Source organism: Lissotriton vulgaris, chromosome 1_1 (genome assembly GCF_964263255.1).
Source record: "Lissotriton vulgaris chromosome 1_1, aLisVul1.2, whole genome shotgun sequence".
NCBI lineage: Eukaryota > Metazoa > Chordata > Amphibia > Caudata > Salamandridae > Lissotriton > Lissotriton vulgaris.
The window spans coordinates 411339242-411411330 of record NC_141685.1 but is presented as its reverse complement, the minus strand read 5'-3'; positions in this window follow the sequence as shown (position 1 = coordinate 411411330).

Here is a 72089-nt window from a genome sequence, read left to right as displayed (position 1 = left end):
GACAGGAAGACCCCTATGATGCAGCATGACACTATGGGATTCATACTGTGTGAGGGTTATTTTAAAAACACATAGTGCCTCTCCCTAACATCTCTAGGGATAAGCTTTTTCACTGATCACAGAAAATGTAAAAATAATTAAAAAATAAGATACACATGGTATACTTATTTATATACAACAACTGTCACATACACTGCCTTTTATATTTCTAGTTTGTTGGACATGTATCATTGAGAAATATATTTACTCATCACCACACCCATAAAGAGATTCAGTCACCCAAACAACTGTTTCCACATACAGTCTTAACCTCATATACCTACTAAATGAACCATTTACACATCTTTGGACAGTCACACACCTCCCACCCAACCACACACACATTCACTATCCCATACAAATAGTCACTTAACTAATTAATAACTAATATAGACTTTCACATAGCTAGTAACCAACTTATGTAGTGGTTTACACAACAAGAGTTAGAGTGATACAGATATTCACACAGTTTAATCACTATACCATATATTTAGTGAGCCACTTTCAATTAGTCACTTAGACAGTCAATCACAGTGCTACTGAATCCTCCATCCAGACACTTATACATCCACTCAGTTTTCAATGCAGATTGACCCCCAATTTACATATTTAGAAACCGTGGAGGTGGCGGTCCCCGGGGCATGTGGGGGGGCTTGAGCTCCCCACACAGGGTATTTTTAAATTAAAAAAAGCCCCGGGGTGGCAGTCCCTGGGGCTGCGGGGGCCGTGGATCCCCCGCCATTCTTTTGAAAAGCCCTGGGGGTGATGGTGGTCCCTGGGACTGTGGGGGCCTGAGAGCCCCTGCAACAAATTTAAAGAAACTCCGGGGGTGGCGGTTGCTGGGGGGGGCCTGAGAGCCCCCACCTAATTTCAAGAAGCCCGGGGTGGCGCTCCCTGTGGCTGGAGGGGCCTGAGAACCCCCCACCTAATTTCAAGAAGCCCCAGGGGTGGTGGCCCCCGGGGCTGGGGTGGCCTGAGAGCCCCCCCACACATTTGAAAGAAGCCCTGGGGTGGTGGTCCCCGGGGCTGGGGGTCTGTCACGGACCCCCAATTTACATATTTAGAGCCCCAGGGAGGTGGCGGTCCCAGGGGCTTGTGTGGGGGCTTGAGCCCCCCGCACAGGGTACTTTTTTTAAAAAAAGCCCCAGGGGCGGTAGTCCCTGGGGCTGTGGGCCCCCTGCCATTCTTTTCTAAAAGCCCCGGGGGTGATGGTGGTCCCCAGGACTATGGGGGCCTGAGAGCCCTCGTAACACATTTAAAGAAACCCCGGGGGTGGCAGTCGCTTGAGGGGCCTGAGAGCCCCCCCCACCTAATTTCAAGAAGCCCAGCGGTGGCATTCCCTGGGGCTGGAGGGGCCTGAGAGCCCCCCACACAATTGAAAGAAGCCCGGGGGAGGCAGTCCTCGGGGCTGGGGGGCCTGAGAGCCCCCCGCACATAATTAAAAAAAGCCTTGGGGTGGTGGTCCCCAGGGCTGGGGGGCCCTTCTCTACATAAGTATTACCCCTGGGATTTGGCCCCCCCGGGGCCAATTACTGAAGAAGCGCGGGAGCCCGTGCTTCGTTTTTATTTTTTATCGCAGGATCCATGCATCCTGCGTGGATTTTGCCGATGTAAAGAAATAAATACAATTTTGGGCCTTGGGGGTCCTTGTGGGACCCCCTGAACAGGCCTAGGGGGTAAGGGTGTTTCTACCCTGCCCCCTTTATACGTTTTGCAGACTTGTTCCACTGACTTCTTCAGCCTTGCTTCTACCGAGGCACAAAATGGCTGCCAACACTTCCTGGTTTCAAATGTTGACAACCACTTGATAGCCAATTAGCATTCCGCGGGTGATCGTGAGGGTACGCTTACGGTGCGCTCAGGATGCGTGGATCCACCGCGGCCATAGATATATATGTGATTTTACATGTGATTTTCTCAGCTACTACTGAATGGATTTACACAGTTTCAGCAAAAGGCATGAGTCTGAACCAAGAGCTACCTCTTTGCCAAATTAGGTGTAATTCCGTTCAGCAGTTCGGGTTGTGGCCGCGATGAATGGTTCCTATAAAAAATTGCAATGGGAATACACGTGTTGGGACCCCCCTTTTTTCCCGGCCCCTATTTGACAAAACACCCCAAGACTTTCAGGATAAGAGCGGACCGGTTCGCGCCACCAATTTTGAAAATATATATAGATATATATAACAAGATGTATTGATGAGTGCCTGTATGGATGATTCAGTGGGTGTGGGACTGACTGTAACAGTGAGTGATTAGGTGTCTCAGTGAATGTATGGGTGAGTGACTAGGATTTTAGATTGTCTGTATCAGTCTGTCAGATGGTGTCTAAGTGTCTGTAAGGGTTGGAGAGAGGGTACAGGAGTGGCTGTATGGGTGATTGATTGGGTGTCTAAGTACTTATATGAATGTATGAGTTTTTGTGTGACTGGTTGGGAGGGTGTGTGACTGCCTGTATGGGCGAGTGAGTCAGTGGCTGTATGGGTTAGTGAGTTTATAAGTGAGGGGCTGTATAGGTGACTTTGTGTGTGTATGGGTGTGTTGGTGAGTGAATGAATGTGTCAGTGGTATATGAAGGAGTAACTGGATATGTGAAAGGTAGTATAGGTGAGTGTTGGAGTATAAGGGTGACTGTATGTGTGAGTGAGGGATTGTGATAGTGTGTGCTTGTGCCAGTGACTGTATAGGTGAGTGAGTATGTGTTAGTATCTGTATGAGTAAGTGAGTGAGTGTGTATAACTGTAAAGGTGAGTAAATGGCTGTGTGAGTGACTCTCAAGATGAGTGAGTAGGTGTGTGAGTAGCTCTATGAGTGACTGACAGTGTGTGAATGGCTGTATGAGTAGCTATATCAGTGGTTGTATTAGTGATCAAGTTAGAATATGAGTGGCTGTATGGGTGACCGAGTGGAAGTGTGTGTAGACCTATAAATCAGAGATATGGGTGTGTCAATGGTTTTGAGAATGGCTGTGTGGAAGTTGGGGTAGGTGTATGAAAGGTTATATGGGGTGTGAGTGGGTGCGTCAGAGAATCTGTGGATTATGACATCAGTGATGTCATCAGTGATGTCATCAGTTATGTCACTGACCATGCCATGAGTGATGTAATATGTGTGGTCATAAGCGGTGCATTGCGTGGGCATTAGTTATAGTTAACTGCTACATTTTTCTGGTTTTGTACAAGTGAAATATCAGCCTAACTATAACGTCCCTGTAACCTTTGTTTTTTTCACTGAATTTCTATGTTTTTTTGTTTTATTTCCTAACAATAAAGTGCCTGTAACCTTTGTTTTTCAGTGAATTTTGTAAGGTTTTTTAAATGCTAAATCCTCAATATAAGGTCCCCGTAACCTTTGTTTTTTTCAGTGAATTTTTCAGGTTTTTCAAATGCTATTTCCGAACTATAACGTCCATCTCACCTATGATTTTTTTAATTGAATTTTTAAGGTTTTTACATTGTATTTTCTATCTAAAATGGCTCTATAAGGGGTATTTTATAAGCTTGTCTTTTCTTTAGTGGATTAATAAGCATTGTTTTTCTTTACATTTTTTATATTCACAATGATAACGCAATCCCCACAGATGTATCGTGGAAACTGAAAACAAAAGCAGACATTCAATGACCACCAACACATTCAAAAATAATATGTAAAAAAATTCATTCTGAACATTGCCCTACACTTATAACTATACACAAACTTCTTTCAAAGCATGTTTAAAGCCAAATTTTTCTACTGAGTTTCTTTAAAAAATCATCTTTCTGACCTATTTTCCATTTTGCGGTTATTCAGGACAGCAAGATGACATTGTTAACCACGACAATCACGCCTTTTCCATAAAGTGAAAACACATATATGCATACATATGAAAGTATTTTACACACTAGTGGTTTATTACTGTACATTGCAAACTCATGTTTTTCTAGCGTATCTCTAGAACAACCATCTCTTAAACCTTTTTGCAGTTTTCGCTGTGAGGACGGAGATCACGATGACACTGGTAATTGTGATCCCCATGGTTACGCCGTGAAAGCAGAAAGCAAAAGTAGGAATATAATAGCCACCACCACATAATAGTATTATAACTCTATAATTCTAACCATCACGGTACATAACTCACTGTATAAATAACTCTATAAAAACATTTATATAAATCTCAAAATCTCTATACCAATGTGTATTAATGATTCACTGATATATTTTTTTATATTTCCACCAATATTCGCAATGACGTCAGTAGTTGCGATGTCCCCGCGATGGTACATGGGGAGCCAAGCTGGTGGTTTTGTTGTCATCGCAAATATCACATGTAATAAAAATAAAAATGTGGACACATAACTTGTATCACTAACATCCCCATTTCTCAACCATGGTATCAGAGTGTGTCCACACAAATTTATAGCCCCGGAAACCATTCCCGATAGATAAAATGGCGGCTTTCTGTTCAGGTTGTTTCCAGCCAATTAGAGCACTCCCATTGGCGAGTGCATTCATGATTCATTGTGAAACCACTGCAAAATATCCAGGGCCAGAGATATCACTACAGTTTTAAACTTACATTTCTCAACAACTACTGAACGGATTTGCACCGAATGAGTAAAAGGCATCTACCTCCCTGCCAAATTTGGTGTTAGTCCATTCAGCGGTTCGGCTGTAGGTGTGGCTAAAGGATCCTAAGGGAATTAACATGACAAACGTCACCTTATTTCGTGTCCCAAATTCTTGGTCCCCACTGCACGGATCACCCCCGAGCTTTCCATAACAATAAAACCGTCCTTGTCACTTTTTGGGGAAAATTTCATGAAGATTGGTCAAACAACGTCAAAGTCATAGCCAAGTCAAAAAATGCATTTTCCTATGGAAATTAGGTTCTAACTATAACTACCTACTGATGACCACCAATAGGTAATATATATAAATATATATTTATATTTCTACAACCCCTATTCCCAGTAATAAAACAGGCTCCAGCTGGCTCGCTAGATGATTTCCGTTTATTGTGGCAAGCTCAGGTGACGCGATTCTGCCGTCCAAGCGGCTTTCTCACAACAATTAACAGACACAATTTAGACTCATATATACATATACACATTGTGCTTTTTCAAACCTTCCGCAAAGTTACATTAAATTTAAATGACATGTGCAAAAGAAAAATATACAGGGATTCGCAGTCCACACGAATTGCATGTCTGCCCAAGAAACAGATTGCATATTAAGCAATTCATGAATCATTGAGCATTCCAAAATATAAATTCATCATAATAAATAATGCATTTTTGTATTGTGAACCTCTATCCAAAACAACTAATACTGTAAACAATAGCAAGCTCCAAGTGCAATCTTTAGCTAAAGGATTATGGGCAAGTGCTCTAAGGCTTACCACGATACAAGTGCATGGTGCAACTTGCAAACATTTGTGTGCAAAATAGCGCTGTGCAAAAATGGCATTCCTAATCTCTCAACTAGAATTTAAAATGTAAATATCAAGAATCAAAAACATGAAAAGATGTGGTATTCCTCCAAAGACCCGCCCTCATCCAATTGTCCTGGTACACCCTAGAGGGCGAACCTACTCATAACGATGCTCATGAGCATGGCTTTTCCTTACAGCTAATCCGGTGCCCCTATGGGCTCAATCCACCCTGTGGTGCACATTTCTCGGGAGCTAAAGATGGCAAACCTCCCCACCACTAGATCTTTAATGGCTATTATCTAAAAACACTAAGAGTTCAAAACATTATTAGAAATTAATAAAAAAGTTATCAAAAAAGTGCTCAAGTGTTCTTGGTGACACAGTTACTCCATGCTTATTCATGATGGGACCACCACTGAATCGTTCAGCACGATATTCCCTATGTGTTCAAGGCATCTGCTTGGTCCTCCCCCTAGGTTAGGGGGGGACCCCAAAATCATCATGTCTCTCATTGCCTGATATTTTTCAAAGCTCACTTTTGTGAGTTGGTTATATGCTTTTTAGCATTTATAGGTTATGTTGTTTTATCAATGGGTTGTGGGTGCAGTAGCTAACTCCGCTATGTGGTGGAGTCAGAGTTTTTGCAGGAATTCCATGTTTTCAATGTAATGCATAGTTAGCAAATCTCTGCAACCTCCGCTAGCGGAGCTGAGTGGAGTTCATTCTACACGGTTAATTCACAGAAGGCACTTACGATTTATGGTATTCACAGAAATCAATAATGACTCCTAACTTTACGTCCGCACTCGGGCCGGAATTTCCACACTCTGAACGGAAATCCGGCACTTGTGCCAGCATTTCCTCTTCCGGGCTGAATTTCCGCACTCGGGCTGTAATCTCCGTATACGGGCCTGAATACCCGCACTCTGGTCGCTGATCATTTTCCTCAAGGCTAAACACCTGTCCAAGTGCCTACCATCCCCACAATGCATCAGCTGACACACTGCAGCCCAACAGCCAATCCCAGCCCTGCATCATGTACTACAGCAGAGCAGACACACGCAAACTCTTTCAACATGTCACTGAATGTGTTTGTTGCTCTGCCTCTTGCTATGCGGCAAGAAGACTTGAGGCAGAGGAGGAGGAGTAGGAGAGTAGAGAAGATCTTCAGACAAAGGATCACCCTATTTAGGATGCCCAGCCAAGATGTCAGGGCCAGAAACCGTTTCCCTCCAGAAGTCATCATTGAGATGGTATGTGAGTGGGAACAGGAACTTTACTCTGTGACCTGCAGCTCCCATACCATTCTAGTCTATCTCAAGATCCTTTCTGCTCTCCATTTCTTTACGACAGGGTCGTTCCAAAGGGTCTCCAGTGAACTTGTGGGCCTCCTTCAGGCAAGCCAGTCACAGTGCTTGCATGAGGTACTGAGCTGCATTACTGCAAGAGCCTACCACCACATACGAATGCCCTATGTACTGGCCATGAGACAAAGGGCAGCTAGAGATTTCTATCTCATTTCTCGCTTCCAACGTGTGCTGGGTGCAATTGATTGTGCCCATGTGCCCTTCAGCCACCCCGCTGCATTGCACACATCTTCTGCAGCAGACACTGATGGCATTCCATCAATGTGCCGGCTGTCTGTGATGCCAGTGGAAGATTCATTGATGTACATGCAGTGTTTCCAGGCAGTAACCATGACAGATTTGTATTCAGCATGTCACCTTTTGCCCAGCGGATGGTTGTTGGCGAATTTGGCAACATGTGGCTACTGGGTAAGTGCCAAGCACTAACAATGAGTGATATGTGTAAATGAAATGTATGAATGCCACCTAACATTAACAACCATTGTAGAATAAGAATCATCAAGCAACATACAAAGTATCAAGAGACACTGCATTTTCCTCATTATAGATCATGTTCTGTGTAAATTAAAGAGGGAAATGTAACCAATTGCCCTTTCTTCCCTCCTCAGGTGGTGCTGGGTATACACTCTCCCCCAGCTCCTCACAACTTACAGACATCCAACCACTGTACCGCAGCGTAGGTACAATAGGGCACACATATAAACTAGAGCCATCATAGAGCGCACTTTTGGTCTGTTGAATTCGCAATTCAGATGTCTTGACCATACAGGGGGTGTGCTGATTTACTCCCCTGAAGTCGTGTGCAAGATCATATTAGCCTGTTGTTTTTTATACAATATAGCTTCAAATCATGGCTTACACATAACTCCTGTGCCTCGGATAGCTCTGAATCCGGGAAACCGGGCCATTGCGCGTAACAGAGGTCAGGGTATGCAAGTCTGTGATCAGCTGGTTGCCACGTTTTTCACATGAGCAACCTGTTGTGGTATGGACAAAATGTGGTTTGCAGTCTGTTGTCTATGATGAAAGTTGGATAATTACGACTCTGTCAAAATATTCCATCCAGAGACTACTTTGCAAGCCACACTAACTGCATGTAAACCACAGCTGTTGACACGAGTCAAAAGATTGACCATGAATCAGGTCATGTACCATGCCAAGTGTTGTGGATGTCCCTAAGGAATCTATTGACTCAGAGGACAAGATGTACATGTTTTGAGAGACCTTCCCGGACCTTATGAGGATGGGTTTCTGAATCACAAAAGGGCCTAACTATTGCATTCACAGAGTTTTGCCCACAACAAATTTGACTCCCCCACCAATGATGGGCCCACAATGTGACGATGTTATGGGTGAAACGAAGGGGCACAAGACATGACAGTTGCTTGTGAATTTTACATAGTAGAGATACCCAAACAATGAATGTTACTATATACAATTGGAGTCAAGATGGGTATCATCGAAGAGCTGAGCATCGAAATTTTGCTGTAGGAGTCGACGGCATATCGGCCTGTTGGAGTGTTTAGTCCATCATCAGGACCAGGTTACTCTTATTTTAATTACAGTGGCGTGGTACACAAAAGGAATTCTACTCGTAGGCGTGCGGAGTCCCTGTATGAATCAGGTAAAGACGCATCTGTTGGTCTGGTGGAGTCAGAGGTAGACACGTTGGGATGTCTCTGGTAGAAGGTCCAAAGGGGGTCCAGTGGTTACTGCATGGATCCGCAGTAAGGAAAGAGCTGCTGCCCCTGCTTGTTTAATTAGAGCAGGGAGTCAGGCTGGAATCAATCACGGGTGTCCGGTGCTGGTCATTATTTCATACATAATGATTTGTCTTACATTTCAGTGGGCTCAGCTAGTCAAAAGGAACTACAACCCAAACCCCTCCCTGTATTGTTCCTTCTGTGGCTGTACCAGAGGGCTTGATGAGGGCATGTGAGGGTCAGCCAACCATGTCCTCTCTCGTCATGCTGCAGATGTGTCTAGAGATGCGCATTATTCAAGAGGAAACTGCCCGAACTCTGTCCACCCTCACTGCCAGTGTCAATTCCCTGACAGCAGCCATGTCGTCTTTCATATCCTAACCTCCTACCCACATCACCGTCAATGTCTCCCCCTGTCCATTGTGCCACACTGTTTCCCCCTTACTCCCATGTGTCCCGACCCGTGTGGTGCCTGTTCCTGCCCCGGCCAGCCAAGAGCCTGCATCAGACTCAGAGGATCTGGACATTGTGGTACCAGAGGATGACCAGAAGGACACCTGACCCGTTGGACAGAATTTTCTTTGTAGACAATTATTCACTTTTCCTCTTGTAAATAGACAGGTTCCCCTGACGCCCACTGACGTGTTATATTTATGTTGCCCCACCCCAATCCAACTTCCCTTCTCCTTCTGTAGTAAGAACATTTGTTTTCCTATCTCTCTTCCAAATGGACTGTTGTTTTTCAAATTACACACTTTTTTTTTACATAAAATCTTATTTTGAATCATACTTTCTCTATCTTGTTTAACTTCATTGTGAATGTCTTGTAGAAAATATGGACATTTATTTTGGAAGTCATCTGCTCTGCACATTATGGCATGTTGCAATGATGGGGTTACACGTGTACATGTGTCACACACACACATACATCCTCACATCTCTAGGCCACCAAAATTGATATACATTTGCCTATCAGGACATCATACGCAACAGAATCTTGACTTGTGAATAGAATTAGTTTTTATTTACACATATTCACACTGGTCAAAACGTTTTTGGAATGTGATCAATAGGGATTGTGCTTATGACTTCGCAATTTTGGAGGTGAGGATCGCTGTGAGCGATCATGTCTGGGTTGTTGCCGAGGTGCAGGTGGGTGTTGTGCATGTGCCTGCACAGGGTGAAGTTTATGTGCAGGAGTGGATGGTGTAAGTACAGTCGGTGTTTGTTCATGGACAGGAGCTGTTTGTGCAGGTGTTGGTAGTGCCTATTTAGGAGGTGGTGGTGGATGTACAGGTGGTGTGAGTGTCTGTTCAGGGTTTAGTAGTGATTGTGTACCCTTGCTTTGGGGCCTGTGCAGTTTATGTTACAAATGCATGTGTGTGATGTTCTGCAGGCAGATGTAATGGCTCCCCTCCCTGCATTGACCATGAAGGGCGACTTTGGATCACTGTCATCATACCCTCCATCATCTTTATGGCCAAGGCATGGTGTCTTAAACTCTCTTCCCTTTGGATAGATATGTCTGACAGGGTAGCCCCTACGGCTAGAATGTCCTGCCTCATATCTGCCTGCTTTTTGAAGTAGTCCTCTCCCACTGGCTACCATGGCCATGTGCATGCCCTCTCTGCAGGGGTCGGCCATGGTTGAGACCGCCAGGTCCAACAGCAGGGGGGGAGGAAGTTATGTGGAAGCCAGTGGACAGGAGAATGGTGCCCAGGGGATACCTGCACCACAACAGGGTTTGTACATCCCTCAGATGATGGAAAAAATGCCTGGGATACACTGTATAGGGAGGAGTGTGTAGGGGAACCACCACGTCTGTCCAGGATGTAAGGACTGTGAGGGAGGGATGTCTGTTTTGGGATGTGCATGAGCTGTGGCTGGTTAGCTCTCTGCTGGGGATAGGCAATCTTATGTTTTAGAGGAGGCTGAAGCACTTTTCTGGGCGGAGGGTGTGAAGCATTCCCAAATGTGGGCAATGTGGGAAAATATCTGTCCATGGCATCAGCGTCTTCCTCTTCTGAGAGGATGAACAGATAGTCACCATCATCGTCCAATCCTTTATCCTCCTTAGGTAAATCTTCCTCCTCCTCTTGTGCAGTACTTGCAGCCAATATTACTGCCTGGAGGAGCAGTGGATTTTCCCCTTTGATTGCCCGTCACCTAACACTGGTGGAAGCTCCATCCTCCTCATCGTCATCATCATGTGGAACACAGAGGTTGCAACAGGATAAGTAATTGACCTAGTATAACATGTGGTGCAACACAAGGGTTGGATCTACTGTACTTTGCATCAACAGATGATGCACATGTGACCTGGTTTGGAGACCCCTACAAGTGACAGCGCACACCATAGCACTGAGGGGTGAAACGGAGATGTACATTGCACAAGCAAACACACCAGCTCCAGCCACAGCTTTGTGTCCCTTTGCAATCACACCTGATGTCAACTGCTGAACCATGCTCCTCATAGGTTTTGTTGACGAAGCGGTCCCCGAATCAACAGCTGTAGAGGAAAGTGACACCATTCACAATCATCTGCAATACTTATTTACAAACAGGCACATGTGACACTTATGATATGTATGTAACTTTATAAACACCAACTGCAGGTTCTATGCAGAAGGAGATTTTGATCTTTGTCATGAATTTGATACGTCACATTTAGGGTTTCACTGCTATAGCCAGGATGTCTTGCATTGCCCGGGATGGTGTTGTACGCTGCACTGGTGTCATCCTGTCAGCAGCTGTGATGAGACATTCATGTCTCATCACAGGAGGAGTGTAGCTCAATGGTTTGAGCGGCAGACCCTGATGCAGAGTTCTGGCCAGGGACCAGGGTTCGATTCCCGCCTCGGCGGGGTCTCAGGCTCTATTTCCTCGGACCTGTTAATTCTCGCCTCAGTGCCTTTTCTAATCACGGGACCCACGCTGCAACTCTGGGCAATAGCTTGCTTAGCCTCCACACCGGCCCTAACAGCGCTAAGGATGCCTGGCTTCACCCTGGGGGTGCCCAGGAGTGGACACTTCACAGGGAAAGCCAGGAGGGGTTCCACAACGGTATGAGTATCAGCGCCAGGAAGCCGTATAGGCAACACCGCAAGGTGACGTCTGGTGACAGTGCGCTCTATAAGTACCATGACATTTACATTTACATTTACATATTTCAGTACACCAGATGATAGCTATGAGCTAACATGTATATGTCATTCTCAATGACCATTGATAGGATATTCCGGGACAATGTGCAGCATGTTTATCTCATGGACTTTACATGTGTGCCCCTGCTCTCATGCAGCAATTGCCAGCTGTTACATTACTGGCTTTAATGAGATGACATCAACAGACAAATGTGTATGAGAAGGGTACTGATATTTGAAGGAAGGGGAGAAATAATCAGGACGCCACCGCATTACATTGATTACACCTTCACCTTTAAGACTAACATGTCTCATGAGAATGATGTTGTCTGTTGACAAGTTGAAAGGAGTGTACATCCACAGGCTGACCAGTTTCACATTTGCACATCAGTTCAAACATTGCATTGCAGAGTTCATATGTGAGATGTGCAATAGTCAGGTACATTTTGTGTTTCATTTGTGCTCCCCTACCCATGAAGTCATAAATCTCATTTTGGAAGGAGAGGTCAGACATTTGTCATGTCTATCCTTTCAGTGTTCTCTGTTCCCATAATCCATTTCCTACATCATGGTAGAACTAAACTGACAACAGATGATGTCTTGTACATCAGATATCCTAACCTCATATATTATACACTCACTTATATAGGTGGATGCAGTAGAAGAGGAGGAAAGTAGAATGCAACATTTGACTTGGATCTCACATTGTGGGTAAGTTGCAAAGCTGTGATGGTTGCCTCCTACACTGGATTTATGTTGTGCCTTCCAGCCAAGAGATTTTAAATATTAACTGCTTGAAGGTTCACCTTAGCAGCCCATACATCCATCACAAGAGTACACAACTGGAGTGCGGGCCTCATCCACATCAATTTATTATGATTTGTACATTGGAATTTTGCTAGGGAGTTTTCATATAATTGAATTACAATCCAGTTGTGTCTAGTATATTTCATATGACACTACATACTATTTTATGTCTATTCTGCACTCATTTTCCATACATTTTGTGTCATCCTTTCACTAGCCACCATGGTGTGATCTGGCATGTGGTTAGATGCCATATGTAGGCAGGGCAACAGTGATGTAAAACACATATTGCGGAGATTAAAGGCACATTTCATGTGCATGAGCATTCAGGTACATTATTCTTGGGTTCACTTACTGTTAGATTTGGGGGTCTCTAGTTGGCACAGGTAGGTACTTGTGACAAATAGGGACCCTTGCCTCAAGTCAGGGTACGGGGGTAACACTCCCAAAATAACCCCAGCTCACCCCCTTGGAAGCTTGGCACGAGCAGACAGGCTTATCTCAGAGGCAGTGTGTAAAGCATTTGTGACCACATACAGTAGTCAAGTGACAACACTACAGATGGACACCAAACAGGCTTTATATAAAAAAGTATTCTTTATATAGATTTAACACAAGACCATAAACGACAAAAATCCACAACACTGTACTTAAAATGATAGTTTTAGCATAGTTCTGTTCAGTTCTTAAAATGTAACACTTTGAGTCAATGTACCTTGCAATGCGTTATGCTTCCACAACAAAAGTGTTGCAGTGATGGAAATGGGGCAAAGTTCTGGTGCAAAGAAACAAAGACGTGAAGTTCTTCTAGATGTGGCACGCTTCTCCAATAATACAAGAAGTCTCGATTCGATGCGTCAGCTGCAGCGGCAACACCCTTGTTCTGTGATGTGACGACAACAGCTTCCGCTGCGACACTCTTCTCCGACGTTGGAAAACGCTTCCGCACAATGCGACAACTACAGCGACGACATCCAAGATGCGACGACAGCAGCTCGGATGGCGGCACGCTTCTCCGTGGATGGTTGGCTCTTTTCTTGATGCAGCGCAATACGACAGCTACAGCGGCGACATCAAAGATGCGACGGCAGCAGGAGCGATGGCCACCCGCTTCTCATTCATTGCGAGATGTTTCTCTCGATGCAGTGCATTACGACAGCTACAGCGGCGACATTCAAGATGCGACGGCAGCAGCAGCGACAGCGACATGCTTCCTTTTTGTTGCAAGACGCTTTTCTCGATGCGGTGCAATACTACAGCTACAGCTGGCATATCCAAGATGCGACGGCAGCAGCAGCGAAGGCGACACGCTTCTCCTTCAATGCAAGATGCTTCTCTCGATGCGGTGCATTACCACAGCTACAGAGGCGACATCCAAGATACGACGGCCGCAGCAGCGACAAGCTTCCTCTTCGTTGTGAGACGCTTCTCTCGATGTGGTACAATACGACAGCTACAGCGGCGACATCCAAGATGCGACGGTAGCAGCAGCGACGGCGACACGCTTCTTCCTCTTGCGGTGCGCTTCCAGCTCCTTGCAACACGCAGTTCCTCAGACGGACCAAAACAGCAGCAGGCACTTCCCAAGGAACTCTGGGGAGCTGGTGGTTGAAGTATGTTGTCCCTGAGACTTCAGCAGGAGGCAAGCTCTGTTTCAAGCCCTTGGAGATCCTTACAAGTTGATGAAAGTACACAAAGTCCCTTTCTACTCTCTTTGGCAGTCAGGCAACCACTGCAGGCCAATCCCCAAATCAGCAATTCAGCTTGGGGATAGTCTCTCCTCAGTTTCTTCAAGTTCCTCTCCTCAGCAAAGGTTTCTCCTTGTTTGTCAAAAAGTGATCTAATTCTTGAGACCATGGTCCCACTACTTATACCCCAAAATCCTTTGTCCTCTGAGAGCAGAGTGGCCTTTGCCCAGTCCAAACCAGTATGTTCAGTCCTGGAGCACTCTGTTTACATAACTCCTTCCTTCCTTTCACAGTGCAGGGCAGAAACATCAGATGCCCCACAGGAGGTGTAGTCAGCACTGTGGAGGGAAGGCACAGCCCTAGAGCACTCTGTTGACATGACTCCTTCTCTCCTTTCACAGTGCAGGGCAGAGACATCAGACGCACTACAGGGGGTGGAGACAGCACTGTGGGGGCAGACACAGTCCTATTCAGGTTCCAGGTGCAACTCCTCCCTCCCATCTAGATGCAGATCTCTCTATTCACCACAGGGCGGAATCACCCTGTGTCCTGGAATCCCTCAGCGCTGTCACTCAAACTCCAGACCAGGAATACACAACCTAGCAGAGGCAGGTTCGGATAGTTAGACAAGAAAATACCTACTTTCTAAAAGTGGTATTTTCAAACACAGAATGTTAAAACCAACTTTACTAAAATATGTATTTTATCATTCTGAGTTCAGGCATACTAAACTCGAATATCTACTGTGTTCCCTGAGTCAGTTAGGATTATAAGATGTAATAATCTGACTGCCCATTCTGACCTATGGAGAACAGGTAGCCTTGAAATAGTGAAAAAGGAAAATGGCTGTAATTCACTATTAGGACATGCCACACACACCAGGACATGTCCTACCTTATACTTACAATGCACCCTGCCGTTGGGCATACCATAGGGGTGTCTGATTTGAAGAAAACAGAAGGTTTTAGGGACTGGCAAGTGGGTGCACGTGCTCAGTCAACATGGCAGTACAAGACTGCACGTAGGCTCTGCAATGGCAGACCGTAGATTCATTTATACAGGCCACTTCTGGGGGTGACACAAGCATTGCTGCAAGCCCACCAGCAGCATTTGATTTACAAGCTCTGGGCACTCCTGGTGCACTGTACTAGGGTCTGACAGGTAAACCAAACCAGCCAATCATGTAATCACTAATTCATACATTAATTTATAATAGGGAGAGCATATGCACTTTAGCACTGGTCAGCAGTGGTAAAGTGCCCAGAGTCATGAAACAGCCAACAACAGGTCATAAAAAATATAGGAGGAAGACAAAAAGTTCAGGGATGACCCTGCAAAAAGGGCCAAGTCCAACACTTACCATGGCCCGCACCCGCCCAGTGTGTGGCTCCTGACCAGATGTCACAGCCAACCTTGTATCAGAAGTCAATGTGGGTCTTGGAATCTGAGAAGACATCATTGGACCTACAATGACAAGTGTGTTTGCAACTTTACATTTCTGCTGCCACATGTGTTGCACTCAATTTCAGGCACAAAGGATGGGCACAATCAGTGTGGGCCCTACAGTTGCAGAAGTGTGTAGCACTAATTATCATGAGTGAGCACACATTCAACTTATAATGACCCCACTGCCCACAAGCAACGTCTATCAGATTGACACAACAAAAATTCCTGAAGTAAGGTCCACTATTGTGTTCTGTTAGTGGACAAAAAATATGCCATCTGATGATAACTTCTATAACCAGCTTGGTGGACTGCACAATTTTATGTATGGAAAAAACATTCTAAGTTGGACAGTGGACGCATTCTTAATACTCCTGACAATTGTATCTCACTTCTTGTTCATCATTGTTATATTTGTTAACATTGGATTTCTTGATTTAGTGTACAAAAACATTTACAATCTAGTGGAGGCCCCTTTTTGACTTGTTGTGGAACTGTTGGTGGAATGTATGTAATGTTCAGAAATCACAAAGGTATGATAAGCCTAGATATGTTATATTTTGTCTTTAGCTATTCACAAATGTCATTTGCTAAAGGTAAATGTCCTTTAAAATTCGGATAGTTGTAAAGCTAGTTTTTCCTCTCCGGTTACCTTTGAGATTCGGACACTATATGTCCCTCTGTTGTCTGCTGGCAATGTATGCATTTTGACCATCTCCTAGCCAGTTGGACTTACCAGTTAATGAGGGTGGTATGCGTTGCTCTGGATGATGTTGGTTCCTCCCAGAAGATGCAGAGACCTTTGCTACTGTTGTTGGCTGAATGTGTCAATTGGTGAGAATACAGAAAAGTCATCAAATGGAAAATGTACAACGGAATATGGAAATGAAATGTTTTAAAATGAGGATTTTCTCAACTTCTGCTTTGTGATTTTGGGAGGCACAAGATGAGTTACTTTTAGGATAATTTGTATTTATTTTCCATATTCAGTTGTCTGTTGATTTTCCTCTGTCCGCACCCTACCCCCATACATTCTTGACTGACCCAGCCGCATCTGGATAGGTGGAAGGGGCACTTTGACAATAGCTACTTAACAGTGTTAGGTATATAAGGCAGCAGTACTGGGCCCGTGTTTGAAATAGTGGGAAAAGGATTTGCCATTTCCAGTACAAAGGATTCTGGAACTTGTAGTGCAACATACACAGGGAAACATATGAGCCTCTGACTCACTATAATTTGATATGAACTTTGGAGGACAACTTCCTTACTCACAATGGCAGTGAAACACAGACATTCATTTTCAATACTTGTTTTTGTCATCCAATTTACCTGGTCCCACGTTGTGGACATCACTCACAGGCAGCCCATGGAGCATGTGGGGGTGGATTATAGTGAGGAAATCCTCCTCAATTGGGGTGAGACATAGGTGGGTTCCAGATTGTGAGGCAAGGAGAAGTCTCTTCAACTCAACCCTGGAGTACTTCTCCTTCACCCTCTTTCCGGCCTCCCACTTCTTCTTGTTGTCCTGGACTGTGCGCACATCCTCCCCAATGCTGTTACAGCAGTGGCTAAATGCTGCCATAGAGCTGCCTTTTGTGTGACACTGGTGCAGTAAAGTGGGAGGCCATATTGGCATTTGTGGTGCCTCACAATGAACTCACAATCATGGTGGTCTCCTCAGTTGTGAAGTTCTTCTTCCTCCTATTTTGTACATTTTCCAGTAGCGATGAACAGCAAATGAAAGCAGGAACTCTCTGTGGCCAAACCTGTTCCTTGAATGTATGCAGATTTTATGTGGTTTGTGGTGATGGTCTTGCAGTTAGTGCAAATTTACTTCAACTGGAGCATGGTGTGGGATGGGATGCACTTGAAATGATCATCAGACCCAAATGTGGGTATTTAGACCCGGATAGGGAGATTCCAGCCCGGTTGTGGAAATTCCGTCTCAGGAGCGGAAAATTCCAGCACAACTGCAGGATTTCTGCTCCAGGTGCGGAAATTCCGGCCCAAGTGTGGAAATTCTGGCCCGAGTGTGAACTTAAAGTTAGGAGTCGTAAGTGATTTCTGTGAATACCATAAATCGAAAGTGTATTCTGTGAATACCAAAATAAGTTTGTTTAGGATTTTGTCTCAGAGTAGTTCTGTGAATCGGCTCCACTGTCACACTTATTTACAGTGTTACACCCAATTACAAACCTATACAGGCACTGTCTCACCATTTAGAAACCTATACAGATACTGTAACTCACATTAGCATGCCAAAACAGACACTCTCACACCCATTCAAATACTGATAGACACACTGTCACATCCATTCACAAACCCATACAGACACTGTTACATCGATTTACAAACCCATTCAGACCCTTTTACACCCTTTCACAAACCCATACAGACACTGTCACACCCATTCACAAACCCATACAGACACTGTTACACCCATTCATGTACCTAAACAGACACCGTCACATCCATTCATACATCCAAAAAGACTGTCACATCCATTCAAAAACCCATAGAGGGATTGTGACACACATTCACAAAACCATACGTACACTATGACACCTGTTCATGTACCTAAACAGTTACTGTCATACCAATTCACAATCCCATGCAGACTTTATAACACAACACCCATTGACATACTGATAGAGCTACTATGACTCATTTACACACCTATACAGACATTGTCAAAGCTATTTATATATCATAAAGACACTGTTACACCCATTGACAAACCCACTTATGCACCTAAAATGATACTTAAATGTGTTCTTTTGCATTGAATGTGTGCTTTTGGTTCACGAACCTGTGAGGGATCCGCTGAGTCGACAAATTCATTTAAAAAAAGGATTTAAAGTTAGAAATAACAACTGTTTGGGACATGGGGTGTCTCAAGAAGAGCTGTTGTGTTAATTGTGCATATATGATGACTATATATATATGAATGAATGCAGTTTCAAGTGTTCAGTAACACTCTGTTAACCTTCATATATGAAGTGAACAACATCTCTACTGATATTCTATGCAAGTTGAAGCGCAGATTATTAGTGTAGACAGAGCCCTATGTTAAAGTCTCTGAAGAATGCTTAAAACATTTTATTAACATGTTTCTTGGCTTTCTCTATCTGTGCACAAAATTTAGAAGGCCAATTCCTTTTCTGCCTCTGCATATGTTAGAAAACACGAAGGCAGTGTCAGAAAAAAGTTGCATTAATTGTTCAAAGGTATTCTTCATTAGTATTGCTAGTCCTACCCCAGTCAGTGTGCTCAGTTCATTGCAACCACAGTGCACAATCATGAGGTCAATAGAAGCAATTGATGCCACTTTAACTCTCTTCAATCAATCAATCAATCAATCAATCAAACAATTTGTAAAGCGCGCTATTCACCCGTGAGGGTCTCAAGGCGCTGAAGGGAGGGGGGGGTGTCGCTACTGCTCGAATAGCCAGGTCTTGAGGTGTTTCTTGAAGGTGAGATGGTCCTGGGTCAGTCATAGGTGTGCGGTGAGGGAGTTCCATGTCTTGGCTGCCAGGTAGGCGAACGATCTTGCTCCGGTGGTGGTTCTGCGAATCCGAGGGCCGGTGGCGAGGGCAGGGCTGGAGGAGCGGAGCTGGCGGGTGGAAGTGTCGAATGACAGGCGGTTGTTGAGGCATTCGGGGCCCGAGTCGTGGAGTGCTTTGTGTGCGTTGGTGAGCAGCCTGAACGTGATCCTCTTGCTGACGGGGAGCCAGTGCAGGTTTCTCAGGTGGGCAGCTATGTGGCTGTGGTGAGGGATGTCGAGGATCAGTCGTGCGGAGGCGTTCTCTATGCGTTGAAGGCGTTTCTGAAGTTTGGCTGTGGTTCCTGCGTACAGGGCGTTTCCGTAGTCCAGCCGGCTGGTGACGAGGGCCTGGGTGACCGTCTTTCTGGTTTCTCTTTGGTCAAATCAATAAATATCCACATTAGGCAAACCTAGGTCCCTGTCAATACCTTTGTTTCTAGCAAACTCTCTCACCCAGAACACAAAACTGTGACCCACAATGCACACTCTAACCACTTTGAAGTCTGCAGCTGAAGGAGGCAGTTTTCAGAACGATGTCAGTAAAAAATAACTCTAGCAGGTAAAGTTTAATACATTACATTTCATTGGTAATGGTAGTGGTAAGGTAGTGGTTAGAACTAGGTTGTGCAATAGATTTAAAATACCAATATGTGTGATTGGTTAGGAGGAATATGCTTGTAATTGTATGCACTCAACCACACCTGCAAAATGTGCCTTGGATGTTAGCATTCTGATGTAGAGACAGTTGTAAACTGCTGACCCACTGGTAAATGAGAATGTTACATTGTTGGTGACCATGGAAACAGAGATACATGAGTAAGGGGGAAGGGAAGAAGAAAAGGCTAGAATATTAATGTGAGGAGACATTATTTATAAAAGAAATAGTGATTAATATTTGCTTAGGCCTAAATTTAGGGATTTATATACAGTGGTGTGTAAGTGCTAGTGTTTAGGAATATTTTTTTAAAGATCTCGGTGTTAGAAATGGGGATCTCTGGCTGACCAAGACTTGCGCCAAAGCCAGGCAGAGACCATCACTCTAGTCAGGGAAAAGGAGTTACATGCCAAATATAACCCCTGCTCACCCCCTTGGTAGCTTGGCACGAGCAGTCAGGCTTATCCCGGTGGCGATGTCTTAAGCATCTGCACAACATACTCAGTAACAACATACTAGGCACACCACAAAAGGAACAACACACAAGGTTATATATAAAAATAGCCTTTGTATTATCATAAACACATTAGATGGTAATCACACAATATACACTGGGCCAACTGGCCCGGGCAATATTTACAGGGATTATTTACACATGACAGAGCCGTGTGGACCACTGTCAGAATTAGCACTTGGTAAAGCATAATAAAAAGAACAACACATCACACTCTCATAACCCAACCAGTAATCACTGGTAGACTCAATACTCAGCGCCAACCTGTAACATAGATCATAACAGGCACAGTATCACATAAGACGAGAACTCTATTTTGCGCCAACCACATAAGTCTAAATCTAGTAGACCACAACTCCTAAACGTAACTTGCATAAGGAAATAAACTTAGTAACATCACCTAAAATAGGGAATAAAGCAAATATAGACCACAGTAGAGAATCACAATAAAATCTAAGACAGTAGGTAAAACCTAGGTATCATAAAAGCACATCTATGAGCATAGATCAAGGTGCATAAATCATACTACAAACATTACATCGCCTAGCACCTATAACAAGTACACTAGGGCCTTAGGCCCTACAAAACCTAATAGTCCCCAGGGCTAAATGGCCATCTCTAAGGGGCTCAAATGCCCTCTGTCCAAAGTCAGGGCGCGCTGCCAATGCAGCGACAGTCAAGGGGGCGCACTTGGCGGAAACCTAAACGTGGCAGCTGCCCACTACTTGCTGGGCAGCTGGGAGTCTAAATGAAGGCCTAAACGTTGCAGCTGGCACTAAGTGCTGCGCAGCTGTGCAGGCAGAGATGGGGCAAAGGAGTGCGTCTCACTCCTGGGTTCAAAAAGAAGGTACCCCTAAAGAAAAAGACCTAAACAGTGCAGCTGCCCACTAATTGCTGGGCAGCTGGAAAAGTTAACCGTGCGGCATGGGCCCTCCCTGGCCCTCAGAATAACCATGCGCTAAACGTGGTAGCCATAGGGCTCTAAAAATAAACATGTGCCAGGGAGCACACTGGCTTCTCAAATAACTATGTGCCCAAAATCATGAGGGAGAATCTTTCCCCCCCCCCAAAATGTGGAGCCACACAGGGACCTCCGAATAATGTGTCCAAAGTGGTGGAGCCACACGGGGCTCAGTAAAGAACTAATGTACCCAGGGGAACCCATTATGGATCTGAAGTCAACTGGGGCCTCTTAAAATGAACATGGGAGCGGCCCACTGCCATCCGGGGCCACCCTAACTGCAAAACTGTCCCTGTGCCATTATCCAGCACTAATATTAGTCCCTTCGGTGTGGCGTGGTGAAATTACCCGACTTCCCTCAGTGCCACATTTGGAACGCACAAAAACCCCTATGGAGTCCCCCAGCCCTTCTGCACTTATTGGGTTGCTCTCGGGGAACTCATCGGACATTGGAGTCGACATCCGCGGGGCTCTCATCTGACTAGGAGAGCCCCGCACACTGGAAACAATGGAGACTGGCTTCCCTTTTCCCGGGAGCTCGCGAGGCTCAGCGCATCTCTCCCTGGCCGCGTCTTCCGGGTTGGGAGCGTGGGGATACCCTCCAGGGGGAGCCAATCCCTGCGCTCCACCCTAGTGATGCCGCGGTAGGCTCTGCCGGCTGGGACCAATCCCAGCGCAGCCTTAGAATGACGTCGGCGGCTGCTTCCTCGGGTCGGCCTTGGTGCCGCGGCGGTGAAACGAGGGGCAAAATGAGGGGTAGGCTCCCTCGAGACTAAAAATAACTGCAGTATGCGAGGTGGGCACCCGCTAAGGCTCTGGAGGCGTGGAGAAGTGTGGCTCACTGGTTAGAGGAGGCAGACCCTGATGCAAAGGTCAGACCCGGGACCAGGGTTCAATTCCCGACGCGGCAGCGTCTTGAGCTCAAAATGTCCATGGACTTGATAATTCTCACCTCGGTGCCTACTTGAATCATGGGGTCACACTCTGCAACTCTGGGCAATAGCTTGCTTAATCTCCACTACGGCCCCACCGCAATGGGATGCCTGGTCTTCACCTTGGGGATGCCCAGTAGGGGCTATCTCGCAGGGAAAGCCAGGACGGGTTCCCAAAGCAAGCGCTAAGAGACCTGTCGGTGATTTGGCGCTATATAAATCGGAATTAACATAACATAACATAACACCCGCAGCGATTACCTACGGGTCAAAATAGGAGGGCATAATGCCGGGTAGGCACCTGCAATTAGGATATAGAAAAACTAGCGCTACCTGAGCAGGTTATAGCCACAGCACTCCTAAGGCAGCACCGGAGGATGCGCTCATAGGGACAAAAGTACCACACTCCCCCAAGTGCTATAATCCCAGTCCAGGGAAAAAGAGAGGGAGCACAAACAGCTCCTATCCAGGGAAAGTCTTCCAGTCCTCCCAGGCCAGGCAAAAAGGGGTCCACAGGAGGAGTCCTCCAGGCATCCAGGGGCTGGGCAGGGCCCAGGGAGGGAAGCCTTCCCCTGAGCCCCAGCAGCAGCATGCCCCTGGTAGATTCAAGTCCACAAACAAGAACATTTTACAGGAGGTCACAGCTTCTTTTTATACACAGAAATCCTTTGTTGTAACAGTGTAGGCAAGGGGAGAACCAGATTCAACTGGTTCTGGAGCACTTTGTTTTGCTCAGCCCCTCTCCCTATTCACAGGACAGGCCAGGGACATCAGACGTACCACAGGAGGTGGAGCCAGCATTGTGGAGGGAAGGCTCAGCCCTATTCAGGTCTCAGGTGCACTCCTCCCTCCCATCAACATGCAGATCTCCCCATTTACCACTGGGCAGACCCATCCTGACTCCTGGAGCGAGGCACACCAGCCAGCTCCAGCCAATCACAAGCCAGACAGTCAATTCACATTTACTGCACAGACAGGCCAACTTCTAATAGTGGCACTTCTACACTACACACAATAAATCTGCGCCCATAATCGCGCAGCATTTAATCTCACGAGTTTGCACATACCAAACTCGTCCCTGCACTCCCCACACATCAGGAACTACCATGGACACACATATTCCCCATGCATTCCTATGGGAGGGCAGGCCATCTCACCACATGCACTCAGAGCGTGCACGCACTTTACACTGGGCCACAGTGCTAAAGTGCGCAGAGGCCTAAAATCACTACCACCATGCCAGAGGCTAAAGGCAGAACAGTCTAGGGGTTAACCAGACAAAAAGGCCCAAGTCCAACACTTGGTTTACTGAGGGATCCGTGGATTCTCGGCGAGGGTTCATGGGGGGGCCAGGCTGACAACTCCAAATTCCTTAGCAAGTCTGCGGACCGCGCACAAACTTGCTATCGAATTGGGCTCTCTTTAGCGGAGTTAAACAAATGGTTATGAAATGTGACCATTCAGAAGAGCTGTATGATTAGTAAGGAGATTAAAAAAAATGAAATCACTGTTTCTATTTGTTTGCAGTCTCTGTAACCTTGAAAGCAAGGTTGAGTAGGGTGCTATTACTGGTTACCTTAAATGAGAGTGGTTTATCATTCTTCAGCTTGGTTTATCTGTGCTTTTTTGAGACAAGTTTGACAACCTGATATTGAGAAAGAAAAATACTCACCAACAATCACATTTAACAGGTAAGAATATTAAGCTGTAGCATAAAAAAGTTTATATGGAAGGACTGAGTGTAAGGTGGATGAACGTGATCAGGATGTTTGACAATAGTAAAAGAAAATGTTCAGAGTAAGTAGAAGATGAAAATAAAGTGTATTAACCAGGAACTATAATTATAAACCTGTGAAGAAAAATAAAACAGATGTGTACACCAATGTAGGGAGTGAAACAAGGTGTGAAATGCTAATGTATATAGTGAGAAATAAACATATTTTATTAGGTATATACTTATGCAATAAAATATACTCAGATATGTAGATTAAGATGTGCTGATTCACACTGATGCCTTTGGTAAGGGAGCTAGGTTTAGTTAAATAGATTTAGTTTTCACACATAATGATATAACTATGCATATAGTAATAGGTGAAAAGGTACAGAGATGCACATACATTTAGATAGTCAGAAGTAAGCTGATAGGGCATCCTTTCCCATACTGATTCAGACCTTCTTTATTCTCATTCACATGCTTATAAAGACACTGTTATAACAATTCTCATACATATACAGTCTGATACCCATTTACATACCCATACAGAGTCACATCCTCTCACATATCCATAGAGATTCTCACATCTTTTCACATACCCATGTAGATGCCCTTATACCCATTTATATCTCATACACTCTTACACTGTCTCATATACCCCTGATATTACTGTTATACAGTAATAGAAACCCATACAGAGACTCTCACACCCTCACACATACTAATACACACTGTCCCACTGTCACACTGTCACAGTCTCTCGCAAACCCACATAGAGGCTCTTACATCCTCTCATATACCCATGCAGACACCCTATATATACATTGACATATGCATACAGAGGTTTACACACCTTGCCACTTATACGTACATAGACCTTCACACCCTCTCACATAGCCTTAAAGATAGTAAGGCATTTATTCATATAGCCATGCACAGACTCTCACACACTCTGAGCTGCCCATGTTGAATCCTTTATATCCATTTATATACCTATACACAAGCTCTCACACCCTCTCACATATCCATTCCTAGACTGTCAGATCTCGCACTATCTATAGCGACACTGCCACAACTATTAGCCTATCTAAAGATACTTTCACACCCTCTTACATATTTAAATATACACCCTTATACACATTCACATATGTATACTTAGACTTGTAACACCCTTTCAGATACTCATATAGAGCTCTTTTATTCTTATTGACATACTTATTTAGACTGTGACACCCATTCACATTCTTATTGAGAGGCTCTTACACCCGCTTACTTACCCATAACAGATACTGTAATACCATTTGCACTTAATTTTACACATTTTTGTTTCGCTCACAATATCACTTGGGACACATTGCACTTTGATATATTATGTGTATGTCGCAGTTAAAATTGCAGTACTATCTGTTTTGAAATACAAAAAGACTTTTTTAACTGGTTCAACTGTGTTTCTTTCTTTTTGCCACCCTCCCTCTAATGATTGAATTGCTATTGAACTTGTTATATTGACTGAGTATCATATAAGTAATATGCCACAGGAACCATTGTTTTCTGGATAAACAAAAAGCAATCCCCCCAGGGCCCGCGACACACTGGGCACACGGCAGGCCAACCAAGAAACATTTTTTTTGTAAATATGGCAGCGGGGGCCCGCCCCGTGAGCGGCGGGCCCCAAAAGCAATGCCCCCCAGGGCCCGCCACGTGCCCAGTGTGTGGCGGGCACCAACAGCAATGACCCCCAGGGCCCGCCGCACACTGCATGACAAGGGCAAGAGTGGCGTTGGAGAAATCAGCACTACATTCCCCATCATGACCATCATTCCAGCCCACCTGTAGCAATGTTGCAAATATTAGGTTGTTGCCCAGCTATTAGCCTGTTCCTCTTTAGAGAATCAAAAGTCTTTAGCGGATATTTAAGGTCTGAGCAAGGGTTTCACACCGACTCAAGCATGGATATCTTTCCATTAAGGTTGCAAATAACTCATCCACATGACCCAATTCTGGCTAGTTCAGCGAGCCATTCATCATGGGTCAGCCCTGTTGGTTTCCTCAAATTACAGAGGATGCAGGATTTAACCACTAGCAATAGACATGGCCACCCAGTTGCAACCATGTTTGGTGGGTGCAGTATTTGCAACAAAATCATAAGTCTGGCTTGTTTTAGGCATAGACTTCAGTTGTGGTATTTGTCTGGATGAAATAACAGAAAACTCAGTGAGACACTCAAATACTGGTCAGACTCGCATGCTGTATTTTAGTTCACATATTTTGATCAAAGCCCCTATTTATATAGGCCACATCCCTTGGAAAGGGTATCTAGCTATTCTTCTTTGGCCACACCCGGTTTAGAGACCAAACCCCACTTTCACCACCCTTCAAGCACTGCCCTCACATCGCTACCATAAAGAAAAACAGACACTATTTTACACCAGAATATACTTATTTGAAACACGACCCCCTTTCGTGTTAATAACAAAAATGGATAATCCAACCAACCCTAAGGAAACCTGTTTAATCAGGCTAGTTACATGTAAATTCCAGTTCCCATTCTTCTGTAAAACTGTTCCAAGATAGCTATATTCCTGAACTATTTCAGCCTACTCTTTCCCAATAAAACCATGACTCCTTTCACAAATGTTTCCCACAAACAATTATTTTGATCCTGGAGAGTTTGCATTTTAGTTGCAGTTTCTAAAAATATAATCTTATCTTGCATACTTTAAAAGGCTCTGTAAAACTTGGGAGATAAGAGCGGTGTTATCTGCAAAATAAAGGGCATCATAAACGGAAGGCCTCAGCTTCTGGACATCTGTCTTCCAATCCCCCTTTTGAATGCCAAAGTCTGCAATATGAAGGAGAAATAATACTGGACGGCGCAAGTGCCATGACATACGCCTCTAGTAGACCTATAGAGCTTACACAGACTCAACAGGAAGAACTGTACTAATATAGGATTTGAATAGCAGCCACTAGCCCCTGTCCGTACCAATGTAAGCTAATTTTGCCCAAAGCAGTGATAAATTGACTGTACAGAAAGCCTGAGTAAGAGCTAAACAGGCTAATTACAGTCGCGCACCCAATTCTGATCTCTAGTAGCATTTTCGGCACTAATCAATAGCCCACTGTAAAAATGATAGTACGGGTGCACAATATCTGCTCTGTGCACACTTTTTGGGGGAGGTTTGAAGTTTTTATTGGCTGAGATTCTAGAATCTTCCATCTTCATAACTTGCTCGTGTTGGATTGGAATGCCCAACTACGTACTTTTTTATTCTAAAAATATAAATGCAGTAAAAAGATAAAACAGGCTTTTAATTGCATCGCACCATATGTCAGTCAAACTAATTTGTTCCTGCCCTGGACCAAGCGGCACACATGTTAAGATCACACCTCACGGTGGTATTTAAAATAATTTTCTGCTTCCTGTTTGAGCTATTGAACCCTCCAATAATGTAAGGTACATGTGCATTTTGTGGAGCTGCAGTGCATTGTGTGATATTAAGCTATATGTTTTCGATAGAACACTGTTAATTTTTCCCGTTTTACATGTCTTCTGTGGGGTCTGGATGTCTGGATTTGGCGGGCACTTTGTAAAAATCACGGCATTTTTACAAAAGTGGCGATTTTGTGGCAAACCGCGAAATCGTGAAATCCTGGAGGGTCTGTATAATCACCGTTTGACTACCCTACCTACCAAATCCTTGCCAGCCCCTTTATGTTTTGATTTATATGCAGCCCCAGCCTCTGCTGACCCCACTTATTCTTCTTCCTTTATACTCCTACCTTCCTGTGCCCCTTCTCAGCTTATCCCTCCACCCTACTCTGTTAGCTCTCTCTCTGTAACGTAGACCCTTCCTCTCCCTCCTCTCTTGGCCTCCTTCTGTACAGAATCTCAATATTTCTGATTCATCATGCCTCCTCGCACTGCTCCCTTCATAGTTCAGGATCCTTCCCTCACTAGACATGGTCCTAACTCCTGGACTATCCTCTACCCTCATACCCTCTCCAAAAATGCCAAGAAATATTTTAAGCACAAACTTTTAAAACATCACCAAGAATCCTTGTTCGTGGACAACTACTGCAGCCTCACCTCCATTATCAAAACAAACTACAGCTTCTACACCAAACGCCCCTCTAAATGGAAAAGTATCTTCCTCCAACACCTACCCATAACAAATTCTTGCAAAATCCCATACGGACTGAAACTTTGTACTACCCCCTCCCCTTTCTTCCCAGGTGATATTGACATCTCCATATTTAAATCTGGTAATATCCTCATTCAAGTTTCTGACAACGACCTCACCATCTTTGATCAACATTTCAGTCCATTATCTCTCTTTCTCACTGACCCTCCCTCAATCCCCTCATCCCCCTACTAAAAAAAAACCTTCGCTCTCTCCCCCCAAGCTCTAACTTTCCCCCCTGACTCTGGTACCTCCTTTGATTTCCCACTAAGACAAGCCTCTAACCCCTCTCCTGCCCCTTTGCTCCTCCCTACACCAACAATCTCAGCGAGACTCTCAAACCCACAAACACCTCCTCACAGATTCTTCCACCACTCACAACTCCAAAGCTGCTCAGCTCACCTCGATCTGCCCCCAATCCCTTCCTGTTACATCCACTGCTCTCGCAGCAACTCCAAGTTTCCCCACTTTAACTGACTGCCCTCCTCTTAACCAGATTGCCTTCCCTCTCCATTTTCCTATGACTCGGACTCATGCACCCTTAACTACCTTGATTCACATTAATGCTCTCTCTCACCCTGAAAACCCAGTGCCAGCCTCTACCCTCATCCCCCTACTATACCCCCACCGGGGTTTCCCCCCGCTCCGTCCCAAAGCTCCCCTTAGGACTAACTTGGAACACTCTCTCCTCACCACTAACGGCCCAGCTTCCTTCCCCCTGTCTCTTTTATCTACGACCCTTTTCAACATAGAACTCCATCTCGCCACCCTATCAGCGGAACTCTCAGCACTCAGAAAATACTTTAACTCCCTCCCCTCAGTTTCCATTCCCATTGGGTCCTGTTCCCAGAAATCATATCAGACAACCACCTCAAACCCCCAATATCTGAGTACCACCCCCTCCACCCCGACCCACTCCACCTCAACCGTCTGCCTTGACCTCTGCACCTTTCTCCCTCCAAGCCCCCCGACTACATCCCCCTGCCTTTCACTCAACTATTCCAGTTCTCTTGGCTACCAGCAGAATCCCTACCTCCCCAGCCTCACCCAGACCACCTTCATAACTTACACTTATCTATTCTTGCCCTCCCCCAAAAGTATCCCTAAACCCCTGGCTTGCATGCTAGTTAATTGCCAATCTGCGGCTCGTCATGCAACTGAAATAGCCAAAACCATCTTGAGTGAAGCCATAGACATCACCTTCTTAACAGAAACTTAGCTCAATGCCCACTCCTCTTCTATTCTGGACCTGCTCTCACCTCCTGTCTACTCCATCCTTAGGAAGGATAGGCCGAACAGAATTGGAGGAGGGCTAGCCATTATTTATAAAAACGATCTCCAACTCCCCTTATCAAGAACTCTGATCATACTACATACCAATACCTTGGTGATGAACTTAAGGTCCCAGGATCTCTTCTAATCCATTAACACAATATTTACCACCCCCGGGTGACTCTTGTTTATTTGTTGAGGAATTGTCCGATCTCATTATTCATTCCTCGCTTTCCAATTCTAAACACCTCTTCCTAGGAGACTTTAACCTCCACTGGAACAAAAAGGACGACCCCTGTGTTAACCTCCTAACTGATCTGCTTGACATAAATGCCCTGCCGCAACTGTGCCATGCGACGACCCACATCAAAGGGGCCACCCTAGACACTATCATTGCTGACAATGAGCTGGCCTCCTTGACCAACATCATCCCTATTGACTGGTCAGACCATCACCTCATCCTCTTTTCGATCATTACCACGATGCCCCCCCACCCATTAAACTAAAGAAATGGACTAGAAACCTTCACCTTATCCCCCCTGAGGAATTAGAATCCAAAATCAAGGACCAACTGCAGCACATCCCCCTCGCCCAAAATGCAAATGACCTCACTGAGCATTTTAACAAATCTATAATTGAGGTCCTTGACCAAATTGCCCCAGCGAAATTAAAAACACAAAAAAACTGCTCCTCTAAATCTTGGTTCAATTCTGACCTCAACAGTGATAGACGTTCACTTAGAATGATTGAACGCACATGGAGACAACACCCGTCCCCTGCTAATCTGACCCTCCTAAGATCCGCTAGGTCCAAATATGAAAAACACATTCTTGATGAAAAGGCCTCCTTCTTCCGCTCTCAACTAGATAGGGCCAAAAATAGGCCCAGAGAACTCTTTAGCATTGTCAAAAATCAAGCCGCTTCTGCTCCCCCCAAATTTCTGGCCTCAATTGAGAAATGTGAGGAAATCGCCAAATTTTTCGATGATAAAGTCAACAAGATTGGCCAATCCTTCACCTCAACCCCTCTCCCCTCCATTACCTTACCCTCCTCCTACCTTTCCCACAGGGATTCCTCCATCACCACTATCAATACCAACGCCTCTCTTCTTCCCCATATCTTTCCCCCGCCTGATCTCGACCCCTTCTTACCCCCACTAAAAAAATAACGCCTCCTGGCATAACTTCCAACCGGTTTCAGAACGCTAGGTCCTTAACAATATTTCTAGGCTAAAAACCTCCTCTCAAACCAAAGAACCACTCCATGCTAACCTTGTTCAAAATTTAAAACACAGTGGGCCCGATTCACAGAATGAACTTAAGACTCAATCCTAAATTTACTACTATTTTGGAATTCACATAATGCACTTACTACTTTTGGCATTCACAGAATGCACTTACTACTTTTGGTATTCACAGAATGAACTTACTACTTTTGGCATTCACAGAAGTTAGGATTTTGTCTTAAGTTTGTCTTAAGACAGACTTAAGACAGACTTAAGACAGACTTAAGACAGACTTAAGACAAAATCCTAACTTCTGTGAATACCAAAAGTAGTAAGTTTATTCTGTGAATACCAAAAGTAGTAAGTGCATTCTGTGAATGCCAAAAGTAGTAAGTGCATTCTGTGAATGCCAAAAAAGTAGTAAGTTTAGGATTGAGTCTTAAGTCCATTCTGTGAATCGGGCCCATGATTGCCCCCTGTTGGACAATTCTTCATTAGCCACTGGTTGTGTCCCGATCTCCCTTCAACTTGGTCAAATCACCCCCATCCTCAAAAACCCTCAGGCAGACCCTAACGACCTTAACAACCTCCGTCCTATATCTAACCTCCCTTTGCTCTCCAAAGCCTTCAAAAAATGTGTCCTTCTACAATTGGACAATCATATCTCCTCCTTCAATCTATTGGATCCCCTTCAATCACGTTTCAGAAAGGCTGCAGTACTGAAACTGCCATGATTAAAGTAAGTGACGACATACACCAATCTCTTGACAAAGGCGAAGCCTCCCTTCTTATCCTTCTTGACCTCTCTGCGGCGTTCGATACAGTCAATCATTTTGCCCTACTTAACACTCTAAAAGACTGTTTTGGCCTCATTGGTTCTGTCCTCCAATGGCTTTCTTCCTTTTTTAAAAATGTTTGATTGCCTCTCCAAACCTAGACTCATCTCCCTTGGTGTCCCCCAAGGATCCATACTCTCTCCCTCTTTGTTCAACTTTTTCATGGAGCCCCTTACCCTCATTTTAAAACAATTTGGAATTAACTACTACCTTTACGCTGATGAAACCCAAATCTATTGTATGATTAAATCACGTTCTGAAATCTTACACCTAATGACACCTTGACTAAGATTCAATCATGGTTCCACTGCAACCACCTTAAACTTAACCCTAAAGAAATCATCCTCTTCTCGCATAAAAAAAAACTTGCTCCCCATCCAGTCCTGGATCTCTGACCTGAATGCTCTTAGCTGCTCTTTCACCTTATCTAGCTCAGTTAAATCCCTCCGGATCAGCATTGACCAGAACCTCAGTCTCATACCACACATAAAAAATGCTGCCAAGAGTGCAATCTTCACACTACATCAACTCAAGAAAATAAAACCCTTTATCCCCAATAAGGACTTTAAATCTGTGGTCCAATCACTTGTCCTTTCGAGAATTCACTTTGGTAATGCCATCTTCAAGGGAACTCCAAAAATACATTTAGCTCCAATTAAATCTGTCTGTGTCAAGCACATTTCTCCTGTCCTCAAATCCCTCAAATGGCTCCCTGTTAAAGGCAGATCCACCTACAAAACCGCTTGCATCACACATAAACGCCCCTCAATATCTTCCTGAGAAACTTCTAAAAGCTGGCAGCTCTAGAGATTTGAGAAGCATTGACAACATCATCCTCATCCCTCCTCTGTTGAATAAGAAAGCTACCCAATCACGCTTCTTCTCTGGAAATGTGCCATCCATCTGGAATTCACACCCCATGGGATTACGCTGCAACCCCTCCTACTACAGCTTCAAAAAAGCCTTGAAATTGCACTTTCTTAACCATTACTGGGGCCCTTAATTCCCCGCACTTAACACTTGTCCCTATTTATTCTGCGTCTCTCAGTTTTTTTCGCCCACGCATCTCCCTCCCCTCTCTATTAGTTCTCCCCTATCCTGCCTCCTTACCATCTTTTCTCACTAAGCTGAGGTAAGATCTCTGGCCCTTATCTCTCTGACCTGGCCTTTCCCCGCTATTCTACTGTAAACTTCCCTCACCCTAAGACCACACCATTTAATTCTTCCCTTCCATCTCTCTCAACCTCATTTTCCCTTTTGCTCATTGTTCTTTTCCCCATGATCCCTGTGCTTCTTCTCCCTTACCATGTTAATCCTCCACCCTCAAAAGTTTCCCCCTCCCCCTTCTTTAGTCTCAACTATCACTCTTCCTGCCCTTACTCCTTGAGCCATACTACCCTGTAATTTTGTTAACTTTAGTCTTTGGTTCTCATTTATATTGTTGTCTTTCACTGTCCTTTTGGTCATTATAGCTCACTTTGTATTAACGTTTTCCTCACCTCCCTTGAATTCATTCTAGAAATACTGTTATGTAATGCTCATCTTTATGTTACCTTGTAAAGCGCTCTGATACCCTAGGGTACAGCCAGCGCTATATAAAACCTTTTAAATAAAGTAAATAAAAACATTCAAATACCCTTGTAGAGGCTCTAAACCCCTCTTACATATCCATATAGAGACTCTTACATCCTCTCACATACCCATGTAGACACTTTAATACCCATTCACATATCTAAACAGATTCACACACTCTGCCACATACACATACATAGACTTTTACACCCTCTCACATAGCTATACAGACAGTGTCACAGCCATTTGCATAGCCATAGAGAGACTCTAACATACTCTGATATACACAGGTAGGGACCCTTATGTCCATTTACATACCCATAAACAGGTTTATACACCCTCTCAGATATCCATTCATAGACTATGAGACCCTCTCACATAGCTATGCAGACACTGTCACAGCCATTCACATAGCTGTGGAGATATTCTCACATCCTCTGAGATATCTGTACAGATAATGCTATACCCATTTACATACCTATACACCAGTTCTCACCCCCTCTCTTAATGTGTGGTATTTTTTTATTGATAACGTAGTTACTTAGAGATTTAATAATTAGATGATTTAATTGGAACCTTAATGTATTGTTTATTACTTTTCCAAATATACAATTTTGAAAAAGAACTACAATGCCAGACAAAATGCAAAAAAGAAAGAAACAGAGGAAATAGCATTATCAACTTCAAAGTGAGATAGACCAACAAAATAAGGCGGAGAATGTGCTGAGGAAAAAGAGAAGCTTGGTAAGAGTAGAAGCGGTTTTTCAAAAAAATATGTTGCAAAATGCAAAATGAGAGTACAGTCTTATCTAAACATGGAATTTGCACAAAGTAGCAAATGTTCTAAGAAAAGTCAGAGGTACTTTAGCAGAGGCAACAATCGCAGTACTTCCTAAGGAAGGGAAAGACCCGTCGCTCCCAAAAAATTACAGGCCTTATTCGCTAATTAATATTGACTGTAAGATCCTAGCTATGATACTCTCCGCCCGTCTTCAGAAGGTGCTCCCGCAGCTAGTCCATCCATCTCAAGCGGGCTTTCTTAAGAATAGGTTGTCCAGTGATAACACAAGGATTTTGGCACATGTGCTAGAAAAAGCTAAACTTCTAGATACCCCTACAGTGGCAATAACGTTAGATGCCGAAAAGGCCTTCGACAAGGTCGATTGGTCCTTCCTTGAAGCAGTCCTTAACAAATTTAACTTGGGGGAAACATTTACACGGCTGGTAATGTCCCTATATTGCTGCCCCTCGGCAAGAGTTAGGGCGGGTGGATCGTTTTCATCCTCATTTTGCTTAAAGCAAGGTACGAGGCAGGGGTGCCCTCTATCGCCCTCGTTATTTTTATTGGCAATCGAACCGTTCTTATACCATATAAGGAAAGACCCTAAAATCGCAGGCATACCATTTGGAGACTGCACGGTCAAATTAACAGCATATGCAGATGATGTGCTTTTCTTTCTGAACGAGCGAAGGAGGCAGTATCTGCACTCATGTTGGACATTGAAGATTTCTCTACGGTCTCGGGCTACAAGCTCAATAAAGACAAAACGGAGGTCAAACTCCTAAACAATATAGGTGATAAGGGGATCTTAGGGGACTCTGGTCTTACATGGCAGCCCAAATGCTTTAAGTACCTGGGGTTGGACTTCGATAAAGATTTAGTCTCCACTCTGAAAATAAATGAAGAATTGACTTTGAAAAAAATATCTACTCTACTAGAAAGTTGGTCCCCAAAATTTCTCTCTTGGTGGGGCACGGCTGAAACTCTCAAAATGATGTCGACTCCCTTAGTTAACTACCTGGCCAGTATGCTCCCTATGACGTTCTCGAATAATTTTGTTTCTAAAATAGACCAGCTGTTTGGTAACTTCCTGTGGCGTGGCAAGAAAGCCAGGATATCTCTAAAGAAGCTACAATTGGCGAAAGATAAAGGCGGCCTGGGTCTGCCTTCGTTCAGGAACTATCAGACAGCCTTTCTTTGTAAGCAAGGTGCTCAATGGTTAATAAAATCACCAAGTTATACTCCTGTGTGGATTGACATTGAAAGATCAATAGTGGGCCACGCTCCTCTTGAGTCCTTACTCACCATGGATCTGTCGCACCTGCCACACTCCAGATATATAATGCTAAATACCAGAAGGGCCCTACTTAGACTTGACCAAACGCACAAAACCAAATTGACGTTTTCTAAATCATCATGTATGTCACTATGGAGAAATCCCTACCTTAAACATGCGGGTATGGAACTCTTCTAGGAGTCATGGTCCGAAAAGGGTATTAACCTGGCGGGAGATTTGTATGACAATAGAGACCCGATCCCGTTCTCAAGCTTACAGCAGAAGTTTGATCTACCTCCGATAGATTTCTATAATTTCCTAAAAATCAAAGCAACACTAACTAGCCGCAACTTCTCACCCTACACTCCATGGCTGACAACGCATCTCCCACGCATTATGTACGCAGGTCACTTCATTTCTAAGGTGTATAAACTGTTGCTACCGTTGCCCAGGAAATCTCACAAAACTGTGGAAGCGAGATGGGAAGCGGAACCGAATTCCACAGGAATAGATTTTGACTGGGACTTGATTCATAAGTCAGCACTTGCCCACAAAGTATCACCCATCCTATTCCAGACGAAGTATATGCTCATAAATAGGTCGTTCTGGACTTCGGAAAAGCTATTTAAATGTAAATTACGTGACTCTCCGGCGTGCTGGAATTGCCAATCGGGGTCTGGTGATCTTGCTCACATGTTATTCAGCTGTCCCTTACTAAGAGAATACTGGGAGAAAATATTTGTATGCATTCATCACGTATTTAAGATAAAACCTGTACAGGACTTTGTGTATGTCATTCTAGGGGGGCTGGAACCACGATTATCAAATGAGCAAGATCGCCAGCTTTTGGATTTAATGTTAACATTGGCTTGTAAGGTAGTTTTATGCAAGTGGAAATGTGCCAATGAGGTAAATTTCAAGATCTGGCAGGAATGGCTGTCTTTCCTAAGAGGTGCTACTAATCAGGCATTACAGTCTTCTACGTAGTGTCCATCCAATAAGAAGTTGTGGAAATCGTTAGACATATCTTCCTTCCATTTTGATCCACCTTGATGCAGTGCGTTCTTGTTCTTGTTATAGTAACTTGTGATATATGAGTGTACATCTGCGTCCATATGTTAGAGTCATACCCGCTACATCCACACGTTGAGTGTTCGGCATGTTAATCTATATCAATGAGACAAGCAAGAATTGATTTTTCTCTTTCTTTCTTATTATTTGTAGTTTCTGTACTTGTCTGACAATACCTGTATCGAATCACTTGTAACGGAAGATTTACTGTACTGTCTTTTACTTTTGGTTTCTTACCTCAATAAAAACGATTTGAAATAAAAAAAAAAATTAACAAAAGAGACTCGTCTATTTCTTCAACAACAACAAAAATTTAATATTTTCAAATGACGTTTTGGGATAACCACTATTTAAAATTCAAAGCTGGCTGATTAATTTTAATTTTCAGATATGGTTGGCTAATCGTTCATCTTCCTGCTTCTCTGTCACTTCAGGAACTCCTGGTATCTTTAACAACTATAACATTAGCACATGTCCTTGTGCTTTTACAACAAAACAAAAAAAACAAAAAGGAATTACAAACAGTGTCCCTTCACTTTCTCTAATATGGTGATGCGGTCATCATTTTCTTTCAAAAACAAGTTGTTAGCATTTAGATCAGTGAGCAACCATTTTTTAAAACTCTGTGCAAGTTGTTGTTGCAATGGTGGTATTTGTAGAAGGTTCGTTGGGCATAGATGACGATACCTTTATGTCAGTAGAAGATGTTGATTTCTTCTTCACCATTCCTAAATATGCACATTCATGGTTGCTCTAGATGTCCTTACACTGAGAGAAGACGCTGTAACTGTAATTTTCCATACCACCTCTGCAAAGCTGTTTCCCACAAAGATTACATTCAACGTATTTGGCACTGGCTTTCTTTTCTCCAGAAGGTACAATAAAACAGTTTCACAGGATCAAAGTGACTGTTTTGAGTGTGGTTTTCTCAGAATGTGTGTGTTTAAACAGGAACCAATTGAACTGAAGCTTTTAGTTTTATTATTAAGTGACTCCATGAAATTGGCTGCATGTAAAAAAAAATGTAAATCTATTATAATAGTTACAATTATAATAGTTTTAATATATATATATATTATGAGAATCATTAGAAACCACTTGGCCCACTGGGGCGCTATCACGAAAGACGATAATGATGTCTAGTACCAGGGGGGCGTGGCTACAAAGGCGGTCACATCCCAAACACGCCTCTACATGACGCCCAATAACACAGATATCCAATGTACTGTGATTTGCAATATTGTATTTACACGGTTAAAATGTATTTTGTGATGTCCTCCTGTCACCTTCAGCAAGCCGATTACGTGCAACACATGCGTGGTGTGATTGCTAACTACTGGTGAGAAAATCTGGTGGAAGGCACAGATCCCGTGGTCGTCTGGGAAGCCATGAAACCTACCCTGAGGGGAATTGATATTGCGTGGTGTGCGGCGGCCCGTCGCAGGCGTCAAGAAGCTATAGTGGAGGCGGCGGCCCGGGTGGAGACGCTGGAGCAACGTTGCCAAGGGGAGGAGGACTTAGTGGCGGTGCGGCGGCTTCTGCAGGCGCAGCAGTCCTATGCGTCGGTGTTACTAGAAGAGGCTCGGCAGGCGTGGTTAGCCACGCAGAGTAGGGTATATCAGTGTGGAGACAAGTCTTGTACTATGCTTCACAAACTGTGCCAACGTACTCTGTAGCCGCTTGCCCTTCCTGGGATTACGGATGGAGACGGTGTCACCATTACGGACCCAGCGGCGCTGGCAGCTGGCTTTGCCAGCTATTATGCGGAGCAATATGCGCCACAGGATTGTTATGTTATGTTATGTTATTTATTCTTTTATATAGCGCTCGGCTACTCAAAAAGAGTGTCCCGGCGCTTTATTGGAGAAAGGAAAAACTGCGCCAGAATAACATAACACCAAATAAAAGAATAAACGGAGTGCCAGACAAAAACTCACAGTAAACAGGCTACTGAGTAAACAGCCAAGTTTTAAGGCCTTTTCTAAAAGCCAGCAGGCTAGTGGCTCCCCGCAGAGCAAGCGGCAAAGAGTTCCACAACTGTGGTGCCAGCAATCCAAAAGAGCGGCCTCCGAGGCGCGCTTTCTTTACACGTGGAACAACTGCCAAGTACAGGGATTCCGACCTCAGAGACCTGGTCGGTTGATAAAAGACCAGTCTCTTTTGGAGGTACTTAGCTCCCCCCTTGTGAAGAGCTTTATAGGCCAGAGTCAGAGCCTTAAAGGCGATCCGCTTGCGGATGGGAAGCCAGTGCAAAGTTTTCAACAGGCCCGAGGCACTGGAACGCCTATTAAGACCATAAATTGCCCTTGCAGCGGCGTTCTGCACCACTTGAAGCCGCTGCAGCAAGTACTCTGGGAGGCCCAGGTAAAGAATGTTGGAATAATCCAACCTGGACCCAATCAGTGCCTGGACTGTCAGTGTCCTGTGTTCCTCGGAAAGCAGGGGAAGAAACCTCCGCAGCATCCTAAGGATGCCGAAGCAAGTGCCCGACACCCCCAGGATCTGGGATTTCAAGGTTAGCCTATTATCCATCTTGACCCCCAGATTCTTGGCAACCTGGGAGGAACAAGACGGAGGGAACATATTCATTGGCCACCAGGCCTGCCAGTCTGGCTCTGTGTCACACCCAAAGAAAAGTACCTCGGACTTATCGGAATTGCATTTGAGGCTGTTCAGATGGAACCATTGAAAAACAGCCCCAAGGCAATCCCGAATACTCTCCCCATCAAAGTCACCTCCTCTCTTACAAGAGAAGAGGAGCTGGGTGTCATCCGCGTAGGATACGATCTGGGCGCCATGCGACTCCACCAACGCCGCCAACGGGGTCATAATGATGTTGAAGATGGTCGGGCTCAAGATAGAGCCCTGTGGGACCCCGACTCCCAGAGGCGGCATCACGGCGGAATCAGGCGGAGCCCAGATCGTTTGCCGGCGGCCGGCTAGAAAAGAGGAAAACCAGTCGAACACCGTCCCCCGTAGACCTATCTCAGAGAGTCTGGCGAGAAGACCATCATGGGGAACGGTGTCGAACGCCGCCGACAAATCTAACATCACCAGCATGACTTTGCCCCCAGAGTCCAGAACCCCTTTAATGGTTTCTGAGACCTCAAGGAGCGCAGTCTCTGTGCTAAGATGGGGACGAAAGCCCGATTGGGTGGCATGCAGGATCTCGTTGGTTTCAAGAAAATTGGAAAGCACACCTTGAACGTGTTTTTCCAAAATCTTCGTGAGAGCCGGCAACAGAGAGATGGGCCTATAATTAGCTGGGGCCTTCGGATCTAGGCCTGGCTTTTTGAGCAGGGGAATCACCATCGCCTGTTTCCAAGCTTGTGGGACCACTCCATGCCTCAGCGAAAGATTTAACAGCGGGTTAGCCAGTGGGTTAATCACCTCCGCAACTTTCGCTAGAAATTTAGCAGGGCATGGGTCAAGGGGTGAACCCGATTTTAAATTGCCCATTAGAGCTAAGGAGTCAGGAGCAGAAATCGGTGGAAACACACTCAGCGTCACACCTGGCCAGGCCTGCGGCGATATGGTGATGTCAGGTTCAGTCTGGACCGTGGACACTGGTGCCAGGAATGACTCCTGAATGCGTTGGATCTTGCTCGTAAAGAAATCAGCAAGGTCCGTAGCCCAGGTACCTAATGGCTTTTCGTCCGAGGTGTTAGACCATGGGGAAGTGAATTCTCTCACAATGGAGAAAATCTCCTTGCAGGAGTTAGAAGCAGCTTCTATTCTCCTGGCTAGATATGCTTTTTTTTCCAGGCGAATGTCCCGGTGATAAGCCTTAACTACCGTTTTGTAGGTCAGCTTGGCAACAGTATCATATTGTGCCCGCCAGGCTCTTTCGGCTACCTTGCACTGCTGCCGCGTAGCCGACAGTGCAGCGGTGAACCAAGGCGCAGAGACCCGTTTCGGTGTCGGGCGAGATGTCAATTCCGGGGCAAGATCATTTAGCCTGTCAAAAAGCCAGTCCTGCAGGGTCTGCAGATCCCTGTCCAGATCGCCGGAGAGGGGGCAAGGGTGGACCACAGCTGCCTGAGCCAGCATCTCTGGGGTACTCGGTGATATGCCCTATGGACACGACCCTGTTGATGTGCCAGGATAGGCACTGGTTTGACTATGCCCTTGATCACAAATTTGGCAAGAAAATGGTCTGACCATAAGACAGGAGTAATCTCTATGTCCTCAAGAAGGGAGGACGAGAATACCTGGTCAAGAGTGTGCCCCTTCTCGTGCGTAGGCTCCTGTAAATAAGGGATCAGCCCCAGCGGGGTCAGTGCCTCAGAAAGTTTAATGGCAGCAGGGTCGGACGGATCGTCCATCCGAAAGTTGAAGTCCCCTGCCACGATACAATGTTCAGCTTTCAGGGCCAGCCCCACCAGCACCGAATCCAGATCTTCAAAAAAAGTGCCGGGTGCACCAGGTGGCCTATACACGAGCAGTCCCTTGAAGGATTGATGTGGTGATAGAGTAATAGAAAAGGCTAGGGTCTCCGAGCCTCGGATGTCCATTACTGGCAGGATCGCACACGGGGTACCTTTCCTGACCACCAGTGCCACTCCACCGCCCCTTCCCTTGGCTCTATCCTTCCTGAAGATGTTATAGTCAGGCGGGATTGCCATAGCGACATCAGGGTTAGAAGAATCACCCCACCACGTCTCAGTGAGCATGAGACATAATGGATTGCCTTTCGGCTGAGGCAATTGATAAATTTATCGCTGACCTGCCCCCGAGGGCCGTCTCTACTGAGACCCGAAAAGCGTTGGACCTTCCCCTCACGGCGGAGGAACTGGGTGATGCACTGGGGCAGCTCAACGCGGGGAAGGCACCCGGGCCGAGCGGTTTCCCGTGTGAATTCTATAAAAAGTTCCATCTTCAATTGAGGTCCCATTATAGGATCGCGCTAGAGGCAGCGCGGGAAGTGGGTAGACTGCCGGCTGACTGGCGTAATGCCGAGGTGGTGGTGTTTCAGAAACCTGGTAGGCCCCCTGATCGTCATGACTCGTACCGCCCTATTTCGTTACTTAACATCGAGGCTAAGCTGTTGGCTAAGGCATTGGCGAACCGTCTCCTCCCATATGTAGCCGATCTGGTCCACCCGGATCAGGCGGGCTTTATGCCACATAGAGCGACGCGACACAATATTCGCAGGGCACAGAATGCCGTAGACGGGATAAGGGCCACAGGAGAGAGTGCGGCCCTACTCTTGGCAGATATAGGTAGGGCCTTTGACTCGGTAAGTTGGACCTATTTATTCGCGCTTCTACCTCATCTTAATCTGGGCCCGGTGTTTATATCCTATATCAAACTTCTCTATACTGATATCACGGCATCTGTGCGTGTTTCTGGAGCGATCTCGGAGAGGTTTGCCATCGGACAGGGTACCCGTCAGGGTTGCCCGCTGTCCCCATATTTATTTGCGTTAATCATGGAGCCTCTCGCCTCTTGGGTGCGCATTGATGCACAGCTGCGGGGCTTTGTATGGGGAGGGGACCTTACCGATCGAATCGCCCTCTATGCGGACGATGTCCTCTTCTTCCTCACCGATCTAAATAGATCTGGGCCCGAGTGCTGGAGATAATGCGCATCTTTGGTGAGGTATCAGGCCTTTACCTTAAACCGAGTAAGTCCACCTTATGGGTGCTGGGTGACGGGGCGGACACGGGTTCATGGGCGTCAGCCTTGCGAACTGCGGCCGGGGGCATATTGTATCTTGGAGTGTTCCTGTCCGAGTCCGCAACGGTCTCATGGGAGCGCAACGTGTTGCCAGTATAGGAGAGGGTCCAAACGGACATCAAGACTTGGTCTCGAATGCCCCTTACCATCTATGGCAGGTCGGCGATTTTTCAAATGGTTGTCCTTCCGCGCCTCCTCTATCAATTACAGAATCATCCACACCCAATTGCATCACGATGGTTCCAGCAGGTCGATTCCGCCCTGGGTCGCTTTTTGTGGGCAGGGGGAGCCGCTAGAGTGGCGCTACGCACGTGCTTTCTATCCACGTATTGTGGTGGCCTGGCCACGTCGGATATCCTCTCGTATTACCAAGCCTCGCATCTGCTGGTCTTAAAGGATTGATGGTATGGGGATGGTGGTGACCCGTCATATGCACTGGAGCGCTCACTGATGGGGAATAACACATTGCATACCATCCTATATTCTGCCGGGTTAGGAAGCGGCTGCCGTCAGCCACGCAGGTGGTATTTTCAGTTTGGAGACAGGCTCTGCTTCGGATGGGTTGGTGGGGGAAGTTGACGGCAGAGACCCCATTGTGGCAGAATGGACGACTCCCTGCGTTGGCCTCGCTTACGGGGTTTGGCGGATCGGACTCTATAGGAATTTCCTTGCTTGGAGACGTTATGTCAGGTGTGACTCTAAAGTCATTTCAGGACTTGTGGGTTTCATATGCCTAACACTCAATTCTTCAGATACTTACAATTTCGTCACGCATTGGCGCCTCGTCTGGTTGGTTTGGAGTCGCTGCCGGAGTTCAGCCCCGTGGAGGCGAAAGTCTTCATGCGCGATCTTGGGGACAAAAATGTATCCCGCATATATCAGACGCTGGTTACCCACTGCTCCTCCTCCCTGCTCCCACTGAAAGATGCTTGGGAAAAGGACGTAGGGCCCCTAGATGAAGACGACTGGAGGGAGGCACTGGAGTCCCCACGTGGGACGGCTATTGCGGTGCGACTCCGATTAATCCAATTTAAATACTTGCACAGGGTCTACTATACACGATAGCGACTGTGGAAGGCGGGCCTAATCCGTTCCCCGGAGTGCCTGCGTTGTGGAGCTGACACGGGTACCCTAATCCGTACTGTGTGGTCGTGTGCTGGCTTGACTAGGTTCTGGAATGGTGTGTGGAGTTGTTTGTCTGAAGTGTTGGGTTGGGATCTCCCCCGCACCCATCGTCTGGGTCTCCTTCATGTGTTGGAGGGGGTAGTTGGAAATATTTACAAACGTCATCTCTTGCTGTTGGGCCTGGTGGTGGCCAAGCGGGACTTGGCTCGAGCGTGGAAGAATGAGCGAGCCCCCCCTGAGTGCGTGGAAAGCTGGATTAGACTATTTTATGGGTTTGGAGCACCCAGTGTTCGAGGCCAGAGGTTGTCCCAGGAAGCATTATAAAATTTGGAAGCGGTGGGCAGACTACAGGGGTTTGACTCTTGATCCACCAGCAGAGCCTGACGACGATCTAGATTTGGGTGATGGACGCCATGCCTAGAGTGCCCATGGCACTGGCCTTCCAGATAGCACGTACGGAGGGCTTGACATGATCGCGTGTACGGGGTTAGGGAGGGATAAGGGGCGGTTAGTGGGGTTCTTGGGTGGCTGTGGGATTTGGGGGGATTGGGGAGAAACGTTTCTTTTTTCTTGATTTGGATACAACGATATATATGTGTTGATGATTTCACAGTGACCTCCTGTTTGTGGAGTACTGTGTACCTGCTTCTACCTGATCAATTAATAAAATTTGTTGTGAAAAAAAAAAAGTATTTTGCGCTGGTCGTACTGAATTTATTTTAATTTAATTTATCATGTATTCTTTCATGCATTTTTTAATGTAAAATCAGCCATGAATCTGTCTTCTAGCTCCAATGAACTATGGGAGTCTGTTGTTTATGTTCACTGAGGTGAAGAGTCACATGTTTTGTAGATATGTTTATTGAATCTCATACTCGCACTCGTGAGAAAGGAGACTTGATCTCTGAAACGCATCGAGTTTGCTGCTAAATAAAAGCACGCTTTATCAAAGGATTGTGGCCTGGACTTCATTTTGTGTCGTATGCCGTTAAAAACGAAATCTGTTGGATTGTTGGGTCTGGCTAGCCGGTCCCGGCCCGCCGCTGTGAGTGGCTGAAGTGAATTTGCCAAAATCGAGGTGGAACCAATTTAAACAAACTTCAGCCCGCCCCCGTTTTTGTCAAGGAACGAGCAAACACACGGAAGTATTGTGATCTAATTTGTGAGCTCAAACCCGCAAGAACAGCGCAGGACCAATCTCGAAGCCGAGGAACTAGGCTACGGAGCAACGTCTAGCGCAAAGTGAATGGTGAGTGAACGACAAACCAATACTAAAAGTTACATGACTGTAAATTAAGGGGCAAGCGGAATCGGAAAGCGGACAAAAGATCCCTTGTCTCGCACCCGATTTGGAATAGTGTGGGCACATCTACATCCTGTGCTTGAATATAGATCTTAAATTTTGGAGCAGCAATGGCTACCGCTAGGAACACCAAGAGGAGTGAAGAAGCCAGCAAGATGTTTACATCACACGCTGCAGGATCAACCAGCGATCCATCACAGGCCACGGGTAACATAGGAACCAACAGAAACAAACAGGATGGTTGGAATAAATTATGGAAACTGTTAAAAAATGAACAAACCAAATGGTGGGAGGCCACCACACTAGAAAAATATGTGGAGGTTGGTCGTATACCAAGAGGGTTACGTATTTATACCACTTCCACATTCAGCAAACAGGACCAAGATCTCGTTGAAGAATGTGCTAACAATAGCCACGAATGCTCAATTGTCATGCTGAAGCTATTGGTAAAATATGCTAAGAAAGATTGTGAAAGACTGGCAAAAGAAATCAAAGAGATCATCACATATCTAAAATCAGTGTGTGACAGTGATGAATTCGATGCAGATATGGCTAAAATGGATATGAAGCTTGAACGCATTGAAAAGGAAATAAGGGAAAACAAACAAAGCAAGTTCAGTTGCAATCGAGCAGACTACGAGAGGGGCCAAGTGCTTACTTTTGCTAATAAGCATGATCATTTGCGCGTAAAGCCCTCAATCCTCACACCGCAAGGGAGTACTGCTCAATCTATGAGGAGAGGCATCAGGGCATCCACGTCATCAAAACAAGGGGAAGACCTAGGAGACACGGGGAACAAGGTGGCCCAAGAAGATGATTTTTGAGTCTAAAAGAACACATTTTAAACAAATTCTCCCTAATGGCCAAAGGGAGACTGGTCCAGAACAAGTCCAGCACCGGAGGTCACAGAGGACGAGGAAGAGGTGGCAGAGGAGACGGCAAACCAAAAACAATGATAAGAGAGGAAGCATCAAGCCCGGTGGGAACCAGAACAAGGGGCGTGAAAAAAACACAATGAAGGACACCAAGACTGTTGTCAACCTCTCTGATAGAACACTTCAAGAAGCTGAGATTGAGGTACTATCACATGGTTTGTCTTTTTGCCCTTCTGCCAATTTCAACTACACACAAATTAGAATTGATCTGTTTAACTTTACGCGCAAACCTAGACTTAGAAAATGGTTTGCCACTAGGATGAGTCCAGACCAAGAGAGTGACCTGAGCGAAGCAAGCCCCATTGAGATTGGAGATGCTGAAATGCTACATCTCATGCATGAACTAAGTGAGGATCCCAATTTACTTAAGGATCCCACTATGAACCTTGACAATGAAAATGTGAGACTAGACCTAAATGTTAAATGTGGGTTCAGACCTAAGTCAATCTTTCTTCCCCTGATAAAGAATGAGCCAATCGACATTTTTGAAAAAGGTGTAATTAATGAACTGAAGAAATTGTCTTACAAAACTAAAGTTGGGAATAACAATCTAACTAAACCACAGATAGCAGCAATTGAAAGTCTAAAAAATTATAGAAATATTATCATGAAAAAATCAGACAAAGGGGGCAAAATCGTGGTTTTGCCACGGGATATGTACATCAACGAAGGGTTAACACAACTTAATGATAAAAACAAATACGAGATCAGCAGCAAACAAATATATGATGCCAAAAATACAAAATACAATGAACAGCTAGCAGAGTGGATGAGTAAAGGCCTATTAGAGATGGAGGAAATTAACTTCCTGAATTGTAAATATCCAAAAATGCCATCCATCTCCTACCCGAGCTCCATAAAAGCATGAGACAGCCCCCAGGAAGGCCCGTCGTTTCCTCGAGGGGCAGTAACCTAGAAAACACATCTAGGTATGTTGATTACTTTCTGCAACCGTTGGTGCAGAATCTCCCAACATATCTTAAGGACTCAGGGGACTTCCTACGCAAAATTAAGGAGGTCGAATGGAATACAGGATGTTTATTGATGACACTTGACGTTAATAGCCTGTATACCAGCATCCCCATGAATTGGGTATCAGGGCATGTAGGTATTTTTTGAAGAGCAGGTCTATATCATACTTTTCCACACCGAGATGATCTTGGATATGGCATATACTTGCTTGACTCAGAATTTGTTCCTGTTTAATGGCTCGATTTACCATCAGAACCTTGGGACGGCGATGGGCACCTGCTTTGCCCCCAGCTTTGCCGGGTTATACCTGGTCTGGTGGGAGGAGCATGTGGTCAGGCGCCTACCCCAATATCAGGCGGGGGTCAGAACTTGGCTCCGATACATTGTCGATATTTTTATTGTCTGGGAGGGCAGTGAAAAAGAGGCAATTGATTTTGTTAAGATCCTTAATGTGAATAACATGAATCTCTCTTTTACAAGTCATATTGAAAGAGAGATAATTGACTTTCTTGACCTTAAAGTCAAAGTTGATAAAAATAAACTGATTACGACCCTGCACAGGAAAGAAACGGCTGGGAACAGCCTTCTTCATGCGCAGAGCTTTCATCCCAGTAGCCTCATTAATTCAATTCCCGTGGGTGAATTACTACGGGCTAAAAGAAATTGCACCAGATAGGAAGATTTTGAACTTGAAACTAACACAATGTGTGAGAGGTTCAGACAAAGAGGCTACAGCACCAAGTGCATCAATGCAGCGAAAGAGTTAGTCAACAAAAGAGAAAGAGATGATCTGATCACTAACCAAACTAAGAAAAAAACAGAGGAAATGGTGACATCCAGGTTTATAACCGACTATAACCTCCAGTCCAGAGATGTTAGGACAGCCATAGCCAAGTTCTGGGATGTTTTGAAGATTGATAAAGATGTGGCAAAGGGCATCCTCGACTATCCACAGATTACATATCGCTAGAACAGATCTCTTAAAGATATGATCTGTAATACACTGATCCCGATTCCAAAGAAAATAAATCCTGTACAAGGTTTTTATATCTGTGGTAGATGCAAGGCGTGTAGTTATAGCTGTAATCTAAAAGAAGTGAAATTATCCATTCACTGTAAACCATTTCAAATCCTTAAACATTTTTCCTGTCTGACTGAATACGCAGTATATGCACTCAAGTGCCCCTGTAATAAATGTTATGTAGGGAGCACAATTCACCCCACCAAGAAAAGAGTCCTTGAACACTTGCGGGCAATTAAGAATCTTGACAAGCAGTACCCAGTGGCGAGACACTTTGCCAGCCACCATAAAAACAATAACTGTTTGACCAGTGGCCCGGTGGCAGTGGGCAGATTGGTCAATGCTTGGAGAGTTTGCTACCATCTTACCATCTTTGCTACCATCTTACGCATTTCGCCCCGCTGAGTGCGAGCGGAGGCGTCATTTCGCGGATTATTGCTTTTAATCATTGTCACTAACTTTTTTAAAATTATGCAGGTGCTGATGTATTTTTTGCTTCCAGGGGTGAGCTGCCGGCTGGGGCTGATCGTGTTTTCGCGGGCTCCCAGCGGCAGCGGGCGCCATCTTAGCTTGGGCTGAATTCTCCATCCCAGCCCTGCCACTCCCCCGCCGCTCCGCCCCTATTTAGGAGCTCGTTTTCCCTCTCCCTTCGTGTTTGACCAGTGGCCCGGTGGCAGTGGGCAGATTGGTCAATGCTTGGAGAGTTTGCTACCATCTTACGCATTTCGCCCCGCTGAGTGCGAGCGGAGGCGTCATTTCGCGGATTATTGCTTTTAATCATTGTCACTAACTTTTTTTAAATTATGCAGGTGCTGATGTAATTTTTGCTTCCAGGGGTAAGCTGCCGGCTGGGGCTGATCGTGTTTTCGCGGGCTCCCAGCGGCAGCGGGCGCCATCTTAGCTTGGGCTGAATTCTCCATCCCAGCCCTGCCACTCCCCCGCCGCTCCGCCCCTATTTAGGAGCGCGTTTTCCCTCTCCCTTCATGTTTGACCAGTGGCCCGGTGGCAGTGGGCAGATTGGTCAATGCTTGGAGAGTTTGCTACCATCTTACGCATTTCGCCCCGCTGAGTGCGAGCGGAGGCGTCATTTCGCAGATTATTGCTTTTAATCATTGTCACTAACTTTTTTAAAATTATGCAGGTGCTGATGTAATTTTTGCTTCCAGGGGTGAGCTGCCGGCTGGGGCTGATCGTGTTTTCGCGGGCTCCCAGCGGCAGCGGGCGCCATCTTAGCTTGGGCTGAATTCTCCATCCCAGCCCTGCCACTCCCCCGCCGCTCCGCCTCTATTTAGGAGCGCGTTTTCCCTCTCCCTTCGTGTTTGACCAGTGGCCCGGTGGCAGTGGACAGATTGGTCAATGCTTGGAGAGTTTGCTACCATCTTACGCATTTCGCCCCGCTGAGTGCGAGCGGAGGCGTCATTTCGCGGATTATTGCTTTTAATCATTGTCACTAACTTTTTTTAAATTATGCAGGTGCTGATGTAATTTTTGCTTCCAGGAGTGAGCTGCCGGCTGGGGCTGATCGTGTTTTCGCGGGCTCCCAGCGGCAGCGGGCGCCACCTTAGCTTGGGCTGAATTCTCCATCCCAGCCCTGCCACTCCCCCGCCGCTCCGCCCCTATTTAAACAGGCAATATGAGGCAGCGCAGCGGACGAGCGCAGCGGGCGCGACGGAGGCGCGCAGGAGTTGTGCCTGAGTTAAGCCCGTCTGCGCCCGTCTGCGGCCGACCGGGGCAAGGGGCACGAGATGCTGCCTGTTTTGTCACGTACTCACCATCTCAGTTATGCCTGCATTGGGCTGGCTCCATCGACCCCTCCACAACGACCTACCTGATACATCTCGGTCTATACACCCCCCCTCCCCAGTCCCTTCCCGGGATTGTATCACATGTAGCCTCACCACCCTCCACACCTCCCTCTGCTTCCCCGCCACCACCGGCCCCTCCTGCTCCTTTATTCAGCACTTCGGCCACACTCCTAAACACCAGGTCTGCGGTCAATCACCAATACGAACTATTCGATTACATCGACTCCCATGAACCAGATCTCTTATTTTTAACCAAGACCTGGTTCAAGACCGACTCCCTGCCCAACGTGCTTGCCGCCTTACCATCTTCATATTCCGCCATCCGAGCGGACCGCCCAGAAGGCAAGCGGGGTGGAGGAGTGGCCCTAATAGCTCGTACTGATCTTAATTTCCAGGTTCTCCCTTCCCCCCCTATCCCCGATGTTGATCACCTCGTAGCCCGTTCGACTTCCCACCAGGCTCCCCTCACTTTTGTCTTAATCTATCGCCCCCCCAACCCACTCCGTCCTTTCTTTCCAGTATTCAGACCCTCCTGGCTACCCTGGTGATTAACAACTCATCTGTACTAGTCTTAGGGGACCTTAACTTTTGGCCTAACGATCCTGCCGAAAGCCCTCAATCAAAGGAGTTTACCAGCCTTATGAATAGTTTGAACTTCTCGTCGCTCATTCATAGTCCCACCCACATACATGGTCATATGCTAGACCAAATCTGGTCACTGAACGTCCCATCCACATCCCCCATAATATTTCCATGTTCTTGGTCAGACCATTCCACCATCACGTTCTCCCTTGCTCTAGCGCCCCTGGTCAAACCCCCGCTTCCCAAAAACACCTGGGTTTGGAAATGGAGCAAAACAGACATGCCTTCTCTTTGCTCAGCCCTGGCCAAAACCAGCCCTGACTTATCTAGCCTTACAGCTACCTCCCAGTTGGCCGCTATTAACAACTGGCTTACCGTGGCGGGTGATGAATTCGCTCCCTTAAGGCGGCTTACAGTCAAACGGGCCCACGCAGCCAATCGTTGGTTTACTCCCGACCTCAAAGCAAAGAAACTAGCTGCAAGGAGGGCCGAGCGAGTTTGGAGAAGAACTTACAGTCCCGCACAAAAGTCAATTTATCTGTCCGTTTTACAAACTTATAAAAAGGGCATTCTTGAAGCAAAAACTGAATACTATACCAACAGGATAATGACAGCTGAGTCCCAATCAAAGGAAATCTTCTCCACCGTCCACGAACTAGCATCATCCAGCAGAGCCACGGTCACCATCCCCCCTTCCCAGCCCCTCTGCGACTCGCTCTGCCTAGCCCTTCTGCTCAGATTCCTCTTACTTACTCTCGATCCGCTCTCCTGCTGCTGCGGGGATCTCTCTGCCCCTCGCATACCATTTTAAACTGTCAAAATGCCCCCATTTCCTGCGCCCACTGCTCCCTTGCCCTGAATTCTTTCGAATCAAGTACCGACAGTATGTCGTCCTCGTTTTGGAAATTACCCTCCCCTGTGCGTACTGTGCGTCCCACATCACTCAATTCCTCATCAGACCTGACCTTCATTAGCATAAACAGTAGGTCGCTCTCTAAACACAAGAGAGATATTTTTGACCTCCTGGAGTCAGATCGCCCTGCTGCCGTGTTCGTGACCGAAACATGGCTTAATGACAGCTCTGGCCCAGATATCGCCATGGCTCTCCCCAATGAATATACCTATGTAGGGAGAAACCGAGCGCTTAAAGACGGCGGAGGAATTGCTGTCATTTTCAAAAGAGAGTTTTCCTGTAAATGGGAAGACCTTGACTTCCCTAACTGTGAGGCGGGCCTGTTTAAATTAACTCTCTCCCCCCAATTTACCTTTACAGGTATCTTGACTTACCGCCCTCCGGGGTCAGCAAGCGGTTGGGCTGCTGCATTTCCCGAGCTCATTGCTCCTTTTTTAGCACAATCTACTAATTTTACTATTGTTGGGGATTTAAATATTCATTTTAATTCTGTCTCGTGCGCTATTGCTAAACGCCTCCTACAGGACCTTGAAGCTCTTGACCTGCATCTCCATAACTCCGACCCTACTCACAAGGCCGGTAACCTTCTTGACCCTATCATTTCCAATTTGACGAGCATTTCTTATCAATCCTCTACCTCTGTTCTCTGGTCAGACCATTTTTTAGTTAATTTTTCTATCAAAACTTATGTAGCTGATACTCCCAGGCCAGACCTTCCCCACAAAGCTAGCAGGAACTGGAAACGACTAGATCTAGACAGATTTAACTCTCTTCTGGCCAACTCCACCCCGTCTGCTTCCAACATAACGATCAAAGAGCTACCTGCCATTAGTTCATGGCTAATTACAGCTCTGGATTCCTGCCTCCCTACCCAAAAAAATAAAACTCAAATTCATCACCCCCCGGCTCCCTGGTTCAATGACTCCTTACGCCTTGAAAAATCCAACTGCAAAAAGCTAGAACGTATTTGGCGTGCTAAATATAACCCTGAGCACAAAGCCAACTATAGGTCCGCTCTTAAATCCTACCACATGGCATGTGACACCGCCAGAGCTAACTTTGCCAACAACACCATACTTACGGCTCAAAACAGGCCTAAGGCCCTGTTTAAAATTGTTAAGGAGCTCTCAGGTGCTTCCTCAGTTCCTAAAGATCCCTGTCTAGACACTGCACAGTGTAATGCTCTAGCCAATTTTTTCCGGGAAAAGATAGATAAAATCTATGCCATTTTTAATTCCACTCCTGACACCCCTACTCACATCGCTCAATATCCCGACAACCCTCCCCTGGATACCCCTCTCTGCTCCCTGCCTACCACTTCCCAACTGCTTTCCTGGGATCCCATTTCCCCCGTACTTCTAAAAAAGTACCTCCAGAACATCAAATCTGGTTCTCCCCTTGACCCTCTCCCCCCTCAAGTTCTGTGCTCCCTCGACCCAGCTCCACTCCACATTATTTTGGATGTCCTCAATGCCTCCTTGGTAGAAGCGACTGTCCCTAAGGAATGGAAGCACGCTATGGTGGTTCCATTATTAAAGAAGGCCAATGCTGACCCCAACAATCTTTCCAACTTTCGCCCTATTTCATTGCTTTCTTGCTTCTCCAAAATTTTGGAGAAACATGTTAATTCTTTACTTAGTTCTTTTGTTGAATCCACCAATTTTCTCCATGGTTCTCAATCCGGGTTCAGGGCTGGTTTCTCCACGGAAACTACCCTCCTTGGCGTGTCAGAAACCATCAGACGCCAAGTGGATAATGGCGAGACGGTGGCACTCATCTTACTTGACTTGAGTGCCGCTTTTGACACCGTCTCCCATTCCATCTTATTATCCACCCTGGAGGCAGTAGGTGTTGGTGGTACCGCCCTGGCCTGGATTGCTAACTTTTTGTCTGATCGCACGTTTCAGGTTTTTTCCTCTTCTTCTGCTTCATCCACCTTCCCTTCCTCTCACGGTGTTCCCCAGGGCTCCATCCTTAGTCCCCTTTTTTTCAACCTCTACGTAAGGCCTCTTGCGTTCCTGGCTGAACAGGCTGGCCTCACAATCTATTCCTACGCCGATGACACTCAAGTCATCTATTCCCTATCTACTAATAAAAACCTCCCTTCCTCCTCTCTTCAAACTGGACTGAAGCATATATCAGCCTGGATGTTAAAGCACAAACTAAAGCTTAACGGGGATAAAACAGAGCTGCTCCTGTTTGGCCCCGACACCTCTCTCTGGGGCCCACACCATTGGCCACCGGAGATGGGTCCTCTACCTACTCCATCAGTGTCTGCTCGCAATCTCGGTGTGATCTTCGACAACCAACTTACCTTCAAACATCATGTTGTGAAAGTTGCAGCCACCTGTACGACCATCATCAGGTGGCTGAGAAAGATCACATGGATGCTGCCTACAGACACCTTGAGGACCGTCGTCCAGGCCCTTGTCATCTCACGCCTGGACTATGGGAACATCTTGCTCTTAGGTGCTGCCAAAGAGGTAACCAGAAAATACCAGGTGGTTCAGAATATGGCAGTCCGCCTGATTTGTCACCTTCCTGCCAGATCCTCGGTCACCCACCACAGGCGGAACCTGCACTGGTTGCGCATTGAAAGCAGAGTGCACTTTAAAGCACTCTGCTACATGCACAAAATCATGACTGATAGAGCCCCGCGCTATCTTGCTGCTCTTGTTCAGCAATATGTTCCCTCCCGCACACTTAGGTCCTCTTCGCAGAACAAATTTAAAATTCCGCGCATCAACAGAGCCAAAATGGGTGGCCGCTCGTTCGCTCTGTTGGCCCCATCCTTATGGAATTCTCTTCCTCAGTCCTTGCGCACGGAATCGTGCTTTCTGAAATTCCGTAAGGGAATAAAGACCTGGCTTTTCAACAACTAACGTTCCTCCCCCCTTTCAATGATCAGTTTGCTCTAGCGCCGGGAAACCTCCGGGTAGCTGCGCGCTTAATAAATGTAATAATAATAATAATAATAACGAGTTTTTCATTGACAAAGTTGTCAAAATCAAACACAACATTCCCCTGCCCTCCCCCACATTTGTCAACCCCTCTCCACCCCCCACTACCCTCAAATTGACCAACATTCCATTACTAACCAATGACACTCTCCTCCCTTTGCTTCATCGGGTCAAATCAGGCTCTCCCCTGGATTTTGCCCCTGCTCACATCCTCAAGGAAATCTATTCAGCCTGCCCCACACCACCTTTGACCCTCCTCAATGATTCGCTCATACATGGTATTGTCCCCAGCCCACACAAATCGGCGGTTGTCATTCCAATCCTAAAAAAACCTGACGCCGACTCATCCTCCCCCTCCAATTACCGCCCCATCTCCCTCCTGCCTTACCTTGCAAAAGTCCTAGAAACCCATGTTACCACCACTTTGAGCACCCATGTTGAGGCAAATCATTGCCTCTCCCCCTGTCAAGCCAGTTTCCGTCCCCTGCACTCTACGGAGAAAGTGGTCATCTCAGTAATGGACAAACTGTGTGAAGGTATCGACATCAACCTTCCGCAAGCCTTGATACTCCTAGACCTGTCCGCTGCTTTTGACACGGTGGACCACTCCATCCTCCTCAACCGTGTCAGGGCGGCGGGCATAGAGGGCTTGGCCTTCTCATGGCTTGAGTCCTTTCTCGCTGGGAGAGCTCAAGCGGTCCACCTGGCTGGCTTCACCGCGGCCTCCCGCAAGGTAGAGTGTGGGGTCCCCCAGGGCTCATCACTTTCCCCCCTTTTGTTTAACCTATACATCTTCCCCCTCATTTTTATGTTACAGCAGCTGGAGGTCACCGTGTTCAACTACTCAGATGACCTTCAGCTAATTTTCAACCTGTCCCACTCATCTTCATCCGCCCTGAACGTCCAGACAGTAATGACGTTCATTCAAGACTGGATGAATTGCAACCACCTCAAACTCAACCCGGACAAGACCGAGCTGGTCCTGACCGGAGGTGGTTGCAGTCCATGGTCCCCCTCTTTCTGGCCCCCTTTCCTTGGTGCCCCTCCACTCCCTGTACCCAAAGTAAAAACCCTTGGGATCCTCCTTAACCCTCAACTCACTGTTCACTCACAAGTTGGTTCTGTGGTTTCCTCCTGTTTTTTTTCCCTCAGAATAATCAGGAAAGTTTCCCGTTTTTTTTCTCCCTCTGCTTTAAAAATAATCGTGCTGGCCATGGTACTGTCTCGTATAGACTATGGCAACATAGTCTATAATGGGGCCCCTGCCTACGCGATCCACCGCTTGCAACTGGTACAGAATCAGGCTGCCTGCCTGATCCAGGGCCTACCCAAATACCACCGGGCCACTCCACTGCTCAAAGCATTACATTGGCTCCCTGTAAAAGAGCGTGCCCTTTTCAAACTCGGCTGCCTCACTTACCAGGCCAGATCGGGCACTGCTCCCGAATTCATCTGCTCCGCCATTAAGCCCTACCTCCCAGGCAGAGAACTTCGCTCCACTCATTTGGCCCTCCTAACCATCCCCCATTTTAAAAAACAGAAGGCGGGTGGAGCGAGATTCGCTGTCCTGGCTCCAGCCTTTTGGAACTCCCTCCCGGCTACCCTGCGCACCTCACCTTCTTACCTCCAGTTTCGGAAGGATCTCAAAACCTTCCTTTTTATGCAAGCCTACTCTACCTAAATCCCTTTAGCTGCTGCCGTCCACTGTCTCACCACTAGCGCCATGAAACCGCTGGGTAAACGTGCGCTGTATAAATGTTTTTAAATTCAAATTCAAATTCAAATAACTGCCTGATATCCTTTTGTGTCCTGGATCATGTCCCAGTGAGAGAGAGAGAGAGGGGGCAATAGATTGCAGGAGCTTAGAAGACTTGAGTCCCGACTGATCATTAAATATCAAACACTGCAATCCGATGGCCACAATTGTGATGAAGATTTATCCGTACATTTAGGTTAATGAACTTAAATCAATGTACATTAGATCCTGCTTGATTGAATAGTATGATCAACAAAAGTTTATGGTTAGTGCTACTGTATTCATACTCCAGGTTTTAAATTGGTAATAGGTATGAGTAATTATCACGTAAGAATGAAACTGGCACTCAATTTATTTATTTATTTCACTTTGTTACAGGTCCTATTGAAATTTCTACAGGAGAGTTTTAGACACAGCGGGGAGTGGCATTAACTGTATGGTGGAAGACTGAATGAATCATGAGGAAGATTGGCGACTAGCGTATCGACAGTTAGACAAGACAAATCAGAATTTGTGCCCACTGGGGCTTTCTTATGAGAATCATTAGAAACCACTTGGCCCACTGGGGCGCTATCACGAAAGGTGATAATGATGTCTAGTACCGGTGGGGGGGCGTGGCCACAAAGGCGGTCACATCCCAAACACGCCTCTACATGATGCCCAATAACACAGATATCCAATGTACTGTGATTTGCAATATTGTATTTACACGGTTAAAATTTATTTTGCGCTGGCCGTACTGAAATAATTTTAATTTAATTTATCATGTATTCTTTTCTGCATTTTTGAATGTAAAATCAGCCATGAATCTGTCTTCTAGCTCCAATGAACTATGGGAGTCTGTTGTTTATGTTCACTGAGGTGAAGAGTCACATGTTTTGTATATATAACTTTATTGAATCCCATACTCACACTTGTGAGAAAGGAGACTTGATCTCTGAAAAGCGTCAAGTTTGCTGCTGAATTAAAGCACGCTTTATCAAAGGACTGTGGCCTGGACTTCGTTTTGAGTTGTATGTCGTTAAAAAATAAATCTGTTGGAGATATATATATATATATAAATATATATATATATATATATATATATTCACAGAAAAAACCATAGGTTATAGTGGATATATAGTTAGGAATTTGCATTTACAAAACCTTGAAAATTCAATGAAAAAACCATAGGTTATAGGCCATATATAGTTAGGAATTAGCATTTACAAAACCTTATTTTACTCGCATAAAACCATTGAAATTCCATATATAGTTAGAAGCGCTAACTATATATCGCGCACCCGCAATCCACTGCTGATGATGTCACATATTACATCATTCATGACATGGTCAGTGACATCACTGATGACATCACTGATGACATCTCAAATGACATCACTGATGACAACTCAAATGATTGTATGTGTCTGTAAAGTTTAAATATGTTTCACATATTGAAGAATGAGTGGATGTATAAGTGTCTGGATGAAGAATTTAGTAGGTGCATGACTGACTGTATGAGTGAGTGATTAAATGTGTCTCACTGAGTGCATGGGTTAGTGACTAAACTGTCTTAATTTGTGCATCAGTATGTTTGTTGTTGTGTAAGCTGCTGCATGTGTTGATCAGTAGCTATAAGAGTGGCCATATGGGTTATTGATTGGTTGCCCAAGTATTTGAATGGGAGGCTGAGTGTGTGTGTGGGTGGCTGGGAGGTGCGTGACTCTGTACATAGATGTGTAAGCAGTTGATTCACTAGGAGTATGAGTTCAAGAGTGCATGTGGAAACAGCTATATGGGCGGTTGACTATGCATGGGTGTTTTGGTGAGTGAATGGATTTCTCATTGCTACATGAGCAAGTAAGTACGTATGTAAAACACAATACATGTGAGAGTTGAGATATATAAATAACTGAACATAAGAGCCAGTGAATGTGTGAGTGGCTGTATCGATCACTGTAAGCTTGTATCAGGGATTATATAAGAGAGTAAATATGTGTTATTATATGTTTGAATAAGTAAGATGTGTATAACTGTATAGTTGAGGAAATGGAGGTGTGATTGATTCTTTGCATGACTGACTAGGTGTGTGAGTAACTCCATGGATGACTGACAGTCTGTGAGTGTCTGTTTATACTGAGTGTATGTAAGGTTATATTAGAGTCTGAAGAGGTTCATTGTATTATCACATGAGTGATGTGATCAGTGATGACAAATGAGATGTCATCAGTGATGTCATTTGAGTTGTCATCAGTGATGTCATCAGTGATGTCATTTGAGATGTCATCATTGATATCATTTGAGTTGTCATCAGTGATGTCATTTGAGATGTCATCAGTGATGTCATCAGTGATGTCACTGACCATGTCATGAATGATGTAATATGTGACATCATCAGCAGTGGATTGCGGGTGCGCGATATATAGTTAGCGCTTCTAACTATATATGGAATTTCAATGGTTTTATGCGAGTAAAATAAGGTTTTGTAAATGCTAATTCCTAACTATATATGGCCTATAACCTATGGTTTTTTCATTGAATTTTCAAGGTTTTGTAAATGCAAATTCCTAACTATATATCCACTATAACCTATGGTTTTTTCTGTGAATTTCATTGGTTTTTTAATAGCAAATATGAAAAGCTTTAAAATGTCAAGTACGTGATAGATAAAAACATTTTCGTATTTATGCACGCTGATGTGCTTTGAACGCTGCACCCCCCCCCCCTCCCCTCTTTTGCCTTAGTAGTACTCTCTCTTTGCAGATACTGAAGGGTAGTTAACGCAGGCCTTTACCCCCGTTGTAATCCGTCGTGCCTCCTTGTCTCTCCATTTGATTGATTGTTGTCCAAGCATTTACTGTTTTAGAATTGGTTCTCTTTGGATCATTCTCTATTTACAAACAAGCACAAAGTCGCAATACTCTGTTTAGTCTTTGCAGATAGTGAAAAATCGTGTAAAAAAATAAAAGTAATCGAGCAAAATCAGTAGGCCACTAATTGGATCTCTTTTTGACCTCGCTAAAATAGAAATATTAGGAACAACCCTTCTTGAGAAATACGAAAATAGTGAGATGAACTGAGCTCCACACCATGAGGGCTGCAAGACAGCTCGGCTCCATCACCCATCCCGCACAAAATAACGACAAACCCTATGCAAATATTAAAAATATAGACAACACACCAACAAAGAAACAGGGTAAAACATTTTATTAAAAAACTATTTACATAACGTTGGTTTATAAGATGATGTCAGTAGTGGACCGATGTGTGAATAGATCGAAAACAGCACAAGGCTCCAAGATCCAGATAGCAAGCTCCTGGATGTTGGGTGCCATAGTTTAGAGTTCTGAATTTCAGCCTTTTTCAATGCCTGTGCTTTGTTGAATCAAAATGGCGGCTTGACACAAAGCTGACTCAAGCGTTGTTACTGATGCTATGCAGACCAAAACTGGTTTTCAGTTTGTACATTTTTCTAGATTTTTCAATCCAAGTTTGGTTGACTTTGTAGAACGATGGCTTCAGATTTTCAACATACGGTGTGGTGGCGCTGACTGGGAGGGGGCGCTTCGCTCCTGCCCCCTCCCCAAGTAAGATTTTCATACGTGAAAGTACGTTAATGGTTTTGGTCCCTGAGATGCTTCGATGTCACTACCATTCTCAAATAGCATAAGTTCTGGATGTTGGGTGCCATAGTTAAGAGTTCTGAGCAGTGCTTGTAACACTGTCTGAAGCTTATTTCCACCTACTGCAGCTTCACTATTCTCAAAGTAAGTGAGTGTCGTTTGTGGACCTGACTGCATTAGAAAACAATGTGATATGTTACCTTCCTAAACAGCTTGACGGAGGCCCCTGAGGGGCGGTGTGATGGCCATGGACTCGGAGAAGACGCTTGGCTCCGACACCCTCCCCAAGTCTTATAGCACTGGTGTAACCTGAGATCGCCCCCGACATAGGCGGCCGGCTCCCGGGGTTCGGCGGAACTTTTTGCCTTTTGATGACTCTTCAATTCTGGACCTTGTCCCACAATCCGTTTGACCTGAAGACAAGCTGTAGTGGGGCGCCCCTTTATCGTTTTAGTTGCCATTCCGCCCGCTTTTGCTACACTGTGCCTCTTCCGCCATTCAGCTGTTTACCGCCCGCTCTTGCGACTACAGCGTCTCGCTCACCATGTAGTTGAGATGCGCCCGCTCTTGCGGTGCAGCGATAGGCGGCTGCCACAGGACTCTCAAAATGGCGGCCGGCTCTTCGGTTTTGGGCCTGGTCCACTAAAATGGCCCTGGGACACCTTAGAACTCGGACGCTTGTCTGCTAGGGCTTGCGTCCCATTCTCGAAAAGCGTCCCCTCAGCCGTGAAGATTCTACAAAAGTCTTGGGGGCCTCCGACTCCCGCAGGCTTCTGGTGGGGAGCGGCTGCCATGATTGCTCGTGGAATGGCCACGACGGAGCTACGAGATGGTAGTGGTCTCATGCTGACGCCAGCTTTAGTCTGAAACATCCAGAAACACTGTAGACTACCAATTCGATCAGTTCCGGTAGCGCCCCAACATGACCCGGAAGAGAAGAACTTGCCCTCCCCTCTTTGACTGATGGTTCTTGTTGCCTGTCCCCTCTGTTGTCATTTAACAGAACTTTTTGGACTGCTGAAAGGGGTTGTGTTCTGAACGCTGGTTGGTGGAGACATTTAGACTATATTCTTGACCTACGTTGTCGCGTAATGCGTTTTATGACACGCCGCGTTAGCGCACCCGGAAGTGATCCGAGGCGCGGCGCGCAGCGCGTAACGTAAGCATAACAGGTCATGTGACTTGTTAATAAAACTTTTCATTGGTTCATTTTACTTTTGTTAATTTAATGATGAAAAGCTTGGTCATATGACCTAAAAATTACGCTTTTTATTATTTTCGAACAATATTTTTTTTTCAAACATATGTTATAATATTCCAGGCTAATGTACTTTCCCGGAAAATTTACAACTGTCTTGCAAGTAAAATATATTCCTTTTTCGAGAAAAAGGGCGTTTCTTCCTTCCATGACGGAGCCGTTGAGTAAAAGAGATTCGGCCTGCTGTCTTAGTCGCCGATACGCCTGATTATCAGATTCTTATCGATCACTTTATGTTGCAGACATGAAAAACACAACTGCCCTTGACCATTTATCTTTACTGCGTTCCTACATATTATACCTTTTATCCGTCATGTAATTGGACTGCTTTATTTCACTTGCCTTTTACTGATTCGAAAACAGTCACTAAAAGTAAAAACTTTACAAATGAAAATACTACTACCGTGTTTTGTTTTAAAAACCTTTATTGTAAAAATGTCAGTATACAAATACGGGCCTACAACCACGTGGGCCGGCCACGGAGCAAACTGAAATCGTATATGATGAGGAGACATTTACACTGTAGAAGAACGTAACGAGCGGGCCATTAGGTGACAAGAACAAAGGTGTCTAACAGTTGCGGAATCGGTGGACGTACATTTTGTAATTAAAATACGACAGGGCCACTTACAATAACATTTTCTAGATATACATTTGCGGGCAAAGAGTTACGAGTCCCATTTATACCGGCGCCATTTTGGGCGAGGCCGGGCAGGTCCAAGATATAGTCAAAATGTCTCCACCAACCATCGGCCAGACCAGAACCCCTTTCGGCCCTTTATGCTACAAGATGGTGTCTTCCATTCAGAAAATATTGGTGGCAGCATTTTGAAAGGAAACAGAAACAGCCGTTCTCCTAGTGAGTTTCACATTGTTACATTTAGGAAGAATGTTGAAGAGTAGTATGTGGAAAATCTGAAGCCATTTTTCTACAAACTCTCAATCAGACTTGGATGGAAAAAAAAAACCTGAAGAATGTACAAACTGAAAACCAATTTTTGTCTGTATAGCACCAACAGTAACGCTTGAGTCAGCTTTGTGTCAAGCCGCCATTTTCATTCAATCAATAGCGTCCCCCTGCACACATTCAGGGACCTGGTCGTGTCTTCAGATGAAACGCATTGTAGGAAAAGAAGCAGAAAGGAAAAGGAAAAAAGTTCCGCCGGACCTAGTGAAGCTGCAGCAGGTGCAAATAAGCTTCAGACAGTCCTACAAGCACTGCTCAGAAATCTCAACTGAGGCACTCAACATCCAGGACTTGCCATTCGGATCTTGGCGCCTTGTGCTGGTTCCGACCTATTCACACATCAGTCCACTACTGACATCACCTCATAAGCCAACGGGGCACCCCACGCCGACTTTCGGCGCAGCATTGTAGGATGGCCACACCAGTGCGGCAATTTGCTGGACACCACCTCGGTGCCATCCAGATCTCGGCGCGTTCATTCAATCAATAGCGTCCCCCTGCACACATTCAGGGACCTGGTCGTGTCTTCAGATGAAACGCATTGTAGGAAAAGAAGCAGAAAGGAAAAGGCAAAAAGTTCCGCCGGACCTAGTGAAGCTGCAGCAGGTGCAAATAAGCTTCAGACAGTCCTACAAGCACTGCTCAGAAATCTCAACTGAGGCACTCAACATCCAGGACTTGCCATTCGGATCTTGGCGCCTTGTGCTGGTTCCGACCTATTCACACATCAGTCCACTACTGACATCACCTCATAAGCCAACGGGGCACCCCACGCCGACTTTCGGCGCAGCATTGTAGGATGGCCACACCAGTGCAGCCACTTGCTGGACACCACCTCGGTGCCATCCGGATCTCAGCGCGTTCGAGTCACTGTGCCGGAAGAGTGACCGGAACTCAGCTGAACACGCCGTCTTTCGGCGCAGCATTGTAGGATGGCCACACCAGTACGGCAATTTGCTGGACACCACCTCGGCGCCATCCGGATCTCGGCGCGTTCGAGTCACTGTACCGCAACAGTGACCGCAATTCAGCTGGACACGCCGTCTTTCGGCGCAGCATTGTAGGATGGCCACACCAGTGCGGCAATTTGCTGGACACCACCTCGGTGCCATCCGGATCTCGGCGCGTTCGAGTCACTGTACCGCAACAGTGACCGCAATTCAGCTGGACACGCCGTCTTTCGGCGCAGCATTGTAGGATGGCCACACCAGTGCGGCAATTTGCTGGACACCACCTCGGTACCATCCGGATCTCGGCCCGTTGTGCTGCCTTCGGCCTATTCGCACATCGGTCCGCTACTGACGCCGCCTCACGTGCCAACGGATTTTCTACGCTTTTTGTAGCCCTATGTCGCATAACAGGTCATGTGACTTGTTTATAAAACTTTTCATTGGTTCATTTTACTTTTGGTTTCCTAAAGATGGAAGGCTTGGTCATATGACCTAAAAATAACACTTTTCATTGGTTTAGAACATTTTTTTTTCCCAAACGATGAAAGCCCCACCTTGTTTCTGGATCATTCAGACTGAAGCTGGCGTCAGCATGAGAGCACCACCATCTCGTGGCTCCGTCGTGGTCATTCCGCGAGCAATCATGGCAGCCGCTCCCCACCGGAAGCCTGCGGGAGTCGGGGGCCCCCAAGACTTTTATACAATCTTCACGGCTGAGCGGACGCTTTTCGAGAATGGAGCCCAAGCCCAAGCAGGCAAGCGTCCGAGTTCCAAAGTGTCCCAGGGCCATTTCAGTGGACCAGGCCTAAAACCGAGGAGCTGTCCGCCATTTTAAGAGCCATGTGGCAGCCGCCTATCGCTGCACTGCAAGAGTGGGAGCAACTCAACAACATGGTGAGCGAGACGCTGTGGCCGCAAGAGCGAGCGCAACTCAGCTAGATGGCCGCCACCTGGGGAGGCCCGTTCACGCCGGCTCCCCCACGCCCCCCCCCCGAGCCGCCGCACGCCAATTTTCGGAGCAGCATTGTAGGATACCAAAACCAGTGCGGCAGTTTACTGGACATCACCTGGGTGCCTGTCGTACATGTTGTGTCAGCCATGTGACACTGGACACAGACCGCTACTGACGAGGCCTCCCCCCGCACCACCCGGGACGCCCCACGCTGTTTTTCTGTGCTGCATTGTAGGATCCCTAAACCAGTGCGGCACCCAGGCGACATCACCTGGGTGCCGTCCAGAACTCTGCACGTTGTGCTGCCTTGGGACTATTCGCACAACAGACCGCTACTGACGAGGCCTCCCCTCGCCCCACCCGGGACGCCCCACGCCAATTTTCGGAGCAGCATTGTAGGATCCCTAAACCAGTGCGGCACCCAGGCGACATCACCTGGGTGCCGTCCAGAACTCTGCACGTTGTGCTGCCTTGGGACTATTCGCACAAAAGACCGCTTCTAACCATTGTTGCTTTTTGTGTTGAGAAATGTTTAAATGTTTTTAGTTTTTGTTCCGTTTGTTAAAGTTAGTAGTTAATAAAGTTTTATAACCTTACTTTGTTGGAGTGTTATCTATTTTTTTAAAAACGGGTGAATGGGGCCTTGAATCGGGTTATTGTCATGTGTGGGCTTTGGAAGTGTGCTGCTGCAGGATCGGACATTTCAAACTCAAATGCACGTTCTTTTTCTTACCTTTCCGAAGCATGGAGCGCAATAGCAGGCAGAGAAAGGGTGATGCACGTGTTGAACACTACCTGACCTGGCAAGTTGCTGGCAGTGCCCCCCCGTCCGCTCCTGAAAGAGGGCACACACACACCGCCGCCCCGAGTACTTCACAAATCTTTAAAAGACCATGCGCTTGTTCATGAGGCTTAAATGGTTTATCACCTCTTCTAGAACCCCTGCATCGACCCTCTGACGTTTCATGGAAAAATTACCATGTAACACAATACCAAGCCCTGTCGGCTGAAACCCCCAAGGAATCGTGGGGCATATTATCAAGGGGGTTTATCTCCGCTTTTTTTGGCTTTAAAAGCCATGAAAGCGGAGATAAAATTATCTCCCTATTACCAAGCTGTCGCTAACACCAGTTAGTGACAGCTAAAAGGAGATAGCGACCATCTTGGGCCCCGCTTTGCATGTCAGTGATATTTATCACTAATGACATGCAAAGTGGCGTGCCAAGATGTTAGCGACTGGAAACAGTCCCTAACATCGCTACCTTCTATTACCAACTTTTGGAGATATTCGCGCTAAGCGCGAATATCTCCAAAATCTAACACCTGCCCTGAGCAGTTCTTAGCCATGTTATCCAATGGGAGGTGGATAACATGGCTAAGAGCATTAGGTCAATAATACATGAATATCGCTGACTTTTCTGCGATAATAGCAAGGTTTATCTGCGATAAAAATCGCCGATGTGCGGCGATAATTTTTGTCTCTAAACAAGTTAGAGACAAAAATTATCGCTAGTTGTTCGTAATATGCCCCCGGGTTTTTGCTTGCAGAAATCGGGAGGCGGGAGACTAGCACTGAAATCAGTAGTCACACGCCTGAATCAGGAGGATTGGCATGTCTGAATTCTCTACAGCTGGGGCCATAAACTACATCCGCAGGGTTAGGTGATATCCTGGGACCAGCCTGGCATCTAAAATGGCTGCCGTGCACGACAAAATTGTGGCATTCGAAAAAAAGGCAAAATGGCACAGCCGCTGGAAGAGATGTATCAACATATATCAGCCTCCTCAGCCACCCTCAGGAAACATAGGGGATTAGGATACCTCTCCCGCACCCCCTTATACCTAGTAATTTAATTAACGAAGCACAAAATGGCGAATTCCCGTTTCGCTACCAGTTTGCGGCCCAGTTCGCGGCCCGTGAAGCAAATGGCGAATTCCCGTTTCGCTACCAGTTTGCGGCCCAGTTCGCGGCCCGTGAAGCGCTTCTACCGTGAAAAATCATTTTTTTTTTATTTTCCCCACGGGACCCTTTAATAACCCCAACAACATTCCTAGGGGGTGAAGAGGGGGATACCTTGCCCCCTTTCATTAAATTCCCCCTTAGTTTTTCACCTTTTCTTCTCTCTCGATCCTACCGAGAGACAAGATGGCGGCCGCTCCGGACTGTCACGCAGCAAAAAAAAAAAAAAAGCTCACGCACAGCCGCTGGAAGAGATGTATCAACATATATCAGCCTCCTCAGCCACCCTCAGGAAACATAAGGGATTAGGATACGTCTCCCGCACCCACTTATAACTAGTAATTTAATTAACGAAGCTCAAAATGGCGAATTCCCGTTTCGCTACCAGTTCGCGGCCGCGCTTCTACCGTGAAAAATCATTTTTTTTTTATTTTCCCCACGGGACCCTTTAATAACCCCAACAACATTCCTAGGGGGTCAAGAGGGGGATACCTTGCCCCCTTTCATTAAATTCCCCTTTCGTTTTCCACCTCTTCTTCTCTCTCGATCCTACCGAGAGACAAGATGGCGTCCGCTCCGGACTGTTTAGAATGTTGACAGACACCGGAGAGCCAATCAGCTTTCTGCGCGCAAAGTTCCGATAAGCGAAAAGTAAGCGGACCGGATCGCTGCCCAGAGCGCTGTTACAGATATATATCTTGGTTTGAACGTTAATTTCTCAAAAACTACTGGAGCACATATATTGAGACCTAGCAAAGGCACATCGGGCTAACAGTCCCTACAATTTTGCCAAGTTTCGTGCAAATCCATTCAGCCGTTCGAGCTAAAAGTGAGTCCAACCGCCCTATGGAAAAATGAATGGGAAAAACGCGTTTTGGGACCCCCCTTTTTTCTCGGCCCCCCCTTGACGAAACCCCCCCAAATTTTCAGGGGCTGCTCAGAATCAGAATGTGCCATTTTCCTGAAAATTTCAGCCGATTCCGTCCACAAACGCCAAAGTTATTAGACATAGAATTTTCAAAAGTCCCATAGAGAAAAAATTCTAACTATATATACCTACTGGCGATAGCCAGTAGGTAATATATATATATATATATATAGGTAGTTATAGTTAGGATTTTTTTCAATGCAAAATCTCAAAATTCTACTGTGAATAACTTTGGTGCCGGTTGATGAATCTGCCTGAAAATTTCCTCAAATTTGCCTCGCGGAGCTCAGGGCCTTCCCTGAAAGTTTCGGGGGGATTCGTCACGCGGGGGCCGAGATAAAAGGGGGGTTCCAAAACATGTTTTCCCCATGTTAATTTCCATAGGGCGGTCAACCTCACTTTTAGCCCGAACGGCTGAATGGATTTCCATTAAACTTGGCAAAATTGTAGGGACTGGTAGCCCGATGTGCCTTTGCTATGTCTCAAGATATGTGCTCCAGTGGTTTTTACGAAAATTAAATTTGAAAAAATATATATTGGGCTACATTGGGCTATATATATGTTAGAGCCCAAATGTAGCCCAATGTAGCCCAAAGATGGCCACCAGAGACAAAAAAACAAACAAATGTAGCCCAAATATCAGCCAGATGTAGCCCAACTATAGCCCAATGACAGAATGTCCCAGAGTGTTCTAAAGAACAACTAGAGCGCTAACAGTCTTACTTATGACAAAAGTATGGCACACCTGAAGTCATCTTGATTGGAATAAAGTGGTAACACTTAATACATTTAATTTGAAAAGGAACAAAATGAGGGGCCATAGAAATTTTATATATATATATATCATTTCGTACAGCCGCCATCAGAGACAAATCAAGGCAATCATCAAAAGTATGGCACACCTGAAGTCATCTTGATTGGAATAAAGTGTTAACACTTAAAACATTTAATTTGCAAAGGAACAAAATGAGGGGGTTCATTTTGACATAGAAATTATGATTAGTGCTGAAGAAAGAAAAATTAGGGCACATTTTGAGTGACTTCTCAAATCCTCTTATATTTCATTAAAAAAATTCTGATATGCAGTCTCCCAAGATGGCCACCAGAGACAAAAGAGCCCAAATGTAGCCCAAATATCAGCCAGATGTAGCCCAACTATAGCCCAATGACAGAACGTCCCAGAGTGTTCTAAAGAACAACTAGAACGCTAACAGTCTTACTTATGACAAAAGTATGGCACACCTGAAGTCATCTTGATTGGAATAAAGTGGTAACACTTAATACATTTAATTTGAAAAGGAACAAAATGAGGGGCCATAGAAATTTTATATATATATATATCATTTCGTACAGCCGCCGACAGAGACAAATCAAGGCAATCATCAATAGGCATTGGCCTATTCTAAAAACTGATGGTGTTTTGAATTCTAGGGTCTCTGACAAACCGGTGGTCACCTTCAAACGAGCATACAGTATGCACAGCAAATTGGTTAGATCTAGCCCGGAGCTGGCCAGTGGCAGTGACTGGCTCACCAAAAAGGGCTTTTTCAAGTGCAGCTCGTGTCGCGCTTGTAAATTTGGGCAAAACATCACCCACTATGACAATCCTTTTTCTGGCGCAAAGGTGGCCATTAGGGGTAACTATAATTGCCGCACGGAGTTTGCTGTATATGTCTTGGTATGCACCTGTGGCCTGAGCTATGTGGGTAGTACCAGGTCACAGGTGCATGTTAGGATATTGCAGCATCTCCGGGCAATAGTCAATCATGACTCCACCTACCCCGTGGCACGTAATTTTTTACATGGTCCACGCCAGGGACCTGGCGTGTCTAAAATACTATGTCATAGATGCGGTACCAATTCTGAAACGAGGGGGAGATAGGGACAAAATCCTCAGAAGATTAGAGACTCAGTACATTGTGGCGTTGGATAGTAAACATCCTAACGGGCTCAACGCAACTGAGGACCTACACAACTTCTTGTAAATAAGAGTTGTTCCATTTGGCATACAATTTCTCGTTTTTTACTCCCTGATATACTTCTCCTCTGTATACATCTAGATGGGGGAAGTTTTCCTGTGAATTTAGTCTTGAACCAATGTGGCAGCATATACATCTATAGGATTGTGTTCATACATTCTGATTGGAGATAGCCCAGTGAGCTTCTAGTTTAAATATGCTCGCCAGCTAGTGAAAGTTTACATTTATTGTATATCCATGAGTTACAGTTACACTGCCACTATATAACAATTTTCCTTTTTTTAAATCCCTTTTTTCTGGACCTGCACATAATATGTAATTATCCCCTTTTTCCATTCAGTCATTATTTTCATTATTTGCACGTACATATACACATCATGAGCACATTGAGAGGTGATTAAATCACATCAAATGTATATATTTAGGCACTTGTAGTTTTTGTAAATAGTTGTACATAGGTCTTAATATTTATGAAATATGTAAATTCATGAATTATGAATTTTAATAAATATTGTAGACTTTAGCTCATGGGCAATACACAATTTAGCTGTCACTTATATGTATCATCACATGAATTAAAGCCTAATCGTTTATATTTTTGTTACTGGATTACAAACTTGTATAATGAGCACTATGCACTTTATATTTGTGATATTTTCATTGCATTCAAGCAGAGATTTTTCCAGTACTTGATAATTTTATAACCCGCAAGTCGGGTGTTTCTGCATTCAAGCAGTCATGATATTTGATAGACCTGTATAGAGATCTGTGCAATAACATTTATTGAGAAAAAAACCATGATTCATAATGATTTATGTATATTTTTGGGTTTTTTTTAATCACCACGACTGAATTTTCGATGAATTGGTTAATTGTATTTTTGTATATAGTGTATTATACACTATATGCGTTAATAGTTCATTATTCAATTGACATCATCATGATTTGTGATTTCACTACATTTTCAGTCGTTTGTATTCCATGTGTTTAATGTTTGCACTCATTTCTATTTCTATGTAACAGTCATGTGACACACAACAGGAGGTGTGGCCCTTAGGAAGGGTCAAGGGAAAGAAAAAAAAGCATATAAATTGAAAGGCAGACTGTTTTCAAGGTGTGTGAACAAGAGTACGTGGTACTCGAAACGCGTCACTTGAAGGGTCGTGAATAAAAAATCATCCTGCCTGAAAATGTGGGGTCTGCCCTCTTCTTTCGCCGCGCTGCGCTGTTAGCGTGGAGGTTCGAGGATTGTGCTACATATACATATATATATATATATATATATATATATATATATATATATTGACTGTAAAAACCATAGGTTTCACACCAGTTATAGTTAGGTGGAAATTTTACTCGCATAAAACCATTGAAATTCCCACTTTATAGTTAGTTGGACTCACTATAACTTGCGCGTGCAATGCACTGCTGATGACGTCACATATTACATCACTCATGACATGGTCAGTGACATCACTCATGACATCGCTGATGACATCTCAAATGACATCACTGATGACATCATCCAGTGAATGTGTATCTTTCTGAAAAATAAATATTTTTTATATATGTATATCTAAAGGTTGATGGAAGAATAAATGGGTAAATAAATGTCTAAATGGATGTTTTTTTGTGTAAAATTGATTGGTTAACTGACTTATTAAATGTATCTTAGTGAATACATATATTAGCGAGTAATGTTTAAATATTTAAATATCTGTATCTGTGTCTCACTTTGTGTATAAGTGGCTGCATGGGTTGGTGAGTAGCTACATGAGTGTGTATATGGGTTATTAGTTGTTTTTTTGAGTATCAGTATCAGTGTCTGTATGGTTCGGTGGGGGATATTACTTAGAGCACAGATGCATGAATGAGTGACTCATTATTTGTATGTATTTTGAAGACACCATGTGTGCAAGACTGTATGGGTGGATGATTGTGTGTATGGGTGGGTTAGTGGGTATGTGTTTTTATAATTGATTGTTTAAGAGAGTAAATATGTTTCCGTTTCTGTAGAACTATGTGTAGTGGTGTGTATATAGCAGTATAATCAAGTAAATGGTTTTTTGATAGTTTATTTGCATGTGTGAATTTGTGTGTGAGTAACTATATGGATGAGTATTAGTGTGTAACAGGATGTATAGGTGTATGAGTACATATGATGAGTAAGTACATGCATGAGTATCTATATAGAACTGTTGGTGAATGAGTGGATGTGTATGTAGATGTTGGAATTACCTAATACGTTGTTGTAATTGGTATTGGTTTCTCCTTTTTTAAGAAAATGTTAGTTTCTATTTTTGAATGTGTGTGTCAAAGGTTATTTTATGCTGATAGGAGGTCTGCCACTTTGTCACAAGGATGTTGTCATCAGTGACGTCATTTGAGATGTCATCAGTGATGTCATGAGTGATGTCACTGACCATGTCATGAGTGATGTAATATGTGACGTCATCAGCAGTGCATTGCACGCGCAAGTTAGAGTCCAACTAACTATAACGTGGGAATTTCAATGGTTTTATGCGAGTAAAATTTCCACCTAACTATACGTGGGAATTTCAATGGTTTTATGCGAGTAAAATTTCCACCTAACTATAACTGGTGTGAAACCTATGGTTTTTTCAGTGAAAATTTATATATATATATATATATATATATATATATATATATATATATATATATATATATATATATATATATATATATATATATATATATATATATATATATATATATATATGTGTATATATATATTCATATATATATATTTATGTAGAGTTGAAATAGGTATATTAGTTATATGTACATTTTTAATGTTGTTTAATTGTTATTCTATTTATATTTGGTGTCATTGTCACCAATTTTTAAAGTCTATCTACTGCATTGTTTTCTACCTTATCCATGATTGTCACTGCTTTGACCTTATTGTTTTTCTAGTATTTACAATTCGTTATGATGTATTTTCCAAAAATGTAATAGCTTGTTCTTTCCAAGCACACACTAATGTATATACACAGCCAGTTAAAAACTGATGTATACACTAGTACACCCAAGTATTGATTAAAACACACTCTAACACACCCAGACAGACACTGATGCATTCACTCACATATTCACCAATTCACTCATACACACAGCGAGACACTCCAGGACTCAGTCATACATACACTAATAGAACCATAAACACAACATTCCATTCAGTAACACATTCACACACTTATTCATATACACACTGACATACCGTGACAGTGAGCGATACATACACTGACACTTACTCACTCATACATAGACTCAGACACCCCATGACACAGTAACAGATATACTAGCAAAGCCCTCCTCACACTGATGCATTGACAGCCTAACTCATTCATTACACATTATATTGATATGTATTCTGACAAACTCATGAACACACAGATGCATAAACTGACAGACCCAGAGACATCCTGATTCATACACTAAAACACACAGGCATACACTGTGATGTACACTGACACACCTATACAGACACTCTTTCGTGCAGTGACATATAAAGAGGAACTCTAAGACATTCAGTGACACACCCAGGCTTGGAGTCATGTATGTAGTGACAGACCCAAATTTACACTTAGACATACTCTGACACAAGGAGTGAGACATCTAGTCAAACACTGACACAGCTAAGCACACAGTGATACATAGACTGACACACCCACTAAAACACTAATTGATACACTGAGAAGGGCAGCTACACAGCTACATATGCACTGACACACCCAGCGAGAAACTCGCATACAAACTTATACACCCATAGACACAGTCATTCATTCAGTAAGAGACAGAAACACACACTGAGGCATGCACTTATTCATGTACTGACAGACCCAAACATACACTCACACATACATTGACACAATTAGGGCCACACCAACACATACAGTGACACAGGTAGGCACACAGGGATATATACACACTGAGACACCTATTAACACACTAATTGACTTACTGACATAGCAAGGCACACATCTACGGATACACTGGTACACCAAGACACACACTGACATATACACCAACACACTCATACACACAATCATGCATTTACTGAGAGACCGAAAGCAACACAGTAACACATACAGAGTTACACAGAGAAATACACTGACAGGTAGACTAACACACCCAAATACACATTTTTGTCTGCAGAGACACATCCAAACACACACTAAAACATACACTGACACATCAACATACACTTATTTAAACACTGGCATATCCAGCCACAAACCGATGCATACACTAAGACACCCAAGTATCCACTTATTCATT